Source organism: Erpetoichthys calabaricus, chromosome 14 (genome assembly GCF_900747795.2).
Source record: "Erpetoichthys calabaricus chromosome 14, fErpCal1.3, whole genome shotgun sequence".
In the NCBI taxonomy this organism is placed as follows: Eukaryota; Metazoa; Chordata; class Cladistia; order Polypteriformes; family Polypteridae; genus Erpetoichthys; species Erpetoichthys calabaricus.
Genome location: NC_041407.2, coordinates 17,522,950 through 17,595,038, shown reverse-complemented (window position 1 = coordinate 17,595,038; position 72,089 = coordinate 17,522,950). Strand labels below are relative to the sequence as shown.

The 72,089-nt window shown below is 42.7% G+C and overlaps 1 protein-coding gene across 2 annotated transcripts; it reads right to left on the bottom strand.

Moving 5' to 3' along the window:
• Positions 1 to 13,908: 13,908 nt before the first annotated feature.
• pmp22b (peripheral myelin protein 22b) lies at positions 13,909 to 53,445 on the bottom strand. 2 transcript variants are annotated; one of them, XM_051918984.1, is made up of 5 exons: positions 53,279 to 53,445; positions 49,437 to 49,547; positions 48,418 to 48,511; positions 28,425 to 28,565; positions 13,909 to 14,708 (listed from the first exon to the last, which is right to left on the bottom strand). In XM_051918984.1, the coding sequence occupies exons 2-5, from the start codon at positions 49,512 to 49,514 to the stop codon at positions 14,548 to 14,550; spliced, it is 474 nt and encodes a 157-aa protein (XP_051774944.1). In that variant the 5' UTR covers positions 49,515 to 49,547; positions 53,279 to 53,445; the 3' UTR covers positions 13,909 to 14,547. The 2 variants fall into 2 exon arrangements, with proteins under 2 accessions (XP_051774944.1, XP_028648725.1); XM_028792892.2 differs by lacking the exon at positions 53,279 to 53,445 and having other exon boundaries at positions 49,437 to 49,712.
• Between the last annotated feature and the right edge of the window lie 18,644 nt (positions 53,446 to 72,089).

Here is a 72,089-nt window from a genome sequence, read left to right as displayed (position 1 = left end):
AGCTGCGCTACTCGTCGAGACGCATTGAAATCAAAGTAATCAGCAAAAACCTCAGTATTTTCAACATTAATATTTGTATTGCACAATCTATTGGACTGTATTCTGTAATGCATCTAGTAATAAAATGCATTGTATTTTTTATTCCAACAGATGGTGCATCACAGACATATGTATACAATACATTATATCTGTCATTTATAAACCTGGTGCATTTCAGACATCTGTGCTAATAAAATGCATTGTAATTTTCATTCCAACAGATGGCACATCACAAATATTTGCAGTAACAACATGCATTCCTTTCTCTATTATCAGTCAATATCCCAGTCCTGATATCTGTTTATTATACAGCCAGTCCCTTTTGTCTGTCTTTGTCCAGACACGATCTGCTATCAGCCTGTATTTTATTATCTATCTATCTATCTATCTATCTATCTATCTATCTATCTATCTATCTATCTATCTATCTATCTATCTATCTATCTATCTATCTATCTATCTATCTATCTATCTGTCTATCTACGTAATCCTGCCAACTATGCTAAATTATCTATCTATCTATCTCTATACGTAATCCTGCCAACTATGCTAAATTATCTATCTATCTATCTCTATACGTAATCCTGCCAACTATGCTAAATTATCTATCTATCTATCTATCTATCTATCTATCTATCTATCTATCTATCTATCTATCTATCTATCTATCTATCTATCTATCTATCTATCTATCTACGTAATCCTGCCAACTATGCTAAATTATCTATCTATCTATCTATCTATCTATCTATCTATCTATCTATCTATCTATCTATCTATCTATCTATCTATCTATCTATCTATCTATCTACGTAATCCTGCCAACTATGCTAAATTATCTATCTATCCCCTCTGATCGCATCATAAATATGTAATTTAATAATTTGTGCATTATTTTAATATCCAGTACATGTTTGTGCTCACAAATCAGTTCGTTTGATTCACTGACAAGAGTCGTTCAAGAAGAACGGATCGTTCGCAAATCGCCTGTCACTTTTTATTGGACAATGCGTTATAAATTTCCATTCTGTAGTGGAACTTGTAAGGTGCTACTGTAATTCTGTAGACGACTTTAGGCACAAACCTTCTTATACTCCGTGCTTTTTCACTTTGCCCTTCTTCCACACTCTTTATGATTCTCACTGCCCCTTATTACTATTATTTCGAAAAGAAAAAAAAAATGAAGAATAGTAATCTTTCACATTGTCCAACAGCAAAAACCCATACATGAAAAAGTTGTCACATAATTAAAAGTTAGCGGTGCTTTATAATGCATTCATAATGGTTGCTATAATGACAAGTTACATCTTTAGAACAGCATCTTTAATTACAATTTAATTTTAGAAGTGTAGGATATTGCAGAGTTTTATTGACGTGATTATCATGAGATCAAAAGGCGCAGGCAAGGTGCCCGTGGCGGGTTGAAACAATGCAGTTCTCAAGGGCTTCTATGCGCGTCTCTCCTCCTCCGGCCATCTCGAGCCCAGAGCTGCTGTACTTTCTGTAAACCACCAGAGGTCACTCTTTTCAAAGCTCTGAAACTTCTGCTTTTTTTCCCGCTCGATCAGGACGCGGCTTTGTCCGCTCTCCACTAAAATGTAAATCAGTGATCCTCAGACTCAGTCATGGGGATTGTTTCAGGTTTTTGTTCCCCCAGATCTTCTAGTTTTAGATTGTCTCCCATCCTAATTAAAGAAGCTGTTAATTATGTCTTAGTGTCAGTTTAGATATGTCAATTTTTATTAGAATATACTGCTTTAACTTGTTAAATGGTACAAAGATGTGGCAGAATACTGGAAATTTCTTCACAGTACATATAAGCAACGTTGTTCTGGAATGTATTTTTTATCTTTACCTTAAGACATCATTAAGATTGATTGTCTAACACCTTTACTAATGAAGTGCCAGTATCGAGCGCCGCTTACAGTTCCCTCCCTTTTCTTAAGCAGTACTGTAATGTGTTCTCTCCAAGAGGAAGTCAAAAGCAGTTTTCTGCCTGATTAATGGCTCCTGGCCTGAGCCGCCCCAGATAAGCCAACGGCTGCAGGTATTCATAGCCCGGGAGGATGCCGTTATTTGTACTGTAAGTCTGATTCCGTCATATCAGGGCCTTGCTGTTGGTCACCACAACACATGGGCTTTCTGTCCGCCTGCACTTTAAGGTCCTTTTGAATGAATTCTCTGTTTTTACCACTAGAATGTCCCAGGTGGGCATTCCTATTATTTTTATTTTTATTTTTTTTGCCCCTGTTCTGTCTTAAGCTATTCCAAGAGTGACAAAAGTGACATCTGTCTGCCCCAGAAAAGTCAAAAACAACGCCGTGCCAGCCAGTGACGTGCGGTGAGGATTCATGGCTGGTGACTCCTTCAGAGTCAGATTTTCAAACATACACTGAAAAAAAATAACTTGTTGGATAAACTTAAAAAAATTATGGCAATCAATTGCATTCACCTTTTTAAGTTCTTTCAACTAACACTACTTTTAAGTAAATCCTACAATGGTATTAATGTAAATTTAACATTGCTTTTTGAATTGAGTGAAAATAAAAATGTGATACGAATTTTTTGGATTAACTAACATTTTCTTTTACAAAATTATTACTTTTTTAAGTTGAAACAACTAGTGTTCATAATTTAACCCTACTCAAATGGTTTATGTATAAGTTACACAAGATTTTAATTGGAATAAACTTAAAAAGGTTTGCGCAATCGATTGCCATAATTTTTTTGAGTAAGAATAACTCAATATTCTTACCTTTTCAAACAGAAGTCATAAAAGTGGAAAAAAGCACAAAAAGCACAAGAGTATAGTTTTTGTATTTTAATGTATAAAACATTTTTACAATATTTTTCTTTACAAATAACAGTAATTACAATGTAGATTTTATTTTACCTTTATTTTCTCTTCGCAAAAGCCTACAGCCATATGGCATTATTAACATTTTATGAACCCAAAAGAGTAGCTTATTCACTCTTCAGCCGGCATGATGCACATTGACTACAAAGAATTATTATTATTATTATTATTATTATTATTATTATTATTATTATTATTATTTATTACTGGTTATGTTTTATATCTTGTCATCATTCTTTACACACACATACTGTATAAAGGCACACGTTTGGCTAAGAAAGAAGGTTACGTTTATAGCGTCGATAGAGAAAGAGCGGAGAGAGCGCATGTCCTCGGCACCCTCCATGCGTTCTAAATTTGTTGTTGCAATTCCACAATTCACACTCAGTCCATACAAATGAAAGTATAGGGTGGTGTATAAATAAAACAGATTTCAATTGTGTCCTTAATTGAAATATTTAGTTGTTTTTAAAAGCTTTTAATTATGATGCTTTAATCAATTTTAATACAGACTGTACAACAAAAGGATAACAAGAAAAACAAAAGAATATTTTATTTAAGGTCCAAATTTAGTTTTTAAATATTGGGTTTTTTTCTTAGTCTTCTGATCCCATTTTTTATAAAATTGAAAACAGTTTATCGTCTTCCCTTTATTTGTGAATGAAGTCTGTGTGCCTATCCTTCTCCACGAAAATCTCCGTCAATTTCTTGTAAAAGTCCTCCTTATTTGCCTTTAGTTTTAAAAATCTTAACCTTCCTTTTTAGCAGTCAGTCAGAACAAAAAATACAAATAAACGGAGCGCTGCAGTGCACTTGACTTTCTGATGTCGCTAACTTATTTGGCGCTTCTGCGTAGAAGAACAGCAGCAACGAGCGCCAGTTGGGCTCACATGCGCCCCCTTCAGGGTACAGCGGTCATCTTGTGCCTTCTCACTGTGGTTTAATGTAAGACTAAGCATGTCACACACATTCACTAGAGATATTAGTCAGACCGTAGAGAGTCAGGGAGTATAATAAATGTGTCTGTAAACATTATATTGGCAACATACAGGGAGACAGCGACAGGCATGCACCAACCCAGCGTGTGTGGGAGAGCACAGTCCGAGGTGAGGCGAGGCTCGTCGCTGCTGCACCTCGTGTTTCTCCCCTGTATTTGAACTGGAAATGTGCCAATTCAGCAATTTTGACAATAAAAATGATCAAAGGTATTGGAATCATACAGAAAACAAATTTATAGCACAGACCTGTAGACACATTTGTTTTATGTTATCATTATCAGTTTTTTCTTCTTTTTTACTTTTCATGATGGCCCCTATAACCGTATGTCCCCTAAGTGCAGTCCTGGTGCCAGAGAAGTGCTGGACTTTCACTAAGTACTAATCCAGCTGGTCCTACACTGAAACTCTGAGACTCCTTTCTTCTTCTAGTATGCTATATTTGCTTTTATGGTCATTTGCGCTGTAATTAAAGTATTGCCACACGTTACTTTCTTGCTTTCTACCCGCAAACACTTGTGCAAAACTCGCCATTGTCAATCACACGTGCTTACTGCTTCAACCCAACGAGCCGAATGTGCTCAACAAACAAACAACGGTCCTTTAACCTTTTAACTGCCAACTCCCTAAATATTCTCCATGCCAGGTGAAATCTGAACAATTTTTGTTTTTTTACTTTACATTTATTCAAGCAGTATTTACCTGCTGAAATACCTGCTGAAATGTTTCAAATAAATGGTCAATCAAAGGACGTAGCTTGAACAAGCGGTCACGGTTTGGATCTTTCTTATCTGGCTCAGATAACGGGCAGCAGTCCAGTTGAGATGCTGGGGATACACCCACTCATCGCCATCATCCGATGCGTCGTCATTCACAGTATCATGCAGCGCACGTTGCTGATCATCATTGTCGCTAAAATCTTCTTCAGAACTGCTACAATCATGATCAGAATTATTGTCCAAAATCGCCTGCAAAACCTCACTTGAAGTCAGTTTACGTTTCGCCATATTCACAGTTTTCACTTCCGAATTACATCACGTGACCGGCCAATACAAGCGCAGAGTTGTCGAAATACAACGTAGTAATAATACCCATGCCAAACTGTCAGTTATACTACGCGCCAGGCATTCACATAACCACAGGCAAATGTGCCGGATAATTCCGGCAGTAAGGCGTCAGCAATAACGCTACGATGCCGGATATATCTGGCAGAGGGCGGTTAAGAGGTTAAGAAAGTTGTGCCATGTGACTCTAGTGAGAGTAAGGTACAAGATCACCACGTGGTGACCAGCGCAGCGCAACTGAAGGCTCGGGGTGACCTACAAACAACCGCTCGGCACGAATGAACCGGACTGAACGAAAATGCGGTTGCTGTTTTTCTCGTTTTTACTCAATTTTAGTTCATTCACATATCACTCATTTTTGTTTTTATTTAGTTTTCGTTTCTCTCTTTGCCTTCATTTCAGTTCTCGTTCTTGTAAAACGAAAAACAATATTTTTAGTTCTAGTTCTCGTTTTCATTATGAAAATATCACTGGCATCAACCCCGTGTGTGAGGGAGAGCGTAGTCCGAGGGGAGGCTCGTCCCGTCGCTGCCACACCTCGCGTTTCCCCCTTTATTTGAACAGGAAATGCGCTAAGTCAGTGATTTTGACTATAGAATGATCAAAGTTATTGGAATCATACAGAAAACAAATTTATGGCACAGACCGCTGGACAAATTTATTTTATCATTATTACTTTTTATACTTTTCATGATGACAGGTGAGGGTCTGCCTCACGAACCTCCCCTGACTGCACGTCCCTGGTGCCAGCCACTTAAAAACGTAAAATGTTAGCTGCTGAAAGACTCCATGCGACGCACAGCTCTAATCACATCATAAAATTTGCAGATGACACGACTGTGGTGGGTCTCATCAGCAACAACAATGAGTCTGCATACAGAGAGGAGGTGCAGCGGTTAACAGACTGGTGTAAAGCCAATAACCTGTCTCTGAATGTAGACAAAACAAAGGAGATGATTGTTGACTTTAGGAAGACTAAAGAGTGACCATCTGCCACTGAACATTGACGGCTCAACTGTGGAGGTCGTCAATAGCACCAAATTCCTGGGTGTCCACCCGGCAGAGAACGTCACCTGGTCCCACAACACCAGCTCTTTAGCCAAGAAAGCCCAGCAGCGGCTCTACTTCCTGCGTAGGCTGAAGAAAGCCCATCGTCCACCAGCTATTCTAACAACATTCTACAGAGGAACCATAGAGAGCATCCTGAGCAACTGCATCACTGTCTGGCTTGGAAATTCCACGGTCAGGGATCTCAAAGCCCTACAACAGATAGTGAAGACAGCTGAGAAGATCATCGGTGTCTCTCTTCCCTCCATCATGGACATTTACACCACACGCTACATCCAGAAAGCCACCAGCATTGTGAATGATCCAACACACCCCTCACATTTACTGTTTACACTCCTGCCATTGGGAAAAAGGTACCGAAACATTCGGGCCCTCACCTCCAGAATGTGTCACAGTTTCTTCCCCCAAGCAGTCAGACTCCTGAACACTCATGGACCGGTCTGACATCTGACATATGTGTTCTGTTCTGCAGTGTTGCACATGGCTGCACATTTGACTCACATGCACCTTGTTACATACAGTGCATCCAGAAAGTATTCACAGCGCATCACTTTTTCCACATTTTGTTATGTTACAGCCTTATTCCAAAATGGATTAAATTCATTTTTTTCCTCAGAATTCTACACACAACACCCCATAATGACAACGTGAAAAAAGTTTACTTGAGGTTTTTGCAAATTTATTAAAAATAAAAAAATTGAGAAATCCCATGTACATAAGTATTCACAGCCTTTGCCATGAAGCTCAAAATTGAGCTCAGGTTCATCCTGTTTCCCCTGATCATCCTTGAGATGTTTCTGCAGCTTCATTGGAGTCCACCTGTGGTAAATTCAGTTGACTGGATCTGATTTGGAAAGGCACACACCTGTCTATAGAAGGTCCCACAGTTGACAGTTCATGTCAGAGAACAAACCAAGCATGAAGTCAAAGGATTTGTCTGTAGACCTCCAAGACAGGATTGTCTCGAGGCACAAATCTCGGGAAGGTTACAGAAAAATCTCTGCTGCTTTGAAGGTCCCAATGAACACAGTGGCCTCCATCATCCGTAAGTGGAAGAAGTTCGAAACCACCAGGACTCTTCCTAGAGCTGGCCGGCCATCTAAACTGAGCGATCGGGGGAGAAGGGCCTTAGTCAGGGAGGTGACCAAGAACCCGATGGTCACTCTGTCAGAGCTCCAGAAGTCCTCTGTGGAGAGAGGAGAACCTTCCAGATGGACAACCATCTCTGCAGCAATCCATCAATCAGGCCTGTATGGTAGAGTGGCCAGACGGAAGCCACTCCTTAGTAAAAGGCACATGGCAGCCCGCCTGGTGTTTGCTAAAAGGCACCTGAAGGACTCTCAGACCATGAGAAAGAAAATTCTCTGGTCTGATGAGACAAAGATTGAACTCTTTGGTGTGAATGCCAGGCGTCACGTTTGCAGGAAACCAGGCACCGCTCGTCACCAGGCCAATACCATCCCTACAATGAAGCATGGTGGTGGCAGCATCATGCTGTGGGGATGTTTTTCAGCGGCAGGGACTGGGAGACTAGTCAGGATAAAGGGAAAGATGACTGCAGCAATGTACAGAGACATCCTGGATGAAAACCTGCTCCAGAGCGCTCTTGACCTCAGACTGGGGCGACGGTTCATCTTTCAGCAGGACAACGACCCTAAGCACACAGCCAAGATATCAAAGGAGTGGCTTCAGGACAACTCTGTGAATGTCCTTGAGTGGCCCAGCCAGAGCCCAGACTTGAATCCTATTGAACATCTCTGGAGAGATCTTAAAATGGCTGTGCACCGACGCTTCCCATCCAACCTGATGGAGCTTGAGAGGTGCTGCAAAGAGCAATGGGTGAAACTGGCCAAGGATAGGTGTGCCAAGCTTGTGGCATCATATTCAAAAAGAGTTGAGGTTGGAATTGCTGCCAAAGGTGCATCGACAAAGTATTGAGCAAAGGCTGTGAAAACTTATGGACATGGGATTTCTCAGTTTTTTTATTTTTAATAAATTTGCAAAAATCTCAAGCAAACTTTTTTCTCATTGTCATTATGGGGTGTTGTGTGTAGAATTCTGAGGAAAAAAATGAATTTAATCCATTTTGGAATAAGGCTGTAAGATAACGAAATGTGGAAAAAGTGATGCGCTGTGAATACTTTCCGGATGCACTGTATTAGGTGTTTTTGTGTTATGTGTCGTGGATTCTTCGTTGTCCTGTGTTTTATGTAGCACCATGGTCCTGGAGGAACGTTGTTTAATTTCACTGTATGCTGTACTACTGTATATGGATGAAATGACAATAAATACTCTTGACTCTTGAGTGACAGATGACTACACGACTAATAATCATTCATTCGTTTATAAAGTGCCTGGTCACGGGGTGCAGCACTCTTAGCAATGAGGACCACACGTCCCTCTCCCCAGCCACACTTGCCAACTCATACTGGTGGCATCTCAAAGCCTTCAAAGGTCACCTGGGAGATGTCACCCGACTCAGTGAGCCCTGGGGTTTCCTCGGGGTCTCCTCCGGGATGAGCGCACCTTTAGTAAAATCAGAGCCTCAATTGACTCTGCGAGAGAGAAAGGGGGACCAGAGAAGTGTGTGAGGTGAGGATTGTCCAGGAAATGTATGATGGAGTGAGGACCTGGGAAAAACAGCAGTGTTGGGGGTAACAGAGAAGACACCAGTTAGAGTTGCTGTACATCGGGGACCTTCTTCAAGTCCTTACCTCTTTGATCTGATATTGGGAATGATGACTGGTGGGATAGAAGACCAGTCCGCTAACTGGTGCAGGCCTTTTGCTGATGATATTGTGTTGTGTGGCACCAAAAAGGAGGAGGTTGGAAGAATGGAGAAGGGTGTTGGAAGACTGAGAGCTGAAGACAAATAGGAAGAAAGACGACAGAAGATATGAGGGTTAATGATGATCAGGATTCAGAAGGTAGCCTGCAAGGAGAGCAACTGAAAAGAGTGGAGAAGATTAAATATGTAGGATCAATGCTAGCTCAAGATGCCAAGATAACCCCTAGAGTGCAGTGTGGAAGGAATAATTAGAAGAAGGTATCAGGAGTGATGTGTGATCGGAGAATTAAGGTGAAGGTTAAAGGTGTGGTTTCTAACACAGTGGTAAGACCAGCAATGATGTGTGGAGCTGAGACACGAGCAGGAAAGGGAGCAGAGCAGGAGAAGAAGTTGGATGTGACAGAAATGAGAAGGTTGAGATGGATGTGTGGAAGACAGAATAAGAAATGAGACCATCAGAGTTACAACAAAAGTGGGCAAGATATCTAAAAATGTATAGGAGAGTAGGGTGAAGTGGTGTGGACATGTGATGAGGAGAGACAAGGAATATGTGGGCAACAAGAGGAAGAACAGGGTTAGAGAAAGTGAGGGGGCTGAAGAGGTGGTGGATGGATAAAGTCAAAGAAGATCTGTAGGAAAAGGGTTTGACTGGCAAGGAGGTGCAGGACTGAGCTGTATGGAGGAGGTTGCCCAAGCATATTGATCTCACAGAGAAGTGGGAAAAGATGAAGAGGAAGATGAAGAAAGCAAAATTCTAGCCCAACATTCCTTCAAGCACTCAAAATGGTTGTTGTTTTACTAAATCCTGGAGGTCTGCTGCTCATTAATCCTACGATATTTCAGTGCTCCCCAACACTAAAGAGAGGTCGGGGGGATACAATTGGACCAATTGGACGAAGGTATCAGGAGTGATGTGTGATAGAAAAGTTAAGGTGAAGGTTAAAGGTGAGGTTTTTAGGATGGTGGTAAGACCAGCAATGCTATGTGGAGCTGCTGTGACACGGGCAGGAAAAGGAGCAGAGCAGGAGAAGAAGTTGGATGTGACAGAGTTGAGAATGTTGGGATGGATGTGTGGAGGACTAAGGAATAAGAAACGAGACCATCAGAGGTACAACAAAAGTGGACGAGATATCTGAGAAAGTACAGAAGAGTAGGGTGAAGTGGTCTGGACATGTGATAAGGAGATACAAGGAATATGTGGGCAAAAGAGGAAGAACAGGGAAAGAGAAAGTGAGGAGGTTGAAGAGGAGGTGGATGGATAAAGTCAAAGAAGATCTGAAGGAAAAGCATCTGACTGGCGGGAGGGTGCAGGACCGAGATGTGTGGAGAAGGTTGATCAAGCACTTCGACTCCACAGTGAAGTGGGAAGCAGAAATTCTTTTTTTTTTGTTGTTGCTCTTTTCTTCTCTCCCGGTAATGTAAGTTATCAATGAGCAACTCAATGCGCTTTCAGAGTTGTGCCCGCAGGATGCCAGCTGTTACTTAGGTGACAGGCTTTCAAACACTCAAGGACAGCCTGGCCTCTGCCCGAGTGACTGGTGGCCTTTTGTTTTATCAGCCCGTTGACCGTAACCAGGCGTGTGTCTTTATTTGCTTACTGGACGGCCATGTGTTGTTAACGGCGCCGCGTGTTGGATCAGATTGGTGAGTCATGTTTGAGGCGCCGCCAACCATTAGATTTCTCGCAAATCATCTGACGTCAAGATGCAGTGTTAGTGTTTCCAAGACTTGAGGAGGATGTTGGAGATCCCAAGTGACTCCGTGAGTTCCATCAGCCATAAAAATGAAAATATTTAAAATCTGAATCATATGTTTTTGATGTCAATGGCCTGGAGCCTGTGCTCACATCACTGGCTGCCAGGCAGAAGCCAATCCTGAGTTGGGTGCTCGTCCTCTGAAGGAGACACTCGCACACACCCGGCCAGTTTGTAGTCACCATTCAGTCCGTTGTGGTCTTGTGGAAGGAGCAGCGAAAACAAACGGAGAACATGCAGACTCCATAGACACGAGAGTGTGGAGCAACACTGACCGCCATTGTGGTGCACCATTCAGCCGCTATGCCCTTTCACTTGTGGTGCCATAGATAGATAGATACTTTATTAATCCCAAGGGGAAATTCACATACTCCAGCAGCAGCATATTGATACAAAAAACAATATTAAATTAAAGAGTGATAACAATGCAGGTAAAAACAGACAATAACTTTTTTATAATGTTAACGTTTACCCCCCCGGTGGAATTGAAGAGTCGCATAGTTTGGGGGAGGAACGATCTCCTCAGTCTGTCAGTGGAGCAGGACGGTGACAGCAGTCTGTCGCTGAAGCTGCTCCTCTGTCTGGAGATGATCCTGTTCAGTGGATGCAGTGGATTCTCCATGATTGACAGGAGTCTGCTCAGCGCCCGTCGCTCTGCCACGGATGTCAAACTGTCCAGCTCCATGCCAACAATAGAGCCTGCCTTCCTCACCAGTTTGTCCAGGCGTGAGGCGTCTTTCTTCTTAATGCTGCCTCCCCAGCACACCACCGCGTAGAAGAGGGTGCTCACCACAACCGTCTGATAGAACATCTGCAGCATTTTATTACAGACGTTGAAGGACGCCAGCCTTCTAAGGAAGTATGCAATATGGGCGGCATAAGGAAAACTCAGTAATGTCATTTGCTGTAAGCAAGCCTTCTTTTATTATTTTTGTTTTATTATAATTATTTTCATTTTGAAATAAATCATACAGTAAATGGGGGGGGGGGGCTAACAATCTTCATTGGAGCAAGAGGGACCCCTCAGACATGAAAACTAGACAACAGATGATCTGCTGATGTGGGGTTGGCACAAAAATGGAGACAGTGGGCATTAGGGGGCTCGCAGGCACTGACACCTCCTTTTTGCTCTTGGCAAAAGAGATCATCCTAACATAATCAGTCATTATATATTTTATATAGCGCCCTTCATCACAAGGGCTCCTGGGTACATGGTGCCCTGGCAAAAATCACACAAGTGATCTTCAAAGCAGGTTTAAAGCACTTCCAATTGAATTCACGTTGGCAGATCACCTACCGAATAGGCATGGCATGGGCTCGCCTGTGTCACTTTTCAGTCAGTTTGTGCCCCAAGCAATTTGAAATGTGCCACCCTCTGAGCCAGGAGGGCATTCTGAAAGCAAAAACATTCTGGAAATCATCATCTTTACAAGGTGCTGCAATGAGGTCGGTACAGATTTTAAAGTTTCTATTCCACCAAACTCATCGTCTTTAGAGTTTGGATCAAATACCTAACAAGATAAAGAACAAGCAACAGTATGGGATACAAAGTGGAGAAACAACTGTGGTGTCTGTAACAGTAAAGCTGATGAGTGCCACACATTGGAGTGAACTGACAGGGCACAAAAGAGCAGAGCGGTGGCGACGGTGGCACCTCTCCAAAACAGCATCTGTTTTGTCACATCACACTGTCCTCATCGCAAAAATAAAAGGGTGCAATATGTTCAGTGAACCTGCGCCTAGAGGGCCGTCAGCTGGGTCATCAGGGGTACTTGAAATTATTTAACATGTTCTTGAAGGAATTTGAAAAACATGTAGCAGTTATGTATTGAAACACCTTATAGCCATCTATAAGGAAAAATACACTGGAGAGATAGATAGACAGACATGACAGGCACTATAAAAGAGATAGATAGATAGATAGATGATTTAGCGTTGACGGCAGGATTAGATAGATGATTTAGCGTTGACGGCAGGATTAGATAGATGATTTAGCGTAGTCGGCAGGATTAGAAAGATGATTTAGCGTAGTCAGCAAGATTAGATGGATAGATGATTTAGCGTAGTCGGCAGGATTAGATCGATAGATGATTTAGCATAGTCGGCAGGATTAGATAGATAGATAGATAGATAGATAGATAGATAGATAGATAGATAGATAGATAGATAGATAGATAGATAGATAGATAGATAGATAGATAGATGATTTAGCATAGTCGGCAGGATTAGATGGATAGATGATTTAGCAAATTTGGCAGGATTAGATAGATAGATAGATAGATAGATAGATAGATAGATAGATAGATAGATAGATAGATAGATAGATAGATAGATAGATAGATAGATAGATAGATAGATAGATGATTTAGCATAGTCGGCAGGATTAGATGGATAGATGATTTAGCAAATTTGGCAGGATTAGATAGATAGATAGATAGATAGATAGATAGATAGATAGATAGATAGATAGATAGATAGATAGATAGATAGATAGATAGATAGATAGATAGATAGATAGATAGATAGATAGATAGATAGGGGTCTGAGGATAGAAATCCAAATAGGAGGAGAGTCTGAAAACAGAGAGAGGTGCCCTAATGGTAGACAGTGGGAGACGTCAAGATGGAGCCTGTGATCCATTTGGATAGAATGAGGAGAGCTGTAGGTGACAGGCTGATATCAGATAGACAGACAGGAGGGGTTGGTCATATAAGAAGCAGATTTCAGGGCTGTGATTTTGACTAATCGAATTAAAAGCCTGTTAACAGAAAGAGAGGAGCTACTCATAGGCCGGGTCCATACTGGGTCCAAACATTTGTGTGACGGGTTTTATACTGGTTAGCATTAATTGTTTAGCAAAAATCCTGTTAACAGCCCAGAGAATCTCATGGACTGTGAGTTTTGGTGACCCGCTACTGCCTGTTCCCCTTTAGGTGGCGCCATTTTTTCTCGAGTCCTCCTCCTAGACTGTCTACCTTCATTATGGCCACTTTATAAAGCCCTGCAATGGAAGTCACACACAGGGGTTTACCTTGAATTAAGTGCATTTAAGAACATCAACAGAACATACAACATTCTTAATAATCAGTTAATGAGCTTTAGTGGTCCGACACCCCTTTCAGGACTCGTTCCTGCCCTGCACTTGATGCTACAGCCCCCCACGAGGCTCTGTCGGACTATAACTCTGAATGAACAAATGAATGGTGACCCATCAAGATGGTAAGGATTCAGATCATACAGACATCGTAAATAGTTGACACCGTTTCCATCACAAACTTAAATCTTCATCAAAACTAAACACAAACAGACATTTTCTTCACACAAGCAGGGGGCCACAGCCACATTCCAAGGATGTCAAGTGTTTTATTTCTAAGCATTTATTGTTGAAATGATGTTAATCGACTCTTTAAAGAAAGGCTAAATGGCTTTCATAATAGGAATGGTAAATACATAGCACCATTGTTTGAAACAACAACAACAAAAAAAAAATTATTTTCACATACAGAAAATTACTTCAAAGTCGTTAAGCTATTCTTTGTTTATTCTAGTAGTTTTCTTTTTTCCTTTTTTTTTCTTTCTTTAAACGTGCAGAGTTAAAACTCTAGAGGGCTAACGCACACATGCACTTTGGTTAACATATTCAAAATAAAACTCTCAACTCATTTATTGACGCGGGAAAGAAGAACAAAAGAAGGACGACAGTTACTTCATTGTTACAAACAGGCGTTTTGTTCCGTAGGCACTTTTTTTTTTTTCTTTTTCTTTGTAGCTTCGCAAAGCTCCGGAGAATCTTTTGTCAAAAAAAAAAAAAAAAAAAAAAAAGCAAAACAATTTATTTACATGTATGTAAAAAGTGTTATAAATAGGTTTTAAACCATAGATACTATATACATCTTCAAATTATAACAGGAACTTGGTTTGGATTCCATGTTTCAGTTTCAATTCTGTCTACGGACCCTGCGGCACGGCCTTCTGCGACGTCTCATTCACGCTTCCTTAAGATGACGTAGATCAACCCGCTAATCAAGGCCAGGGGGAAGGCGACCCACGCCAAGATATAAGCATACCCAAAGCTGGCATCACCGCTGATCCAGTCTCTGTATTTCACTGTGTAAATTATAGCGCCGCTCATCACAAAGAGACCTGTAAGGGAAGTGCAAAAAAAAAACACATGTTAGTGAATCCAGAGTGCCGAAAACGGATGAGGAGCTCCAAGATGGCAAACGGGTGCAGCGGCATTCACAAATGGAGCCATTACCTCCTGTGAGGGGTCCGTCTGAAAGAGCGCTATAGGGTGGGTGCATCAAATAAGAACACTGAACACCTTCTATGAAGATCATCGATTGATTTTTCACAATTTTGTACCTTCTTCTATGCATGTTGCTCTTCAAAAAATCATCATGGTCTACAAACCAGTAGATGTCCCGTCAAGGAACAATCCATGGGCCACTGTGACTGGACACATTGCATCACATCCAACTACGGAATGGGAGTCCCTGATCTGCAGATCCGTCTGGGGTCTCCCATTACCACACTCTGCACAGATAGGGTCCAGGCCATAACCTCAATCCCAGAATACTTGCCCCAAACGTTGCAACAGCTGAAAGCTACAAGTAGCGGAACTTCGTACCCCTTACTGACTCCATTCAGTCCCTTATCGGCAGCCCCACTGACCCACCATCCAAGTCCATAACCCTGTCTGAGAACAAGCGGATACAAGTCATACGGATACTTCAGTGGTCCACGTTGGCATATCGTGCAATGAGGGGATAGACCCACTGGACAAAAAAAGAGGAGCAATCTTGGATCTCCACCTTCACACGATGGAGCGGACTTTTCCCAATCAGAAGACTGGATGTGACTCCCAGCCATACTGCCTCACGAAGCTAAGCAGGAGGAGTCCGACCACCGTCTTCCATCTCAAGAGTGCACACACTCAGACATTCGGCAAGGTGTGAGTGTGTATAGACCCCTGAGCACATACTCCATATCTGCCCTGGACTGCAAAAATTGAGGCCAGAGGGTGCCAGCCCCTTTAACCAAGCTCTGTGGGCCCCTCTGATGATCTACAACAGACAGGGGGCTGCCTAGACACCACTGTCATCAGGATACAGACACAGCCATGGAAATGTAATGTGCAAACAGAAGGAGAGATTTCATGGAGACAGACAGATATGGCTATCAAACTGGAAAACGCAGATAAAAAAATGAATTGTAATCTACTATTATTAGTGAATGTGGTCCCCAGATTGGCCATCCAGCCCCACAAACTCTCGACACAAAGGCTCGGGCCCAGGTTTGCCAATGAATAAAGAGTTTTATTTTGTGAAACTCTTTTTCAGTAAGTGTTTCCCACACCACAACCATACTTTATTTTCTATACCTTCTGTAATACTTTGTCAAGCTTTGACTCTGGCTCGGCAGGATGAAGGAGGATGCACCTTTTATATAAAACCCTGGAGTAGTTCCGGTGTCCCAATACTGTGGGACTGGAGTACTTCCAGGAACGTCTGCATCCCGGTGAAGTAAGGCTCATAAATCAACTCAGAACCCCCTGGCGGCATCCAGCAGAGCTGCCAATAAGAACTACAATTGCTGATATACTCTGTTGGTCTCCATAGTGTTACTAAAGCCCAGGAGGGCTGTCACCAAGGGTATTGGGGGAAACAAGGTCCTTTCAGGTAAGGACCCCAGTTCTGCTCCCTCCCATGGAATGTCAAAAAACTCACACTTATTGATTCAACGTAATGTAAGGTTATCGGCCACACTTAGCCCCTTAGCTCTCTTAAACACGCATACTAATCCCATCTGGAGTCTCCCATTACCGTGTCCCATATGTCAGCACAGACAGGGTCCAGGCCAAAACTTGAGCCCAGAGCTGTGAGGCAGCAGGAGAAGCCACTGGGCCACACCAGCATTGTAAGATCTGACAGAAGCACACAATGCCCTGCAGTCACTGCCAGAAGAATCCGGCGACTCAGCAGCTTTAACACAACTTTCTGCAAGAAGAAGAAGGATGGGAGTGGGACTATGTCCGCCATGTTAGGGCACAAATGCGACTTTTGTGATAAGGTTTCCTGGCAAGCCCTGAGTGCCACCTACATGCTCACTGCTGACATTTTGCTTTAGTTGCTCACTGTGTGCTCCTATGGGGCAGCAAGTTTTGTAAACATCCCATAATATGCACTTTTATTCTAAACAAGCAGAAGGAACACATTGAGCCATATTCATGTGGGCGCTGGCACTATATTATGCCATTGGGTAATAAAGGGTGGGCACAATAGACAGCGTCACCCCACCAGTCAAAGTGAGGTTAAGTTCCTCCTTAAACCAACAAGCAGCTTATTTTTCTCGAGTCTGTTCATGGCCTTTGTCTCCTTAGCCCTGTGGGTGGAAAGGAACTTCATGGAAATCAAATCCAAGCCCACGGTGGTGGCCTTCAGCAGACTCTCACACAACAGACGTCTCGTCGCATTTACGGTTGCAGAGGGTCCCATGAGCACAAATCTGTTTAAATTCTCCATAAAGGAGCAATCTGTGTGACCCCTTAGTGGCTCATGAATTGAAAAGATGGCCGTGATCAGTGCAAAGCCACACCTTGGTCACCTACAGTGAGTCCCTTCAACTGTCAGGTCTCCAACTGTGGGAATATTAATGTGTCAGAGGTCAAGTGAAAAAGTAAGTGCACCCCATGGGAACTGCTGACTTTTTCAACATATCTGAACTGGCAACCATTCAAACATCTCCAAGAAAACCGTACCAAGGTGATCTACTTGAACAAGTGACACACCAGGCTGATATGGCATAGTCATTCTAATAATCTACATTCACACAAATGCAGATCTGTCTATGTGGAAAAAGTAAGTAGGCCGCTACATTCACCATCACTTCAAACCCATAAAATCAGAAGGAGGTGCTTGAGATTAAGAAGTGCAGGTGGAACTTGTCCTCAAGGGTATGGTCTTCACTTTGCTATTAGTGTGAATGGTGCCACCATGCCAAGATCACAAGAGCTCCCTGAGGATATCAGAAAGAAGGAGTCCGCTAAGGGATTTACAACAATTTCTAAATGATTTGAAGTCAATCAATCCATCGAGTGTTCAATCCTCTACAAGTGGTGGAGATTTCAAAGAACTGCTAGTTTGTCCAGAAAATTCAGCATAAGTGCTAACCATTTAATACCAAAAGTCTCCAAGAACCTGAAAATTTCATTGCAGGGTCTGCTGGTGACTCTTGCATGCATCTACAGTCAGAAAGAGATTGGACAACTATGACCAGCATGTGAGGTGGACCAGCAACAAGCATTTGCTGTCCAAAAAGAACATCAGGGGAAGATTACAGTTTGCCATTGAACATCTAGGCAAACCTTCTAGAACAATGTGTTATGGATGGATAGAGTTGTTCGGCCACAGTAAGAGTAGACATGTTTGGTGCAAACCAAAGAAGGCAATTCAGGAGAAGAGCCTCAAACCAATGGTAGTGGAAATGTTATGATGTCGGGTTGCTTTGCTGCCCCAGGGTCTGGCCAGCTTACAGTCATCAAGTCAGTTATGAACTGTACTTGATATCAAAGTGTGCTTGAGGAGAACACAAGGCCATCTATCAGAAAGTTGAGGTTGGACCTTTCACTACAATATAATGATAGGAAGCACACTAGCAAATCCACCAAGGAAAGGTTCAGAAAGAAGAAACGGACTGGCTGTGTCAAAGCTCTGGTTTGAATGACATGGAGATGTTGAAACAGGTGGGACATGCAAGAAAACCCACAAAGACCTTGCAACTGAAGAAATGTTTGCATGGAGGTCTGGTCCAGAATTTCACCGATTTGATGTCAGAGACTGTTAAAGGCCTACAAGAAGTCATTTTGTCTAAAGGGGGCAATACCAGCTTCTGAGGGGCAAGGGTGGGCTTACTTTTTCCTCAGTTGACCATTACATCTGTTGATATTTGTGAGTGAATTGTGACGGTGGCCATGGATATGTGTGGGGGTCACTGGCAGTGTGGCAATTTTCACTAGACCTGTTAACGATGGAATGGCTGAATGTGCCAGGCCGGCCAGTGGTTCATGGGGAAGGGGGCACACGGCTCGGAAGGGCCAAACAAAGTTTAAGGGGAGGAGCCTACCGTATGTAAATTTGTGGGCGGGGAAAAGGTGAAGGAGGAGAAGAGAGCACCAGACCAGAAGGAGAAGCAGACGCCACCAAAACAACAAGAGGGAAAGCGACTCAACTCATCGGAAAAAGTCATTCGAACCAGGGTTCATTTTTACTTACTTATGAATGAGGTGAATTCAATCGGGAGAGGACTTGACGGACCAGCATAAGCGACTCTATATTATTTTGTTTTCCCGAACAAGAGGTACGGCTTGGCGCATCCTTTGCCATAAAAGAGTATAGATGATCATGCCTAATGGTGAATATTTTAAAGGACTCTGGTTTCATTAATTTGAGCACTAAACGCTGGGAGCACTGGGGGAGCGTTACCTCCCACAGAACGTTAGATGGCAGCCCCCACGGGTTGCAGTGGTGCCTCGGACTCCCGCAGGGCTTCATGGGAGTTGGAGTTTGGTACAGCCCTGTTGGAATCCGCAGGCGCCACCAGGGGGTGCTACAATTACTTCTGAGCCCCGGAGGGCAGCTCTTACTGCCGGAAACACATCATTAGATACATGGAGCACTTCTGGGTGCCCTATATAAGGGGCCAGCAGACATCATTCCGGGACCCAGAGTCGGGAGGGGGAGGACGAAGCTTGCCGGAGAGAGAGTGGAGGAGAAAGAAAGAAAGAAGGAGAAAGAGAGATAAAGAAGAATAAAAAAGGAAGAAAAAATAAAGTGTGTTGGTGCTTGTCGGAAAGCTAAATAATACTCAATCACGTGTGCTTTTGGAACTTGTGTCCTTAGCGTCTGTCCGTGTCCGGGTTAATTCCACGCTGGATAATAACAGTTCTCTTGTAACTCAATATTTGCTTTTGCTGGTTTACTTCTGTACTTGCGGTGGTCTAGTAGGGAGGTAGTGTTGGTCGCTCGCGCCCCCGGGTCATGTCTTTATTTATTTTTTTTCTTTCTCTTTGCTTGCACTCCAGGACGTCAGCGCATGTTAGAATGGTGCCAGCTCGATGGAGCGGTACAAGATGTCCCTTGTGTTTTTGTTCCGGTGTGTCACTTTTATCTGTAGGCACTTGTTGCATGAATATCTAATGTTTGCCTGTTCACATATTCCCATTGGGGGCGGCACGGTGGCGCAATGGTAGCGCTGCTGCCTCACAGTTAGGAGACCCGGATTCGCTCTCCAGGTCCTCCCAGCGTGGAGTTTGCATGTTCTCCCCGTGTCTGCGTGGGTTTCCTCTGGGCACTCCAGTTTCCTCCCACAGTCCAAAGACATGCAGGTTAGGTGGATTGGCGATTCTAAATTGGCCCTAGTGTGTACTTGGTGTGTTTGTGTGTGTCCTGCGGTGGGTTGGCACCCTGCCCAGGATTGGTTCCTGCCTTGTGCCCTGTGTTGGCTGGGATTGGCTCCAGCAGAACCCCGTGAGTGACCCTGTGTTCGGATTCAGCGGGTTGGAAAATGGATGGATGGATATTCCCATTTGGGGTGCATTTACTTTTTCACACGACAACTTTGTGTTTTCAGACACCCTGAAAGAGGGTGGTATGCACTTCCAAGTTTAAAATTCCCTTTATAAAGCAGCCTGTGCCCGTGTGAAAGGAAGATGAATCAAGTGACACGTGTGCGCTGTTGCTCCGACATGACACCTACGTGGATGAGGAAGTGGTCTCTCACTGCGGGGGTCCGCCCAGCCTCAGGTCAGCTTGAGCCGTGCAGCCTGTCCGCACACTTACCACTGCAATATGAACTGCTCTGCTCTGCTAGCTGCTTTTTAGTCGTTCATCAACCTCGTTATCTCTTATACGTGTGGTAATGTAATCTTATTTTCTACACGTCGCCCAGTTTCCGTTCCTCATCATAAATTTTCATTTTTGCTGATCGAGCATTCGTAGTCACCACACTTGTTAAACTTGAAAATATCCCAATGTTAATATCAATCCATCCAAATTTTCTAATAATTTACATATGCAGTTGGGGGTTTGTGGGTGCTGGAGCCCATTCTAGCATCATCTGTCAGGGGGGGTCCAGAGTTTACACATTCATTCACTCACTCACACCCAACCCCACAGTCAGGGGGCCACTTTAGAGACTCCAAACAACCAGTCCGTCTGTGAGTCACTGAAGACAGAGATAAATGCATCACAGACATATGGGGGGCGAGGACTGTGGGGAGGTGAAGCTCGGCACCACCTTGCTTTCTTTAAACTGACGCTAATTCCGACATAAGTGAGAGGTGGGCTTCTCAGTTCCTGGAGGGACAACATGGCTGTGTGTTTTTCTTGCAGAGCAAGTCTTCAAATTACAGGGCCCAGCTAAGCCTTAAATGACCGTCTTCCATCTTTAGACTGCCTGGTCGGTTATTTTTGTCCAAAGTTCCTAGACTTGTAACATCAGCGTTCCCTGAATAGGTGGGCAAAGATCTGCTTTTCACAGCCATGTCTTTTGTGACACCAGTGAGGCAGACACAAATGAGACGTTTGCCTCAAAGAGTTCAACTGTGTGATGTAAAAGCTGTGACCTGTAGAGGGGGGCGCATCTGCACCCCAACCACCCAAACACAACTAAACCACACAGTCACGGGGTGCAAGGATAGAACGTTTTACTCAAACAAAAAACTTTCTACAGGTTTTTATCCATCCATCCATCCATTTTCCAACCCGCTGAATGCGAACACAGGGGTCTGCTGGAGTCAATCCCAGCCAACACAGGGCAGGAACCAATCCCGGGCAGGGTGCCAACCCACCACAGGACACACACAAACACACAATTCAGAATCACCAATGCACCTAACCTGCATGTCTTTGGACTGTGGGAGGAAATCCACACAGACACGAGGAGAACATGCAAACTCCACGCAGGAAGTGAACCCGGGTCTCCTAACTGCGAGGCAGCAGCGCTACCCACTGCGCCACCGTGCCGCCCACAGGTTTTTATCACCTGATAAATCAGTCACAATTCGGCTTTGTTTCTTTTCTTTCCTTTTCCAGCTCCACTCGTAAGCCTTGCCCACCTCCTGCTGGATGAGGCGGAGTGGCTGCTTTTTCAACAGGAACCTTAGAGTACATCCAGTGCAACAAGTATGCCACCATGGAAGTACTTCCGGGTCCACCGGAACCTCTCCGTAATAGAAGACCACCCTCCACTGCCCAGAGCAGCTCCCCCTAGCAGCACCTGAGAACCCTAACAGGACTGCCCAGCAGAACTACAACTCCCACACAACCCTGCTGGTGTCCAAATGGGAGGGAAACCAGAGGGACACTGCCACCCAGTGTGCTGGGGGGAATACAAAAGGCTTCTGAGGCAGTCACCCTCCGTCCTTCCCTCATAATGGCCTCAACTCAGATGGGATGCCCTTCCATCCACGTCCTTCCTTTATCACGGCTTCCTGACCGGGTAAGGAACCATCAACCTACTGTATGCCTTCTAGGACAACTGAAACTCTCTTCTATGAGAAATAAAGGCATTTGCACTGCCAGGCACTTTTAAAGACCCACAGGAAGAAATTCATCTCGTGAATTCCCTTCAGATTAACCCTTTAAATTTAGTCCTATTGTTCTGGTCCCACCGGCGGGACGAAACAATAAAACCAACTTATTTTTTAAAAAACTGCATAAAGTCATTCATTTCCTCATTGCTAGAATTAAAATACAGCGCTGTGCTGTTAAAAATCGCACCACACGTCACTAAGCTTTTCTTCCTTTACTCAAAGAAGGATGAATTCCTGTATCACAGCAACGCCTATCGCCTGACGCCCACCCCACCATGGTTTTCCATACAGTTGTGTACAATGTGACGGTGTGGCAGACAGCCGGGTCCCATGCCCGGTCGGGACGCCCCTGTTCTGGGGGAGCAACCATGGGCTGCTCAATACGCTTGTTGGCAGCCTCCCTGGTTGACGGTGCTGCCTCATCTTCCCACAGGGCTCCATGGGGGAGATGGAGTGCTCCACTGCCCTGTTGGGATCTGGGGTGGCATCCAGGGGGCGCTGCATGGGTTCCTGAGCCTGGCTGGACCAGTCTTCAGCCCCACCCAGAAGTGCAATCCGGAAACAGGTGACCACCTGGAGTACTTCTGGGTGGGCTATAAAATGGGCCAGCAACCACCACTCAGTGGCCAAAGTCAGGAGGAGGAGGACGAAGCTTGACGGGAGGAGTGGTGGCACCAGAAAGGAGTGTGTTTTTGTGCTTGTGCTATTTTGGACTGTGTTGTGGCTGTGTTGTTCCGCCCCACAGATTGAGAACCACTGTGATGGACTCAGATCGGCCCTTCATAATTCTCTTTCAGTAATGGATAAGGGTGACACTTTAATTGACACTTGTCTAGCGTTTATAAGCTTAACCCAACACCTATGGAAACAGGAATTAGGTTTAGTGTAGGGGATGAAAGTCCGAAGGCCAATCCAATTGCATGGGTACACTAGTGCAGATATAAACCTCACATTTATTTCATAGAGATTCCCCATTCCATCCAAAAATTAAAAAGTAGTCTCCAACTCTTTTTAAGCTGTTCCACTATCATCCAGTTATATCTATTTTTAGAGATCCCCTATTTAATTTGTAAAATGTATTTTTATATTTATTTTTAGACAATAACCCTCACTAAGCTCAGGGTTATTGATCATTTTAAAGAAATTTAATATAACAAATTATCTGGGTACAATCCTTATAGTTATCTAACTAGATCTACCGGGAATGCCAAAAACAACTCATCCTCAACTACTCCACTTTTTATATAAACAAACTGGACACTTAATCTCAACTCTCTTCCGACCCCTAATCTCTGCCTACTACCTGTCCAATTCTCTGCCCATTCATACTTCACTCTATCCTTTCAAACATTAACACAAAACAAATACCTCTCATTCCATCCACAGGAATTAGGGTTAGGGTTAGGATTAGGGTTAGGGGTTAGGGTAGGGGACGACTGCCTTGCTGCAATGCTCTGCCACACTTAATTCCTAAAATAAAAACTTATTTAAAGAAACATACACTTTCAAGTGAATTTAAACACTCTAAAACCCCATTAAAATTGTCCTAACATTGTTCTTGCTTTAGTATTTCAATATTCCTATAAAATCCAGTGACTAAAATAGAGGGTTCAACAAACTGGTCAAGATTAAAACTGCTTAAAAATTGAAATAAATAATAGATAACATTTCTATAAATAGTGAACTTTAAAGGACATTAAAATAGGGTCCATCCATCCATCCATTTTCCAACCCGCTATATCCTAACTACAGGGTCACGGGGGTCTCCTGGAGCCAATCCCAGTCAACACAGGGCGCAAGGCAGGAAACAAACCCTGGGCAGGGTGACAGCCCACCGCAGGACACACACCAAGCACACACTAGGGACAATTTAGGATCGCCAATGCACCTAACCTGCATGTCTTTGGAGTGTGGGAGGAAACCGGAGCACCCGGAGGAGGAGAACATGCAAACTCCATGCAGGGTGGACCCGGAAAGTGAACCTAACTGCGAGGCAGCAGCGCTACCCACTGCACCAATGTGCCACCGCACTGAAAACATTTAAAAGGTAAATAAATAATGATTTAAAATAAAGAGCCCTGAGCACCAATTTTAACCTCAAGGCCTTATCTATTATTTAAGATTAGGGCTCTACAAATTTTAAGATTAGGATTAGGGACAGGGACAGGACCTAAAAACAAACAAGGGTTCAAATCATATTTTAACATCAGGACCCCAAGGTAAAATGACAGCTTAATCTCAGGGTCCAGGTCCACGAACATTAAGATTACGGTTTGCAGGGGCAGGACCTATAAAAATCAAAAAGAAATTAGACTTCAAATTTGAACATCAGGGCCCTGAGGGTTAGGGTTAGGGTTAGGGTGAGTGCATTTTTCTGGTAAAGATTTCACAAAATTTTCCATCTTATTCTGCTGCAACATATGCAAGCAAAATAAATCCATGTTATCCATGTGTACAAATTCTAAAAGAGAAATGTCCGACCTTTATTTTGAGGGGTAGAACATGAACATTGAATGAGACGTGATAACGTTATGGCCACTTAAATCAAAGGAGTAGAAATGAGGCTGAGTGTGAAGGGCTAAGTGGTCCCTACAGTTTAGCTTGTCCATCAAGCAGCACCTTTCACCTTGAGGACGTCTTGTCTGCTCCCCTCAAGATGTCACTTGATCCTGCTGCTCCTGCATTGACTTGTCCACTGATCAGGTTTCATTTTAGCTTCCCCTACTGTCTAATTTAGCTCATTCTAATATCATCGGGCAGCGGCTCTAAGGTTTGCCCACCCACTGACTCACTCTCACAGCCGCACTGTGGGGGGGGGGGTTAGGGATTTAGAGCCCCCAAATAACCTAATGGGCCCCTCTGTGAAGGTTTTCACTTCACCCTTCTGTTCTGCTCTCATTTTAACAACAAGTCTTGTTTTACCCAACACTGTCTAACTTATATATCCCGTTCAGGGTTGTGGGTGCTGCAGACCATTCTAGTATCATCAGATAGGGGGTCCTGCATAGCACTGGGCTCTCATTTTAACCACAAGTCTTATTATACCTCCCCTTACTGTCTAACTTAAAAATCCATTTCAATGTTGCGAGTACTGCCGACCATTCTATCATTGGATAGAGAGCCCAGGGTTTTCATACTCACTCCCCCACACCCGCACTGTCAGGGGGATGATTTAGAGCCCCCCAACTAACCTAATGGGTGAAGGTTTTCACTTGATCCTTCTGTTCCTGCATTGCATTGGGCTCTCATTGTAGCTCCCCCTACTGCCTGGATTTATATTTGCACTTTACTCTGACTCATTCTTCTCACAGGTTTATAAGTCTGTGGTAGCACTGTGCCCCTGTCTCCTCTGTCATAACTCTCACCATTAGCGGTGTGATGTAAAATGAAGACGGGGTGATAAATTGTGGGGTTGCACAGTTAGCCCTACTGCCTCACGGCTTCTGACGCCAGCTTGGACGCCATACCTGAGGAGTTTGCACTTTCTTGTCTGAGTGGGTAAAATGAACTGATACTGGTAATAAGACTTGTGTGCTCTCCCTGTTCCTGGATTACCCCCAATGCTTTCTGGGACCCTGCTTTGGATATGTGAGATTGACAATGGATGGCTGGCTATCCGTACTCATTGTAAACAGGTTTCGCAAATTTTTCATGAGGATGGGACTTTTTGGGAAACAGAAATGGTTCCTCGATGGTATTGCTCTGAAAATCCACTCTGGTACCTTTATCTATTTAGAGTGGTCTGATGGGGGTGTTACTTCTTGAATTGCTCCAGTAGTTGGTGTTGTTGTTATCTTATATACAGTCCATCCAGAAAGTATTCCCAGCACATCACTTTTTCCACATTTTGTTATGTTACAGCCTTATTCCAAAATGGATTAAATTCATTTTTTTCCTCAGAATTCTACACACAACACCCCATAATGACAACGTGAAAAAGGTTTACTTGAGTTTTTTACAATTTTATTAAAAATAAAAAAAACTGAGAAATCCCATGTACATAAGTATTCACAGCCTTTGCTCAATACTTTGTCGATGCACCTTTGGCAGCAATTACAGCCTCAAGTCTTTTTGAATATGATGCCACAAGCTAGGCACACCTATCCTTGGTCAGTTTCGCCCATTCCTCTTTGCAGCACCTCTCAAGCTCCATCAGGTTGGATGGGAAGCATCGGTGCACAGCCATTTTAAGATCTCTCCAGAGATGTTCAATCGGATTCAAGTCTGGGCTCTGGCTGGGCCACTCAAGGACATTCACAGAGTTGTCCTCAAGCCACTCCTTTGATATCTTGGCTGTGTGCTTAGGGTCGTTGTCCTGCTGAAAGATGAACTGTCGTCCCAGTCTGAGGTCAAGAGCGCTCTGGAGCAGGTTTTCATCCAGGATGTCTCTGGACATTGCTGCAGTCATCTTTCCCTTTATCCTGACTAGTCTCCCAGTCCCTGCCACTGAAAAACATCTCCACAGCATGATGCTGCCACCACCATGCTTCACTGTAGGGATGGTATTGGCCTGGTGATGAGCGGTGCCTGGTTTCCTCCAAACGTGATGCCTGGCATTCACACCAAACAGTTCAATCTTTGTCTCATCAGACCAGAGAATTTTCTTTCTCATGGTCTGAGAGTCCTTCAGGTACCTTTTGGCAAACTCCAGGCGGGCTGCCATGGGCCTTTTACTAAGGAGTGTCTTCCATCTGGCCACTCTACCATACAGGCCGGATTGGTGGATTGCTGCAGAGATGGTTGTCCTTCTGGAAGGTTCTCCTCTCTGCACAGAGGACCTCTGGAGTTCTGACAGAGTGACTATCTGGTTCTTGGTCACCTCCCTGACTAAGGCCCTTCTCCCCCGATCGCTCAGTTTAGATGGCCAGCCAGCTCTAGGAAGAGTCTTGGTGGTTTCGAACTTCTTCCACTTACGGATTGATGGAGGCCACTATGCTCATTGGGACCTTCAAAGCAGCAGAAATTTTCTGTAACCTTCCCCAGATTTGTGCCTTGAGACAATCCTGTCTCAGAGGTCTACAGACAATTCCTTTGACTTCATGCTTGGTTTGTGCTCTGACATGAACTGTCAACGGTGGGACCTTATATAGACAGGTGTGTGCCTTTCCAAATCATGTCCAGTCAACTGAATTTACCACAGGTGGACACCAATGAAGCTGCAGAAACATCTCAAAGATGATCAGGGGAAACAGGATGAACCTGAGCTCAATTTCGAGCTTCATGGCAAAGGCTGTGAATATTTATGTACATGTGCTTTCTCAATTTTTTTATTTTTAATAAATTTACAAAAACCTCAAGTAAACTTTTTTCACATTGTCATTATGGGGTGTTGTGTGTAGAATTCTGAGGAAAAAAATTAATTTAATCCATTTTGGAATAAGGCTGTAACATAACAAAATGTGGAAAAAGTGATGCGCTGTGAATACTTTCCAGATGCACTGTATAAACCTCTACATGTGGAAGTGTGTGTGTCTGTCTGTCTGGCCCGGAAGTGCGAGGCTACAGCACGAAGCTCAAAGATCTGGCAAGTTAACCAGTCGGTAGAAGAATGAAGAACGAGTCTACAGCATGAAGCCTAAGAAAAGTGACTCCAAAGTGAAACCGCCAAGGAAAGACAAACTCGCTTAGCCGCTGATACACAAGTGAGGCGAGCACATCGGCAAAATGAAACGTCTGAGGAGAGTGAAACTCTCTTAGCCGCTGATAGACAACGGAGGTGAGCCCGTCCGCAAAACAAAACCGCCAACTCTGCATTTGAATTTTTGTTTCTGACGATTTCAATAGTTCCACAGCTAGTTTGTTTAAAATTGCACATTATAGATCTCAGATCTGTGTAGCGGTGTTTGTGGGAGCGACACAAGAGGTCATCTAGTAAGGAAGAGCGAGGTTACCGTAAAGGTATAGGGGAAGAATTCAACCCGGTAAGTAACAGTGGTTGATAAATTAGATGAATAATGTCAGATAGTCACAGGGGAGTTCATTTTGTCCCACCCTAAGATGTCTTCAATGGATTTTGTCCTATTTGCCAAATACGTCTGACACACCGTGAGAAGCAAGACGTGTTTCCTGGTTTGATTTTAAAGCCTTCCCTTGCTATGTGAATCATGTGTATTTGATGGAGTCGTTGTTTTGTTTTGTTTTAAATAAAGTTAAGACAACCAGTCATCCAATCATTAAGTCGTTAAGGACCACCTCACATTGTGTCCACGGGGTACAACAAATCTTGTTTTTATTTTCAAAAACGTTTAAAAAATGCTGTGGCTTACTTGCAAGTATCTGAAAGGTGCCGGTGAGGAAGAAGCGGCCTCCTTTCTGCAGTGTGAAGAGCTGGCAGATGAAGAGGAACAAGGAAATTATGCTGAAGATGATGGACAAGATCATCATGGCCTGAACTGCTTGGATCCATTCTGTGAAAACAAAAAATTAAGAAAAAGAAAAAGAGAAATGAGATGAGAACAAGGAAACGTAATGTGCGTCCCCCAAATGCTCCTATAAATGACAGCTCAAGATTTTCAAAGTACGTAAAGCCTTCTACCCTTTGTACAGGAAAAGAGTGTGTGTAATAAAAAGCAGTGACTCAATAAAATCCAAAAAATCATCAAAAAGACATAAATGACAGAAAATAACGATTCTTCTACTTTGAAGAAGCTGGTTGAGTTTCAGTCTGGCACTTCCTGTGGCGTATTGCCCTCTTCTTACCCCATTCCCGTCTCGTGATGCTCGTCTACTTCTACCCGATACCAAATAGTCATGTGTGATATTAGCCCGGACACCACCAGTCGAAGACCACATCTTTATACAAAACTCTTGTGTATTTTCTACTTTCCTTCAACACAACACAACTCAGTCCCACACAACTCACAGTGCCTCTAGCCCCAGTCACCTTTCTCCTGGGCCTTTCTCTCTCTTAACGTCCCTGGGCCACCTGTCCTCTCTCTCTCCAGGAGCTTCGTCCTGCTCCTGCTCCCGACTTCAGCTCGGTGATTGGAGGGAGGTGGCCCCTCTTATCCTCACCCGGATGAGCTCCAGGTGCTCTACCTGACGTCACGTCCTGGTGTGGCGGAAGCATCAGTAGAGCACCTGGAAGCACTCCGGGTGACCCTGGAAGGATCAACATCCATTGGCGTGGCGGAAGTAAATAAGCCCCAGGCTCCATGAGGCTCAGGGTGCCCCCTGGCAGTGGATAAGGGCCTCCACGGACTTGAGCCTCCCTCTTCTGCTCCAGGACGGTTGCCCCCTCATGGCCCGGAGGACAAATATGCCACCTCTTGGTCCCTCCAGGCATCCCGGCCGAGTCTGACCCCGAGCCATGTACGACACAGGATCATGCAACGTGACCTCACCGACAACAGTAGCCCTCAACTGAGCGTGACCTACCCACCATCTTTTTTCTGTGGAATGCTGCTCTGTCTTACTTAGCTACCGATGCGGAATAAGTGAAAAGTGGGTCAGAATTACAGGTCCCTCCATAATGTTTGGGACAATGACACACTTTTCCTTGATTTCCCCCTCTCTGCTCCACAAATTCTGACGTTGTGATTAAACAGCACATTGCAGACTTTCATTTACCGGTGTTTGTATACATTGCGGCTTCACCATGCAGGTAATAAAAACACTTTTTCTATGTGGTCCCTTCATTTCAGAGCACCATAATGTTTGGAGTCACAGGTATTTCGAGTCTGCAGTTGCCGTTGATCAACATGAGGACAAGAGCTGTGCTCATGGAAGTCAAAGAAGACCATTATGAGGATGAAAAATGAGAATAAAACCAATAGAGACATCAGTAAAACCTTAGGGCGAAACCCAATCAACTGTCTGGAATATCATGAAGAAGAAAGAATGAGCTCAGTAATCACAAAGGGACTGGTAGGCCAAAGAACACCTCCACTGCTGATGACAGAAGAATCCTCACTGTGGTAAAAACAAAGCCCCACACGCCTGTCCGACAGACCAATCACAGTCTTCAGGGGGCCGATGAGTGTGTGTGTGTGTGTCAGAGATGACTATCAGCAGAAGACTTCATGAACTGAAACACAGGAGACACACTGTAAGATGGAGGCCACTAGTTAGCCACGAAAACGGGATGGCCAGATTACAGTTTGTGAAAGTGGACTTCAAAGAGCCTGCAGAATTCTGGGAAAAGGTCGTATGAGCAGACAAGACAAAGATGAACCTGCATGAGAGTGATAGTGAGAGCAAAGTGTGGAAATGAACAGGAACTGCCCAAGATCCAAAGCAGACCACCTCAACATGGTCGAGTCCAATTATTTCCAGTTCACTGCTTCACCAGAACAATTACAACCTTCTGCTTTAATTTAAATTGATTATATTGATTCAGAGACTGCTTAGTAAATATTAATAATGTGAGTATTAGTCCATGACAGTTGACCATGGCCAGCGTATTTCTGGTGCTTTCTTGTATGACCCACAGGGCAGCTTGTTGTGTAAATCTGTGATCTAAAAGCCACTCTGCCGAGTGCATGGATTAATGCGCTGATACATTTGAACGAGCCAAAAATAAAGCAGGCAGCTTAGGCTCCATTTCACGTTAACATGACTCCTGGAGACCTTGTGTTATACTGTACTAATGGAATATGAAATCAATATTTTCCTGAAGCAGTAAGCCTTTCTGCTTAATTTTTTTTAAGGATGCATTAGTTTTCCTCTCTCATTCATTGACTGAAGAATATTATTTTCCTTATATGAAATTTATTTGAACTCAGACGCTGTATTGCGTGGTATGGGAGAGCACTTTATCGGTGGAATTATTTGGGACTTTAACATCTGATCTCTGGTGCCAACTCTTGTAGTCACCCCTGTCATCCCACCCACTAGTGCACGACGCCTTGGGGGACAACCCCCCCCCCAATCTGCTCAACAATCCAACATACACATACGACCAAGGGGGGAACTTCCCCTCTTTTCATTTTTTTAGACTGCACAATAGCCATCCAATGCTGCCATATCATAGATTCAGTGTTTTGGGTTGAAATCCCATGCCTTGTTACTTTCTGTGCACAGATCCCCCTGTGTCTTGGGCGGGGGGTTCTCCAGGTACTGCAGTTTTCCATTTCACATCTCATACACTTGCAGATCAGGTTGATTCATCCTTTAGTTGAAAGAACGTGGACAAATCTACTACATTATTAATACCTTTGAGGGATTTTGAAGACCTGGATTAGGTCCTCACACAGTCTCCTCTGCTCGAGACTAAACAGAGCCTATGACACTAGGCCTTGTTCTTAAGTCTCGTGATGCACTTGGTTGCTCTTCTCTGCAGAGCTTCAGGTGGTGCTTATGCCTTTCCTGTAGTGTGGTGACCTGACGCTCACACACTCCCACTCGCTATGTGGAGTTTACCAAACAACCACTAGAGGGCCTTATCTCGTATGCTTGGGATTCTTGAAAAGGAATCATTTACCAAAGATCATACAAAAGGCCATTAAAAATATGCATGGAGTGATCTGAGGGGCGGAGAAACAACAGCTTACATTATCAAGTTAATTTGAATAACAAATGAATGTGGATGCAGAGCAAAGTGACGTTCAGAATGTTCACTCAGGCCATTACTGGTTTACATGTTTGGAGGTGTAAAGGTACCACCATATTGGCAGAGTTGATTTAATGAAAGAGTAGGATCATATGAAAAGAAAACTGAAACACTATGGAGCCTGTAGGGTGACTAAATGTTTGGTGGATGGCTCCTTAATGAGAAAGACGAGCCAGAATTGAGAATGACACACACAAACTGTCCTGCCTAAGCTAGAGAGAACATTTCTTAAAAAGGACTGGAAATGAAAATGCAAAGTTCATTAACCAGAAGGCGATCCTGTCTTTCATCAAAACTAAAAACACAAAATTAAAATTGTAGTCCAAATTTAGAAAGCTAGAAAAAACAAATAGATAGTCGACAAGGAGTTCACGGGTTTTGATCCAATCTTGAAAAAATTAGAATTAAAAAAGGGCGACCATTTAATAGTCGCATCCATAACATAATCGTTGCATCGTCCCGGTGAATTGTGGGAAACGTTTACCTAGGTAAGGAATGACGAGAAATGCACAAATTAGCAGCTCCCACTGACCAAACAATTTGGTGTCAATTTTTTTTATAAACCTTCAGGTAAAATTGACTCCTTGGGTGTAAAAAATTTGAACGTGAGTGTCAGTAGGCTTTGCGCCCCAGGAACTGATTTACCTAAACTATTCTGTAAAATTTCAGGAATTATTTACCACACTGATGCTGACCTTTCTGATCATAAAACAGGCCATTACATAGCAATTGACGAGAAGAATTCATAATTAATTGCAGAATTACGGTATTTGAGTGGTTCCTCTTGAGTGCCTCCTTCTCTTGCACGATTTGGCTCGAAAAATTAATCGGCACATCATCATCTCATAACAGGCTTAAGTTTTGAGTTTTGTATTTTTCTGTCTAGACCATCTTCAAGAAACTGTGACACACAGACAGACACACACCCTTCATCGAGGTAGCGATGTTTTCGGTATCAAGGGGACCCTAAAATGTCGAGATCCATCGAAAACAGTAGATCGAAATTTCTGACAAATCTAAAGCTTTTGCTCCTCCCCCATAGATGATAGGTTATGGTGGGGGAGGGCGCAAAGCAAAAAAAAAAACAAGAAATGACACCCAGAAGACCATCATCATTTTATAAAAGTGGCCAAAAAAAATTCACAACACACGTGTACAGCACCGGACGGAAACTGCGAAATAACTGAAGTGGTAAGTGAGCGAGGAAGCTGTGGTCCTATCACTTGTTAGCTGCATTATGTCTACAATTGGGGTCTTCTCCTATAATACTGGATTGGTAGGCAGAGTTCTCTGTGATTAAAGTTGTGAGGTGACTTTATGCACTTTCTGATACTATTAATTCTTAAAAAAAACAATGCTGTGTAATTATCAATGATCTGCATAAACAACTTTGCACGAACACAACATAACATAAAATCAGTAACCGCTAGCAGCAAATAACCGATCTGGGCATGAAACGTAATCACGGCTGCTAGGAAGGTGTCTTTCAATCAAACCCAAAAATTCATGTTTAATTCTTTTCAAATTCAGAAGTATATGTCATAATTATTTTTTTTGTTAATGTGTAACAATATGATATTTTAAAATGTTAAAACATGCAGGAAAGTTAAGGTCTCATATTATGTAAATTGAAGTGCTGGACTGGGGGATTGATGGCTTGGGTTATAACTGACTGGGCAGCTAGCCTGGGGGAATACAGGCGGTGGAGAGGAAACTGAACTGGAATGGGGGCTCCAGTTAGCCTGACCAAGAGGTGTGTCATGAATGACAGGGCTAGACTTACAATAAATTAAGGGACGAGAAAAAGGCAAAAATGTCATGCCATTTCCATTCTGAGGAGAGGCCATTTCAAGACTGACAGACTAAGACGGAGAACCACCTGGTAATCTAAGCATATCGGATGCTTAACATGAACCAGGTCATATTATTATTACTTTGCCGACGTTTGTATGCTGCTTGGGTGTATTATCTATCATAAATGTATAAAAGAGTAACTGTCTCTCCTGTCTCTCCTGTTACTATGTCTAGATGGCCTGAGGTTACAGATGTAAACGAAAGTGAGAAATGCTGAACTGCAATACTAGCCAACCCTAACAGTGTGGTAAGAGTATGGGATTTGGGACATTCTATGGAATAAAGACTGTAAAGGGGAATTGGGTCACCCTAGGTCCCTACCACGATAAAAAATATATTTACATTTATATCTATTGGTTTCGCAGAGACTTTTATCCAAAGAGGTTGAGGTAATCAAATACACTTCAAGCTGGGGGACTGTTTGAGAACAAGGGTTACAAAATTTGGCTACCACAAGTGAAGAGCTCAGCAGAAAATACAAGCGAGTTACGATTCCCAGGTTACAAACCCTAACAACTATCAGTTAGCTAGAAATTCACAAGAAGAAAGTCACACTGAGGGGACACTGGAGGTGAGCAGCTCAATCCACCAGCCAGACGCTACACATGAAGAATCTGGATTGAGATTTCATAACCATGCAGGGGTGACATCAATAGACGTCATTCATCTGCACACCTGAACGGTCGAGAAGGATCACAGGACCTCGCAAGTGTCTCCATATACATAGGTGCTCACCCACTGACTGCTCTGTAGGCAAACATCAAGAATTTGAACGTAATACCTGCTGATACAGGTGTCCAGTGTAGTGATCTGAAGAGAGGAGTGATGCATGGGCCCACCTTGAATGGTTGAACACAAGATGTGCTACTGCATTTTACATGCTGGGTCTTTTTCCAGAAGAGAGATGCAGTAGTCCAGATGTGACAAGACCAAAGCCTGGACCAGGAGTGGTGCTGCATACTCTGTGAGATGTAGTCTGATCTTGTGAATGCTGTACAGCACGAACCGAGAGACTGTAGCAACATGGACAGTGAAGAACAGCTGGTCATTGACCAACAGCCCAAGCCTGTATACCAACATGGTGGATGTTAGTGATACAGAACTGAGGTGGAAAATAGATGGACGAGCTAGAAAAATAGATATTGGGGGAACGTCTTTAGGGCTCTGTCAAGGTAAGCCGTACCACTCCACACCAAGAGAGGGCATGGTTGCAAACTCCTTCTACCTTTTCCTCACTTACTCCCCTTCTGGGATGCCACCTATATAACCAGAGCCAATGACTGCAAATGGCTGTTCATATCTGGACCTGCAGATGAGGGAGATGGATTTCCTGCTCAGAGAACCATTTTATCAGTTACTGCCGGTATCTGATTGTGGCATTGGCCATTTTTGAGTTTTCTTTTTGTTGTTGCTATTAAAGGGGGTATCAACAAGACAATGCCCCAACTCTTTATCTTTGTCCCGTTTTGTTATTATTACAATACATACACGTGTATCCATAGTGGCCACTTTATTAGGTACACCTATCTAGCTTTGGGTAGGTCCCCCATTTCCTTTTAGAACAACCTGAATTCCTCAATGACGGCCTGCTAAGCTGTCAGTTGGTGTAATGTAGTCCTTGTAAGGACCACCTCGGTGTCAAGTATGTTCAGTTCACTGGGTTAGAGTGGGACAGTCTCTCTCCACTGATGAAACTTCTTTATATTTTTACAAGGGGGCTTCGCCCCCTGCTCGCTTCGCTCGCCTACCCCCGGCGTTTTGAACCCGTGCCCACTGGGCAGCCGTAGTTTCAGACGCGCGTTGTAGGAGCTTGCGTTGTTTGAACCCATGCTTGCCCTGCTTCTGCGGTTTGAGACGCGCGTTGTAGGAGTATATCCGTCAGTCGAGATCATTCGGTTTGAACGCGTGCCTGTTTTGCCTACACAGTTTCAGACGGTGGGTCGTGTTCGCCGTTTTGTACGATCCCAAGCAGCACATTATTCCTAAATTCACTCCGCAGTAGTGCTACGCACAATATGGCAGTGACACCTGCGCCTTCACTACGCAGTAGTGCCACTCACAATATGGCGGCAACACCTGCGCCTTCCGTATTATGTCGGGTTTTACCATGCTGTGTAGGTGCCTTTGCCTTTCGTACTTTCCTGCGCCTTCCGACGCGCGATGTAGGTGCCTGCACCTTCCGGGTCTGCCTCCGCTGTGTGGTGTGGACGTTTAACTGTCATTTTTTCTGCTTTTATATTCTGTATCTCGCTGTGCATGTGTATCGTGCCTAGGTTTTTTTGAAGCTGTTGCATTCCAGTTTTCATCATCTGTAACCTGCTCTCCATGTGTTTGGCCCCGTTCTTTAACCTCTTTATGACGTTTTACTTTGTTTCCTACTCTTGTCTTTTATTTCTGACCTCGCTTTATCCTGCTTGGGGCATGTCAGACGGTTCGTAGTCTCTCCCGTTTCACTCTGGGGCGGGGGGGCTTTGTGTGGCGCCTGCGCACTATGTCTCCTGCGTCCACGGGCAGGTCCCTGTGTCCATATCCGGTTTACCATTCTCGGTTAGTAATATGGATTTATCACTGCATTGTGCAGGAAGTGTTTGGACCATAAAGGTGCATCCCCTTTACAAATTCCCATATCCCTGGAACCCTACTCTATCTCTCTAATGAGCTGCTAAGCTTATAGACCCGTAAAGAACGTCACATGGCCAGTTTTAAACCCCAGATTGTAGATTCTCCAAAGCAGATAATCCCTTTAATCAAACCTGAACGTCATACCCGGTTACGGACTCGACCACACGTCCGGCTTTTTCTTCAAGTTACATGGAAACATGCAGGATGTACCGTAAATCTGCCAGTGATTAAAGTCGTATTGTTCTGTGCTTCTTCACTGCTTTGCAGACAAGCAGCTTCTTTGGTTGTCTACCAGCAACACCATCTTGCCTGTTATCTGATCTCGTTTCTCCCTTTCAGACATGTCTGGTGTTTAAACTTAGCATTTCCGATCCTCTGTCTTGCAACTCCTGCTTCTTTAATGACACCCATTTGCGTCTGCTTTTGTTAAGGACGTTCCCCTTTTTCCGTACACTGATTTCTTCCTATTATGTCAGTTTGCCAAACTTCCTGTCTGGGATGCCAGATCCCTAATTAACAAGGCGGCAATTGACTTTTGTATTAATTTCAGTTCCTCGTTGTCCACTCCAAGGATTCCTTACAGCGTAATTTAGTTGATTAGCCGTACTCGATTAGCCCATGCAAGGGTTTCATGGTACTCTGTGCCACGCTGAACCTACAAACCTATTCAAGCTCCCGCCTAATTGGATTTATTTACTCACAAATCCCATAAATGGGCCTTCACACACAAATCAGGCCTGACATGGCCGGCATTCACAAACTGCTCCACCACCATCACCAGCTCGGCTGCAATGTCAGCGGCAAACCTCACTGTATGAAGGCTAGAAGCTGCAAAGTGAATGCATTTCTACTATTGAAGATATGGCCCCAAGCCCCCCAGATGCTCCCTCCTTATTAAAAATCTTATAAAACTGAAAAATAGAAACAGTTTGTGGAGTCCATGCTGGCCTTAAATAACTGCTCCCGTCTTCGCGTATTTTGCTTTAGGTTGGCCTCAGAGGTAAGAAGCGGAGTACTTAGGCGTTGATCTGCTGGTGGGACAGTGGACCTGCCACCTCAGGGGTTGGCCAGTGGCTCATTACATATGTAGGGTCTGCTTTTCCTGGTCAATTCTTCTGTCACCTCAATTTTGGCCTATCCTTGTATAATTACTTTTTATTAATAAATTCTATTTTTTTTTATCTGGGCTTCCCTGGTATTATTTTCCATTAGTTGTTGACTCAGAAGTGCCCCCCTTCAAGCTTACTGCATATCATATTGTGACGTGTCTTGCCACTACATGGGCTGTAGGGAGTGGAAGCCATGTTGGGATGGAGTCTTGGGGGGGGAACACTTTTTGTATGGACTCGGGGCACCTCCCTAGAGAGAGAGTTGAGTGACAGGGATCAGGGTTAATTAACGGCGTGCGGAGGAAAGGGTAGAGGGTGGTCGGAAGTGGTTGTTGTTGCTGGAGCGAAAAGTAGACAGCACCAGGTGGAGAAGGGAGCGAACAGTTATAAAGCAGGCAAGAGGGTAGATAGGACGAAAGCGGGTTATTTTTGTTATTTCGGAGGTGTCCCCGTGACCCAGACAACGGGCACCATTTATATCACGGCACATCCAATAAAAAGCCAGTCAGGATTTGGAAGACTCCCCCGGACAAGCGGCTCCTGAGTGTGTTTATTCGACGGGACGTCACAATAAATTAATTTGTGTTAAAACAGTTTAAGATCTGCAGGTCATTGCATCCAACTGGCTGTCATTTTCAGGTCATGTTGTGGGGTCACAGCAGAGAAGCCCTGAGCCCAGCAAGCTCCTGCAGACTCAAGAAGGCTGAAGATTTAGAGGAACGACTTGGAGATCTGGCACTCGATCGCAGACACCCGCTGCTGTGGACACGGACTGTACGCGTTCAACCAAACACTCGTGCAAATGCCCATGAGGGAACGTCCGGTTTATACATGAGCTTTGGCTAAAATGTGGACTGAAGATAAGTCCAAAGTCGTGTGCCACCTGAAATCATGCAGGCATCACTCTCAATATTTACACAACCCTATGGTGACACACACACATGAATGCACATATACTCTGTACAAGCACATGTCAAACATGGAAACATGAGCACATGTTCTACAAACTCATACTGCACAAAAGCAGTAATAAGGCACAACGATTCTGCATACTGAGAGACACTTACATGCCAAACATGAATGCACTACACACACACACACACATGTAGCCACATGAAATACATGTTTACCAAGTCAAGTCAAGTTGGGGAGCATGCACTGGTACAGCACATAAGACCCACCACACGATGAAACAACTTGGGATCCCAGTTAGCAACCCCCCAGGCAGACATGCGGTCCAGTCTCACCCTCCGGAAATGATCCTCTATCTGCTGCAGCCAGGTGTTAAGTGGGCGATCCCTTGGACTGGTCCCCAACAATGAGGATCCTACAAGCTGGATCACCGTTGGGGAACATGCGCCACATGGCCGTAGTGCTGAAACTAACGCTCCCTCACAATTCAGGTCATGTGCTTCATTCGGGACTTCATGACCAACACAAAGTCAGACCAGCGGTACCCAAGGATTTTTCCGGAGAGACACAGTACTGAGGAAGTCCAGTCGTCATCTCAGGTCACTGGATAGCGTCCATGTCTCGCAACTACATAGCAAGACAGGAAGCACCAGGACTCTAAAGACTTGGACCTTCATCCTTTTGCAGAGATATCAGGAGCACCACCCACCCCTTTCCAGTGACCTCATGACCCCCCTCATGCTCTCCCAATCTGTCTACTGACTTTATAGGAAGAGTCACCAGAGACATGAATGTCACTGCTGAGGTAAGTAAACATCTCGATGAGGTCGACGCTCCCTCCGCAAACAGACACTCTGCTGATGGCCGTGCCCAAGATGTCATTAAAGGCCTTAAACATGTTTACCTACACACCGATATTCACGTGTACTCACAACGACATGCAAACACAAGCTCCTTCTGCATATGCATAAAAGCATGCTGGACGTGTGCTCACACATTCCTCCCATGCAGTTCATTCACGTGTGTCCACAGGAAATATAATCAGACCATATACAGTATGTTGTAAACATGAACACCCACCCCATGTGCACATATCTGCACATTGTACATGCATCTGCACACAAATACAAATATATATATCTGTACACAAATACAACCCTATGGTGACACGCACACAATCACAGGCACAAACACACATGAATGCACATATACTCTGTACAAGCACATGTCAGACATGGAAACATCAGCACATGTTCTACAAACTCGTACTGCACAAAAGCAGTTATAAGGCACAACGATTCTGCATACTGAGAGAATGTAGCTGCATTTTCCCAAAGTTTCCAAAATACAGCAGCTCTAACTCAAAAATGGGATTCAACAAAAGCCTGACGCACAGAAATGACTCTGCAGACAAAATATCTTCGTTTTTAAAAGTTTAGTTAAATTTCAAAGTAAAACAGTTCACACAAAAAAAAAAAGAAAAGTAAAATAGCAAAAAAAATAAAAAATTATAATAAGAAAAATTTAGTTCTAAGCTTAATTTTGTTATATCTTAAATCGTTACTAATCACTTATAATTTCTGTAAAGGCACGCATGTCCACAAGAGGTGCGCATATCTGCTGTAAGCCTGCACACCCCTTGATGCACAAACATGTCATAACTGTGCATAGGCTACATATGAACAGACAAAGGCCATATTAGTCAGCACATGTCCTTGTCATGTAAGTACAGGCGTACGCTCCTATGGACTCGCATAGTATAAATGTTTGTGTACCCACACGCTGACGACCCATCCACAGACATTTGCATGCACACACTGTAAATGTTTGCATGTCCAGGTGATGATACACAAATCAAAAAGCTGTAAACATACACATGCTTAATATAAGTGTACATACTCTATATTCTACAGGAACATGCGCACACTCATATGTGTTGTACGTGCACAAGCAAATGCTGTATTAGTGAACAGACACTGTAAATGTACGTATTGCCACATGATACACACACACACACCCACACAAGCAGTTATGTTGTAGACATACAGTGGGTATAGAAAAGAATCCCCCCCGCCCCCTTTGAAACATTCCCATATTTTTTGCTTTACAGCCTTAAATGAAAACACACAAACCAATATTTCTTCCAGCTTTACTTACTCAATGCAATCTAAATCATCCAAGTGAAAGATATCACAGTTCAGAAGAATTTAAAAAAATTAAAAATAAGAAATACTAGATATTAATAAAGGAGCCCCCAAAACTCAATCAGGTGTAAGTGCCCACCATTTCCATTGCAGACCCTGATTACTGGCTTCCTTCCCCCTGTGATCAGTTGTAATGAGTGTGATTAGTGAAGCTGTTCCTGGAGCATTCATTCCCTTGCTTGGTAGTGCCACTGACAGCACACAACTGACTAGGGGTGGCAAGCCACTTTCAAAAGATCTCAGGGTTAAGAGTTGTGGACAGACATAAGGCAGGTGATGGAGACAAAAACATCTCAAAGGCTTTATCAATCCCAAGGAGTGCAGTAAAGTCCATCATAAAGAAGTGGCAAGTGTTTGGTACTACTAGGAGCCTCCTCGGATCCGGCCGTCCATCAACGAGGAAACTGGTAAGAGAGGCTACCAAGAGGCCAATGGCTACTTTGAAGGACTTACAGGATTTTATGGCAAAGAGTGGCCATTGTGTGCAGGTGACAACAATTTCACAAGTGCTCCACAAAGGGTCACAAAGAAGAAGCCACCCCTCAAGAAAGGCCACATTAAGGCTCGTTTGAGCTTTTTCAAGATTCTGATGCCAGGTGGAAAAAGGTTTTATGGTCAGATGAGACCAAAACCGAACTACTTGGCCTCGATACCAAACGGAACACCAATGCAGCTAACCATCCACAACACACCATACCTACAGGAAAGCATGGAGGGGGCAGCATCCTCTCGTGGGGGTGTTCCTCTGCCGCAGGGCCTGGGGCTTTCGTTAGGGTAGCAGGAAAAATGGATGGGGCAAAATACCATCAAATTCTTGAGGAAAACCTGCTACCCTTTACCACAAAGTTGAAGATGGGCAGAATGTTCACCTTTCAACACGACAACGACCCGAAACACACAGCAAAATGGACCGCACAGTGGCTGAAGGAGAAAAAAGTGAATGTCCCAGTGTGGCCCAGACATAAATCCCAGTGAAAATCTGTGGAAAGGTATGAAGACAGCAGACCACCAACGCTCACCGTCCAATATGACTGAACTTGAACAGTTAAACTGTAAAGAAGAGTGGGGGGGCAAATATTGAGTGGGCTCAGTCTAGATGTGCAAAGCTAATAGAGAAGAATCCTGACAGACTCAAGGCTGTCATTAAAGCAAAAGGGGGGTCAACAAAATGACCTTGACATGGGGGCGGGGGGTCCTTTATTAATCTCACTTATGTCTTGTTTTTAGTTTTTTATCATTTTTCTGAACTGTAGCTGTGATCTCTTTCACTGGATCTGCTCGGACTCAACACCTCCACCTGCAACTGGATTCTGGACTTTCTCACTGAAAGACCTCAAACAGTACAGATTGGGAATAAAAGATCTAACACCATCACACTGAGCACAGGTGCCCCCCAGGGTTGTGTGCTAAGCCCGCTACTCTTCACGCTGTTGACCCATGATTGCACCTCCAACTCTGACACAAACCACATTATCAAGTTCGCCGATGACACTACAGTAGTGGGACTCATTGAGAACGACGATGATGCGGCGTACAGAGAAGAGGTGGAACGGTTGGCACTTTGGTGTAAAGACAATAATCTGTCTCTTAATGTTGAAAAGACAAAAGAGTTGATTGTTGACTTCAGGAAGACAAAGGCTGTCCATCTCCCACTCAACATTGATGGCGTCACAGTAGAGAGAGTGAAGAGCACCAAGTTCCTAGGTGTTCATATCACAGAGGACCTGTCCTGGACCAAAAACACCAACTATATAACAAAAAGAGCCCAGCAGCGTCTTTACTTCCTGCGACGACTGAAGAAGGTGCACCTCCCTAAACCCATACTTACCACCTTCTACAGAGGCACCATAGAGAGCGTCCTGACCAGCTGTATTACAGTCTGGTATGGAAACTGCCATGCCTCCGACCGCAAAGCCCTTCAGAGGATTGTGCGGACTGCTGAGTGCATCATTGGCAGCTCTCTACCCAGTCTGCAGGAGATCTACACCTCACACTGCCTTCATAAAGCCACTAGCATCATGGCTGACCCCCCCCCCCCCCCCCCACCAACTGTTTGCTCCTCTTCCATCTGGAAGACGACTCTGCAGCATCAGGAGCAGGTCTGCGAGATTGTGCAATAGTTTCTTTCCCCAAGCAGTCCGGCTCCTGAACACCATGCTGCCCTCCTCCACACTGGACTCTTTACTCCACACACTCTCTGGATTACAAAATACTACTTAATACTGTATATGTTTTTTTTTTAGTTATATATATATATCTTGTGTACTGCACCTTTTGACTTTGGAGGACGATATTTCGTCCCACTGTGTACTGTAAGTATATTGTTAGGATGACAATAAAGCTCTACTTGACTTGACTTGAGTAAGTAAAGCTGGGAAGAAATATTTGTTGTGTGTGTTTTCATTTAAGGCTGTAAAGTAAAGAAATGGGAATATTTAAAAGGGGGGGATTCTTTTCTATACCCACTGTACATCCGCTCTTACATGCCTATACAGTATAAATGTACTGTACATATACCCCCACATGGTACATGCACACACATACACGCTGCATGTTTCTGCACATACAAATGCTGGACAAGCGTGCTCACATACTGTACATGTATGCACGTCCCTATGATTTGTACATGTTTTAAGCCACACTCGGTATAAATGTACATACACCACTACACTGCACAAGCACACATGTCCACACGCCGTCACAAACACGGTGTAATCACACCAATCACACGACGCGCACACGGAATGTAATTTTGTATTTCTGAGGTCGTTCTACGGATTCTCCCCTGTGTGAACACACATAAATCTGTGGCATCGTCAAAAAAAATGTGTTTTCAGACTTCTGCAAAAATGTCCCGTGTTTGCCGAGCACCTGACTGAATGTCTGCCAGCTACACCCTCACAATGCCAGCCATACCTGAGCAGCAGCTGGCAGCACAGGCTCTGGGCTTGAGAAAACAAAGCCAGCAGGCAGCGTTAGTGACCCCTGGGACTGCAGGTGAAGACACTTCACAATTGAGCACCTCTGCTTTGATGTTGTTTTTAGTGGCACCCTGTTTCTGTTTTTTTTTTTTTTTTTGTCCCCATCGGTTTTACTCTCCATACTTCCTCACTAAGCTGTACTTCATTTGCCTTGCCCATAAACTGCCTGCTTTCATTTCAATTGCAGAGGCGCTCTGATGAAGTTCTTGACACTCAATTATTCATTTGCTCAGCTCTTGCTTATAACCAAAATCGTGCCTGCTGGGAGCAGAACAACCAATCAGCTGGGAGCCTCTCGAATTCTAAGCTCCTCCAGTGGGGTCACTTTTAGACATCCAATCCTGCTGGATACTCGCAGACTTTAAATAGCTCAGCAGTAAAGACCTCAATATGGAAATATCTGAAGAAAACAGTGCCTCTGCGAATAACACCCACTAGGTGGCATCAGAGGAGAGCTTGGCCATGCAGGCGAATCCTTCAAGCAACAAGAGCAGAGCCCATAATAGAAAAATCAGGACAGGACCACCTCAAAGACAAGCCTCAAACTCACAGTGCACGTCAAGCGGTCTTACGTCTAATGTGACACCAAATACAACATGGCAGGGAATGACGCTCAACCCATAGCCTGACAATCCAAAACTAGTCACACAATACCACCATGACCGTCTCACCCCAGTACTGAGTCTAAAGATGGGTAAATGAGCAGACTCCATACTCATGAGCTCAAGGTGAAGTGACCTGGGGCTTTCAGACTGGCATGAAGGCAGTTCTGCAATCAACCTCAGGAAATAAAGAGAGAGCTAAACGTTCAGTAGGCTGGAAACACCCAACATGGCGTCTCATAAGATGTTTACATCACACCAAAGGTGAAGCTACTTTAAATAAAGTAAAGGAGACTGAAGGTGGAGATTCTGAACTATTGATGGAATAAGTAAAGTTTAACAATGCCCATCTATTAACACATCCATCCGTTGACTTTCCAGTCCTGCCTTTCACTGTAAAACCAGAATGTACCCCATGACAGTCAGGCACAAGGGAGGAACCGACACTGAATGGAAGGCCAGACCACCTGAAGGTGCATACATAGACCCCCTCGAGCACAGCCGCTGTGAGAGTGTTGGTGCAAAAAAATAAATACGAGTCTAAGAAAATAGACAGGGAATTCATGAAGCTCATCATGTCAGATGCTTCATTAATATAAGCTGATATCTTAAATATTAGCAAAATCTCATTGTATGCAGTAGCAGCAACAAGAAACACATTTAAAATATTAAGGCATAAAAGGATCAATAACTTGTTCTCAACAAAATATTTTTTCAGGTATTTATAAGGTGCATCCAATATTCATAACACCAAATAATGATGATCCATTCTAGTAAATGAACAGTAATGGATCATAATATAATATAATATAATATAATATAATATAATATAATATAATATAATATAATATAATATAATATATCCATACATCCATTTCTATACCCTTTAATCCAGAAAAGACTTGCAAGGAAGATTAAACCAATCTCAGCAAGTTAATATAATATAATATAATATAATATAATATAATATAATATAATATAATATAATATAATATAATATAATATAATATATCCATCCATCCATTTTCTATACCATTTAACTTAGAAAAGACTTGCAAGGAAGATGAAACCTATCTCAGCAAGCTAATATAATAATATAATATAATATAATATAATATAATATAATATAATATAATATAATATAATATAATATAATAAAAGGATAAACATCTGTGGGTCTGTGTATCTGTGTCATCTGGTTGTTATGTCGCTTTCATTCCAACAGATGGCGCACCACAAACATTCTTAGTGATAAAATTAACTGCAATTTTCATTCCAAAAGATGGTGCACCACAAATGTTAACATTGCTTTTCCTAATCCCATTCCAAAAGACATATAAAAGAGTTTCTATTTATGTTATTTGTTTGTTTTTTCTTTTATTCTATTATTGTAAAGCACTTTGGCCACAGCATTCCTATGTTGTTTTAAATGTGCTATATAAATAAATTGACATTGATATTGACACATGCATTGTATCTTGGATGGGTAGCACAGTTAGTATAATAGAATAGAATAGCCAATGGAACCAATACCCTGTGCCTGGTCATTGCCTTGGTGGATTTCACGTGTTCTCCTCATGTCTGCATGGATCTCTTCCTGGTCCTCCGGTTTCCTCCCACAGTGCAAAGACAGGCAGGCTAGGTGGATAAGTGATACTAAATTGAGAGTGTGTATGGGGTGTGTGTATGGTGTGTGTGTTGGGATAGGCTACAGTTTTTCTGTGTGTCTGCTGAGGATAAAAGGGCTTAAAAATGGATTAATGGATTAATGGATAATATAATATAATATAATATAATATAATATAATATAATATAATATAATATAATATAATATAATATAATATAATATAATATAGGATGGAATGGTAGTGAACTAGTTAACCTGCTGCATGGATCCAATATGTTGTGTCTGGCCACTGCCTGTGCGGAGTTTGCATGTTCTCCCTGTGTCTGCGTGGGTTTCCTCCAGGGGTTCCGGTTTCCTCCCAGAGTCCAAAGACATGCAGGTTAGGTGGATTGGCGATTCTAAATTGGCCCTAGTGTGTGCTTGGTGTGTGGGTGTGTTTGTGTGTGTCCTGCGGTGGGTTGGCACCCTGCCCGGGATTGGTTCCTGCCTTGTGCCCTGTGTTGGCTGGGATTGGCTCCAGCAGACCCCCGTGACCCTGTGTTTGGATTGAGCAGGTTGGAGAATGGATGGATAATAATATAATATAATATAATATAATATAATATAATATAATATAATATAATATAATATAATATAATATAATATAGGATGGAGTTGGTTAGCTTGCTGCATGTGTCCAGCATCATGACTTTGATTCCTCCTCCTGGTCATTGCCTTTGTGAAGTTTGCGTGGCCCCCCTGTCTCCGTGTGAGTTTTCCTCCAGCTGTGTCCTCCAGTTGTCCTCCCACAGCTGCAGAGACATGAAGGTCAGGTGCACAGGCCCCAGTGTGTGTGTGTGTGTCTGTGTGTCGGCATGTAAGGTGGAATGGTGCCTGTACAGAACTTTTTCCCACCTTACTCCCGGGGGCTGTTCTGGATGGTCCTGCACTAGCACAACTGAATTGGATTAGTTGTCTCTGAGAGTATAATTTAATATAATAAAGTAGGTACAAATGAAATAAAGTACGTTCAGTAATTGATGGGCTGGCATTCTATCCAGTGTTGGCTCCTGACAAGATAGTCCACTATTATATATGATTCAGCTTAGGTGATTTATTTGAGATATTTTGGGTCCCATTTCTTTTGTCTTTGCCATTAGGCAGGTGTAGTGACTTTCAGAATGTCACACAGTGTCAGTCTCAGGATCTGAACCCACTGCTTTACTGTGCCACACTACCTGCCATGGCAGCCAGCAACCCTGCATTTCATCAAAGAGATTAGAGAAGGGGGCAGCACGGTGGCACCGTGGTAGCGCTGCTGCCTGGCAGTAAGGAGACCTGGGTTCGCTTCCCGGGTCCTCCCTGCATGGAGTTTGCATGTTCTCCCCGTGTCTGCGTGGGTTTCCTCCGGGCGCTCCGGTTTCCTCCCACAGTCCAAAGACATGCAGGTTAGGTGGATTGGTGATTCTAAATTGGCCCTAGTTTGTGCTTGGTGTGTGGGTGTGTTTGTGTGTGTCCTGTGGTGGGTTGGCACCCTGCCCGGGATTGGTTCCCTGCCTTGTGCCCTGTGTTGGCTGGGATTGGCTCCAGCAGATCCCTGTGACCCTGTGCTAGGATATAGAGGGTTGGATAATGACTGACTGACTGACTGAGATTAGAGAAGCTTATGCTATAATAAAACATAGCGTATGACATTCTCAAACCTTCACTTTAGGTTTGGTCAGGGAGATGGGGCAAGGCAGGTGCCAACCTTGGGTAAGGTGACATTTCATCTCAGGGCTCACTCACACACATACACACCCACAGAGGGTCACTTTGGCTTCACCAATCATCCAAACAGGCACTTCTTTGGGATGTCGGAGGAAAAGACACAGAGACCTGGAGAGAACATACAAACTCTAAATGGACAATAACTTGTCATGGGATTCAAAGCTGGAATGCTGCATCAGTCAGAGAGCGGTGCTAAGCACTGCACCACCATAAAGCCTCTAGAACAGAATTAATGGATGCATCACATGTCCCCTAACACTTCCCAGCTCCAGAATTCACTTACACCTTCTAAACAGCACCTGAACAGAGATGGGTCCAGCTGCAGACCTCCACAGCTCCACAACTCAGCAGCCAATTGGATTGCAGGATTTTGTCACTTGAGTCAGATAACCCTCCCCCCAGTCTAACCTTAACCATAGTGTAATCTCTGACAGGTAATATAAAGCAACAACCTCCTCAGTGGAGTGGAGCTCTGGAGATCCATAGCTGGAGTCTATTGCCTTGTCACTCATCCCATCATGATGTTCATTATGGATTCCACTAAGCATTAATTTCCACTACCACATATCTGAAGAGTTTAAATTGCTTTGTTATGTCTGAGTGTCCTCTAAGTAGCCACCCATTTTAGGGTGGCACGGTGGCACTGCTGCCTCACAATAAGAAGACTAGAGTTCACAATCTGGATCTACTCCATGTGGAGTTTGCATGTTCTCCCCGTGTCTGCATCTCTGGTCTCCTCCTAAAGTCCAAAGACACGCATGATGGGTGTGCACCCTGTGATGGACTGGCACACCCATCCAAGGATGGGCGTCCCAATTCTTACCATGATAAACATCAGCTACACTATGACCCTGATTGGGCTTGAAAATGGATGGATGGACAATATCTTACACCTCTGAGAGGAAACGGATGGATGGATTACAGAACGCTTTCCACCACACCAGTAACTATATTCGCCATAAATAAGGCTGCACCCAGGGGACCACCACAAAGAGCCCCAGCCAAACTGAGAGATCCTTTGTACCCAGGACACCTTCTTGTTTGCTTACCTCCTGTGTAGCCCACTACGCAGTGCACCCCTGTGTCTGATGAACTGCAGTTCTGCCAAAGATCTGCGGTACTGCCATTGTCAGAAACCCAAGCCTGTAAATGAACACACAAGCAATACAATGAAGCCATGTTGCTCACCAGAGGACGAGAAATACATTAAATAGGTGACACCCTCGTGCCACATTTCTTGCTGTCCCATGCCATTGGGTGTGGCTTTATTAGTCATTTATCAACTATTTCACTCCCGGCTGTCAATCTGTGCTTATTACAGAACTCGCTTTAAAGTCTGAAGTTTATCAGACACCTTTAGAATTTGAAAAATGACATTTGGGTGCAACATGCCAGTAAAGTAACGGACGAGAAACTCGAACCCCTCTGTATCGAACATTTGGGGACTTCCACCGGGACAGCATGTCGTCAGCCATTCGATTCCGAACATCTATTTTATTTGCATCTAAAATCCCCTTCTAAACTACAAATGTCTCCTTGGGGTCGTGTGGCTGTCATAGATCTGCGTAGGTGTGTCACTGCTTGGCTTAATCAAGCGGAAAAGAGTCGGAACTGCGAAATGCAAACAAGTGGTTTCTTAACCAGCAGCTCTGACTTCATATTTAATTCATAAGGGGTTCACTTTTTTTTTTGTTAGTGTAAACTAACTTCATTCTAAATTGTGAAAATAAATACTGAAATTCTTCACAAAGCTGTCTTGTGATGGAAATAAGAGTAGTGAAATTTAAAAGCGGGAAAAGTCACACGAAGTTATTTAAAATGTCACCGTTATGACTTGTCACCCACTAGAACTAACGGGTTTATTTTTTTTGCCAAAAACAAATTATAATTAAAATTAATCAGCCTTCAAGAGGGCGTGAAGTTCGTTTGTTTGTTTTCTTTTTTTTCATTAAAGACAACCAATGAGACGCTACCGATCCGAAATCTGACCAATAACCGGAGCGCAACTGTCCCCAATAACCTTCCACTTTATTAACAAGCAAGAATAGAAGCAAAAAGTTTGACTTACGTTGACAATCGTGGATACAAAGAGGAGTACCAGAGCCGCGATGTGCAAAATGACGATTGCAAACAATAAGATTAGCATTTTTGGTTTCTCTTGGTGTGTTCTTCACTTGACCTAAAGAAGAAGATGAGAGAGAGAGAGAAAAAAAAAAGGATATCACTTGGGGTGGTCAGCAGCTGCTTTTGAAGAAGGGTGTGTGCGTCTCTGCAGCAGAAAAGCGCAGTGCCGATGGGTGTGTCCGTAAGCAGCACGTCCGCCGCTAGAGGGCGCCACAGACCCACGCATTGTAATGACAAGGGCGAATAATAATAATAATAAAAAAAAAGGGTCGCAACAAAAAAGAGGGAAAACAAATTTTCTGTCACTGTTTTATGCAATGGAATTTTTCATAACGCGATGTACTGAATAACACATTTACTCATTTATCAATTAAGCGCATTTTTTTTTTCTATACAAAATACACATTTACGCTGCAGGGCTTAAACCGCTACAACAAGAAAACTTTGAAACCAAACTAAGCCCCCACCCCCATCAAGTTACAGCTCAGAACTTTTCAGGAGATAACCCGACGAGCTTACGCAAAAGCGAAAGCAGTAAATGAAATGAAATGACGGTTGCAAGTTTGCATGAAGTGTTTATATTATAAGAGATTTTACTAACATTCCTAGGCCTCCTTGGTTCCGTTACTCATAGAGCCGACGGTGCTGCACTAGCTCACGAGAAACCCAAGATCGGGGTTTTTTATTCTAAAACTGATATCCGTACTGAGTAATGGATACCATTTATTTATTAGATGGAAATCCTGTAGAATATTTGCACAATCGCTTTCCAGGAATGTAAATCGTTCCAAACAGCCATTTTCACATACATGTAACATTAAGGGATCCACAGTATGGCTAGCAATTGCCGTACGGTGGCTTAGTGATGCCGCTGCTGCCTCGCACTAAGGAAACCAGGGTTCGCGTCGCGGGTTCTCTTTGGATGGAGTTTCCATGTTCTCTCCGTGTCTGCGTGGGTTTCCACAGGTAAGGTGGACTGGCGATGCTGCGTGTATAGTGTGTGTTTAAACGTCTTGCAATGGATTGTCACCCTGACCTAGGATTGTTCCTGCCTTGCGCCCTGTGGTGCCTGGGATTGGCTCCAGCGACCCCGTTCAGGACTAAGTGGGTTATGAAACAACTGACTGGCAGTTTGGCTAGCAGTAATTTGAAAAACTGTACCTAAACTTGATTAACCCGAACTACAAGTGATCTGTCAATCTATCTTATCCTGCCTACTATGCTTAAATTAAAATCTATCTATCTATCTATCTATCTATCTATCTATCTATCTATCTATCTATCTATCTATCTATCTATCTATCTATCTATCTATCTATCCTGCCTACTACACTAAAATTAAAATCTATCTATCTATCTATCTATCTATCTATCTATCTATCTATCTATCTATCTATCTATCTATCTATCTATCTATCTATCTATCTATCTATCTATCTATCTATCTATATATAGTGCCTTTCATATCTATCTATCTATCTATCTATCTATCTATCTATCTATCTATCTATCTATCTATCTATCTATCTATCTATCTATCTATCTATCTATCTATCTATCTATTATATAGTCCCTTAATCGTCTAGCTAGCTAGCTGTTTAAGGCTTATTTATTATTTGTTATGCGTTGTCATGCGCTCCGTCATTTCCTCTATATTTAGTTTCTTTCTTTCTTTCTTTCTTTCTTTCTTTCTTTCTTTCTTTCTTTCTTTCTTTCTTTCTTTCTTTCTTTCTTTCTTTCTTTCTTTCTCATTTGTTTTACATGCAGTTCACCTCAGCAGCGTCACTCCAAGGACATTCCTTCTGCCATCGATCAATGAGCCCCACCCTAAACTAAAAAAAAATAAATAAATAAGTAAGCCCCGTCAAGACCCCACAATTCACCACGGAGGGGCACGCTCCGACTTTTTCTTTGTGAATCGCACCTTAATGAAGATTTCAGCTGTGTGGGGGCCTTCCCCTTTGTGGGATGAGCATCGTCTTTCAGGATAGGCGGCCATTCACTTTTAGAAGACTTGGTGTTTTCTCAATCCAGGATCGGGAAGTTAAAAAGCCAGGAAATAAAGAGTGTGGCGATGGTTATTGTAGATCAGAATTCAAATCTACAGCATATACACAATGTGTAATCTAGAATTATCTGTCGTCTTTAGGAGGGGGGCGTATCCGATGTCATAAACGCAGCTACATTTTGTCGTTATTTCACGTTTAAAATAATAGAAAAATTTTATTTAGTCACAATAATAATTAAAACAGTGAAACATAAGAGGTCCGTGGCTGTGAGTGTGGCGGACGGCTCGGGGCGCGGGACACCCATCACTACAAGAACGGGCTCAAAGTGACACTGCTGGAGGTGAATGGACCCTTTAGGTGCACACATGGGGTCCATACGCTTTAACACTACAGGAGGTTCATTCAACACTGTCCATTTCACAATTCAGGTCCTCTTAACTATTTTTAAACCTCGTCCTCTTCGACATAACATGCGCTCTCAGTTATCTCCGAGTTTCTACAGTTGTGCAAAAAATAACAAATATGCACACACAAAAAAATCCATTCCCATATAATAACAATACGCATACCGTTGGCCGGAGAGCATTTCAGCCGACTGATCTCACAGGAGCAGATTCAATTAATTACAAGTCAGTCCCCCTTTTTATCTTCATATTTTTTGCGGCTCGCTTTCTTGCTCCGCGTTCCTCGCATTGGCGCCATCTGACAAACTGAGAAAAGCGGAACGCGCCGAGGGTTGGGAGTTGGGTGGGCTGCGGGACTAAATAAGATCGATATTGAATATCACGCGCTATTAAGAGGCCATTAAAGGACGGCTATTTAAACCTGCTAAAATGATTCAGGATCATGCACAGAAAACAGATTATTACTGTAATCCTAAAAGCTCAATGCTGATATTTTTGCGATTGCTGGTGCAACCCCCCCCCCCCCCCCCCAACCAACAAAAAATAATTTTCATAACTGGCAGGACTTGGAAAAAAAGCGACTGAAAAGGAATTAATATATATATAAATAAAATTGAATCATCGGCGGTAGCCAGAATGTCTACGTGCGCAGTAATTTAGGAAAATGTTAACATCAAAGTAAACTGGAATTGTAAAAGTCTGAAAATAACGTTAACTACGATACTGGCGCCCCATTCAGAACTACGCCCGTTACCGTCGAGACTGAAGTTCTTTCCGAGCCTCCTTTTGATGAAATGGCCTCGGAAAATAAAAGTGAATGAAAGCCTTTTGCAAGGCTCACCGTGTTTCTCGTTTTAACATCACAGGCCGTATTGTAAGACACATAGCGGATACTGATGTCAACAAAATACAAAAGATTCCGTTAACTCCCCTACATATACATAAACAAAAATTATCATCATGAACGGACAATTTTTACATATCATGCACTTTGCGCTCGTGTGATAAATAAGTTAGCACGGCGCATTAACTGCACAGCAAGCAAATCGATTTTCCATTCTCTGTACACACGCGAAACATGAAAAACACAAACTGAACACCCCATCCAGAATCCCAGCATCCAGGCACACCTCGTGCTGTACACGGCCGACATAAGCATAAGAAAAGCTACAAAATTTAGTTTGTTTTGCTGTTCTTCATATTCCAATAAAACCAACCCAAATAATAAATGCATGGGGGAAAAATCCGGCTCTGAGGAGATTCCTTCGGATTCCAAGGAAGCTGTCTTCAGATTAAAACTCCGATTGAAAAAGGCATAAATAAACGCATACAACTGCACTTAATAAAGAATCAGTGAAGACGCTCCAACTTACTTCAAGCTTCAGGCAGTCGGGCTTTCTGAGCCGAGATGGTAGAAAAATGAGAAATAAAAAGAAGAGTCACCGGGAATCCAAAAATAATACAAGCAGCACGAGTACCCCTCAGCTACGCGCCCAGCGATGTTTTGATGTCATCGGAGTCTCTCGTACACTTATAAAGTTCTCCTTTGGTGGGTCCACGCCCCTCTACGCAGACACGCTTGCCAGGGTGTGCCCCTGGGTATCAGCGCCGCCAGGGCACTCCCCGCGTGAGCGTGACGTCACCCACCGCCTTTCGGAGTTTACTTGGAAACACATCCTTACGCAGCAAAAACAAAAGACTAAGGAAATAGAAAAACATGCCACTCTATCACTATTACTATTATTATTTTAATATGAAAGGGCTGTCGCTGGTGGACTTCTAATTCAAATCATTTTTTGTACTGCTAGAAAAGGAAACCCGTAGGAAATCCTTCAGGAAATCTGTACAATCACATTCCAGAAATGAAAATAGTGCCAAGTAGCAATCTTTAAATAAATGTTACATCTAGGGAAGTACAGTTTGGCTGGCAGTATTAGGAAGATTAGGGCTATCTATCTATCTATCTATCTATCTATCTATCTATCTATCTATCTATCTATCTATCTATCTATCTATCTATCTATCTATCTATCTATCTATAATATAGTGCCTTTCATATATCTATCTATCTATCTATCTATCTATCTATCTATCTATCTATCTATCTATCTATCTATCTATCTATCTATCTATCTATCATATAGTGCCTTTCATATCTATCTATCTATCTATCTATCTATCTATCTATCTATCTATCTATCTATCTATCATATAGTGCCTTTCATATCTATCTATCTATCTATCTATCTATCTATCTATCTATCTATCTATCTATCTATCTATCTATCTATTATATAGTGCCTTTCATATCTATCTATCTATCTATCTATCTATCTATCTATCTATCTATCTATCTATCTATCTATCTATCTATCTATCTATCTATCTTTGTATTATATAGTGCCTTTCATATCTATCTATCTATCTATCTATGTATTATATAGTGCCTTTCATATCTATCTATCTATCTATCTATCTATCTATCTATCTATCTATCTATCTATCTATCTATCTATCTATCTATCTATCTCTCTTTGTATTATATAGTTCCTTTCACATCTATCTATCTATCTATCTATCTATCTATCTATCTATCTATCTATCTATCTATCTATCTATCTATTATATAGTGCCTTTCATATCTATCTATCTATCTATCTATCTATCTATCTATCTATTATATAGTGCCTTTCATATCTATCTATCTATCTATCTATCTATCTATCTATCTATCTATCTATCTATCTATCTATCTATAATATAGTGCCTTTCATATCTATCTATCTATCTATCTATCTATCTATCTATCTATCTATCTATCTATCTATCTATCTATCTATCTATCATATAGTGCCTTTCATATCTATCTATCTATCTATCTATCTATCTATCTATCTATCTATCTATCTATCTATCTATCTATTATATAGTGCCTTTCATATCTATCTATCTATCTATCTATCTATCTATCTATCTATCTATCTATCTATCTATCTATCTATCTATCTTTGTATTATATAGTGCCTTTCATATCTATCTATCTATCTATCTATGTATTATATAGTGCCTTTCATATCTATCTATCTATCTATCTATCTATCTATCTATCTATCTATCTATCTATCTATCTATCTATCTCTCTTTGTATTATATAGTTCCTTTCACATCTATCTATCTATCTATCTATCTATCTATCTATCTATCTATCTATCTATCTATCTATTATATAGTGCCTTTCATATCTATCTATCTATCTATCTATCTATTATATAGTGCCTTTCATATCTATCTATCTATCTATCTATCTATCTATCTATCTATCTATCTATCTATCTATCTATCTATCTCTCTTTGTATTATATAGTTCCTTTCACATCTATCTATCTATCTATCTATCTATCTATCTATCTATCTATCTATCTATCTATCTATCTATCTATCTATCTATTATATAGTGCCTTTCATATCTATCTATCTATCTATCTATTATATAGTGCCTTTCATATCTATCTATCTATCTATCTATCTATCTATCTATCTATCTATCTATCTATCTATCTATCTATCTATCTCTCTTTGTATTATATAGTTCCTTTCACATCTATCTATCTATCTATCTATCTATCTATCTATCTATCTATCTATCTATCTATCTATCTATTATATAGTGCCTTTCATATCTATCTATCTATCTATCTATCTATCTATCTATCTATCTATCTATCTATCTATCTATCTATCTATCTATTATATAGTGCCTTTCATATCTATCTATCTATCTATCTATCTATCTATCTATCTATCTATCTATCTATCTATCTATCTATCTATCATCTCTCTTTGTATTATATAGTTCCTTTCACATCTATCTATCTATCTATCTATCTATCTATCTATCTATCTATCTATCTATCTATCTATCTATCTATCTATCTATCTATCTACATAATCCTGCCAACTACGCTAAACTATCTATCTATCTATCTATCTATCTATCTATCTATCTATCTATCTATCTATCTATCTATCTATCTATCTATCTATCTATCTATCTAATCCTGCCAACTACGCTAAATTATCTATCTATCTATCTATCTATCTATCTATCTATCTATCTATCTATCTATCTATCTATCTATCTATCTATCTATCTATCTATCTATCTATCTATCTATCTATCTATCTATCTATCTATCTATCTATCTCTCTTTGTATTATATAGTTCCTTTCACATCTATCTATCTATCTATCTATCTATCTATCTATCTATCTATCTATCTATCTATCTATCTATCTATCTATCTATCTATCTATCTATCTATCTATCTATTATATAGTGCCTTTCATATCTATCTATCTATCTATCTATCTATCTATCTATCTATCTATCTATCTATCTATCTATCTATCTATCTATCTATCTATTATATAGTGCCTTTCATATCTATCTATCTATCTATCTATCTATCTATCTATCTATCTATCTATCTATCTATCTATCTATCTATCTATCTATCATCTCTCTTTGTATTATATAGTTCCTTTCACATCTATCTATCTATCTATCTATCTATCTATCTATCTATCTATCTATCTATCTATCTATCTATCTATCTATCTATCTATCTATCTATCTATCTATCTATCTATCTATCTATCTATCTATCAAGATGTAGAATGGACACGATGGTCAGCCCATCCTTAGACATATTCACACAGGACTTCACACTCTAGCCATTTGGGGGGTCACCAGTTACGTAGGTGACGTATTTGTCTGGAAGGAAATCTCTCGGACAAGCGACACGCATACACCTCCATGTAGAAAACATCAAGTCTGGCACTCAAAGAAGGGTCCTGCTCTTGAGAGGTGGCCATTCCTCTTGCTGAATTTTTGGTAATAGATTTAGGAATCTGTAGAACTTTATACTTTTGTTCTTCTTTATTTCACCTTCTAGAATTTCTTGTATTAGGACTTTGTACCCCTTGGGGTCAGAGTGCAGGATCAGCCATTGTACATCACCCCTGGAGCAAATGAAGGTTAAAGGCCTTGCTCAAGGGCCCAGCACAGCAAAATATGTTTTGGCAGTATTGGGCATTCAAACCGGCAACCATTGAAATACCAACGCAGATCCCTAGGCTCAGAGCTACCACTCCACCCTGTCTACTTATGTGTGAATGAGTGTTGCCGAGTGTGTAAGAGTGCCCTGTGAGGGGCTGCTGCTCAGGCCTTGGATAGTTCTTGCCCTGCTCATGATGTTGCTGAGGTGAACAGTAACATCTGTGATGTGGGGATGGATTCATTGGGTTGGATGAAGAAGAGATGACTGCCTAGTGATAGACTGGCACCCCTTTAAAGGCTGGTACCCTACAAATACTTTTTTAATTGGCAGCAGTCCAGCAGCCGTACCACCTGCACTTCAGAGTAGGCAATTCCACCTAAAGCTAAGCCTGCTTGGCCCCGGTGAGTAAATACTTGGATTGGAGACACACCTTGGGGAAAGCTTGGGTTCACAACTGGACACTTACCCCATGGTCTGTTTGTGGACCCCAATACCCCAGTGCAGTGATGGGGGCACTGTTCTGTAAAATCAGTGCCATCCTTTTGGGTGGTACATAAAACTCTCTGTGGGCATAACAGGTCCTTGGGTATCTTTCAAAAAGATTAGGGAGTTTCCAGATGTCCTGGCCTAACTGCCCACCACGGCCTGGTCATTCCATCTCCTGTCTCTAATTGGCTAACAATCTCTGTCACCCACTTCACCACCTAACAGCTCCAGTGTGGATGACGCGTATTGGTGCAAGAATGGCTGCCGTCACATCATCCAGGAGGATCCTTCACATTGGTGGTGGCTGTAATGGCTCCCCCCATCTAAGTAAGGCACTTTGAGAAGGTTAGAAAAGAGACATATAAATAGAATTTATTATTATTATTAATATTACTTCTCCAATATTCTAAACTTGATAATAGGTTAGTAAATGATAATGTAAATGATCAAAGGTGGATGTTTGGGAACCTGATTCACACTTAATGGTATATCTGACTGTGTGTGTGTCCTGTGATGAACTGGATCCCAGTGTGATGTCTGCGTGTGGTGCCCAGTGCTGCTCTGACTTCCAACATTTAAGAATTCTATTAAGAAGTGTCCCACACGTGCTCATGGGGGACGGTTTACACGTTCAAATACTGATATTCATCTGCCAGACCAGGGGATGGCGCTCTCTCTTAATCCTCCCTGCTCTTGTTCCTCCGCGGTTCACCCAAATGTCCTGCCTCTTGATGACATCACTATCGGTCCACCCACTGCTGATGTCACTTCCAGCCAACACTGATGATGCCATTTCCTATCCCTGGAATCCATCAGTTCCTGTTCTGGCCATCCTGACTCCACCATATTTAAATTCAGTTGTCAATCTGTTAGCCAGTTCCATTTTGAACTCCCCCTGTAAAGACGTGTTTTCTTTATTTTTGTGCATATTTTGCAGTATACGGGGTGGCCATTTTCAGTCTGTAGTCTGCCATTTTACCTCAGAGGTTTATTATTAAATGAGTGTATGGATGGATATATACGTAAAGAAGGATAGCAAGAAAGCTTCAGATTTTATCCATCCATCCTTCCATCTTCCAAACTTACCCATAGGTAGGACACCAAGGTTTATTTTTCCAAGTATCTGGAAAAAAAATGGGATCAGATCTAAAGCTGCAAAAACACCTATGGTTGTGGAACTGTTGTCCATAACAAACACTTCAGACAAACCAGAAGGGTTAAGATGTTATTTTTAAATGGTTCCGTCCATCCATCCATCCATCCATCCATCCATCCATCCATGTTCTTTACCCTCTTATGCAGAGCAGGATGGCATTCTTACAAAGTCGTCATTTTCCCAAGTAGCGCTGCAGTGTGCAGGCTTAAGATATCTGCGGAAACTGCTGTCATTAGCTACCGTTCCAAGAAAACATGAATCCTGTTGTTCTTGGACCAGGAATTGTGGAGCTGTGACATCAGAGCTTGAACATGAGACGCCTGCCCCATATTGTCAGATTTATACAGTGCCCGGCTTGGTGGTCTCCAAGTGCTTCACGGCCTTGGCACTGCTCGGGCACTCGTTGCTTCCAGACTGGCAAGAGGAATGCGTGAGTCACTGTGTTGACAGGGAAAGCCTGCTCGCTGCCTCAGTACTTTATATGAAGTATGAAGCTCCACTTGTATCGGGCACTACCCAGTGCCCACGCTAATAAGATAAGAAGTGTCTGGGGCTGCCTGCAGTTTCACATTCTTTATTTGAATCGCTTCAACAGTCGCCTTTGAGGGAGATACATTCTCTGCCTTCATTTTCGAGTAACCGCATGGCTCCATGATAACAGTGTGGCTGTGGTCCCATAATGGACGTCTCGCTCACAGCTTGAATCACAAGGATGATTGGTTTCATTTGCACCACCTAAGTAAAAAACTAAGACTAGCAGCTGGATGTGGCAAGGAATACCCCAATGGCTCCTGGTCACCTGCAGGTAGAGGGATTAAGGGTGTCAATCACATCAGGAGACACTCATCCATCCTTACTTCTAATGATCCATCCATTCTGGTCGCATATCTCCAGTGAGCAGGTCAAGTCTGCCATTGTGACTGAATCACCTAAATCATATTAATGAAATAATATAAGAATGTAAAAGTCGATTAAGGACGACACACTGCTTAGCACTGCTGAGCGACACCTCACAGACCTGAGTATCTAATGTCAGGTTCCTGGTGCTGTGAGGTGGGAATGACGACTCTGCGCTACCACTCTGCCTGTGTTAAGACATCTGTACTGGACTTGCCAGACTGTAACCTGATAAGAATTAAATACATACCCGTAAATTCACTTCTCGTCACTTGACTGCATGATACATGCGGGCTTAATCTCTCCCACGAAGCTGTCACACACACGTGCATAATGCCATCTGCAGCAACAGGCCATATTGTTGAGAAAAAAATGGGATTCTTTTGTGAAACAATGTAAGTCTTTTGTGAAACAGCACAACTCTTTTGTGAAAGAATGCAATTCTTCTGTGAAACAGTGCAATTCTTTTGCAAAACAACACAATTCTTTTGAGGAACAACACACTTGCTATACAACATTATTCTTTTGCAAAACAATGCAATTCTTTTGAGAAACAACACAGCTCTTTTTTGAAACAACACAATTCTTTTGCGAAAAATGCAATTCTTCTGTGAAGAAATTCAATTCTTTTGAGAAACAACACAATTCTTCCGCAAAACAAATGCAATGCTTTTGTGAAACAGTGCAACTCTTTTGAGAAACAACACAATTCTTTTGTGAAACAATGCAATTCTTTTGCAAAACAACACAATTCGTTTGAGAAACAACACAAGTGTTTTGTGAAACAACACAATTCTTCCGCAATACAATGCAATGCTTTTGTAAAAAACACAATGCTTTTGAGAAACAACACACCGCTTTTGAGAAACAACACAACTCTTTTGCGAAACAATGCAAGTCTTTTGTGAAACAAGACAATTCTTTTGAGAATCAACATGATTCTTTTGCAAAAAATGCAATTCTTTTGAGAAACAACACAGCTCTTTTTTGAAACAACACAATTCTTTTGCGAAAAATGCAATTCTTCTGTGAAGAAATGCAATTCTTTTGAGAAACAACACAATTCTTCCGCAAAGCGATGCAATGCTTTTGTGAAACAGCACAACTCTTTTGAGAAACAACACAATTCTTTTGTGAAACAATGCAATTCTTTTGCAAAACAACACAATTCGTTTGAGAAACAACACAATTCTTCCGCAATACAATGCAATGCTTTAGTAAAAAACACAATGTTTTTGAGAAACAACACACCACTTTTGAGAAACAACACAACTCTTTTGCGAAACAATGCAAGTCTTTTGTGAAACAAGACAATTCTTTTGAGAAACAACATGAGTCTTTTGCAAAAAAATGCAATTCTTTTGTGAAATAATGCAATAGTCTTGCAAATAATGTGATTTTTTTTTTTGGGGGGGGTATGGTGGGCATATGCTTTTGTACTTCTCCATAACTGTATAGAAAAAAACAAAAAAGAAGCCATCAAAATCACAATTACTGAAAAAGCTGTAAAAGAATAGAAGCATCAGGGTTGCAAAGCACAGGAGACGGGATTTCAAAGTTTTCGCTCCTGCTGCTTCATTGCTGTGGGCTGCCTGGGGTTTTCAGCAGTGGCAACATTGTGGGGGGCTTCAGTCCCTGATCTCAGGCTTATAGCCTCTGATTGTTAATAGTACAGAAACATCAAAGGGTACCCCCCATTACCCAGTCGTATGGGGCTAAGCCCCCTATAAGTGTAGAGGCTAGCGATGCCCCTGATTTGCCACAGTTACTGAGTAGTTAATGAAGAGTAGGTGCAGAGGTCTTTGAAATCCATTGCTGGATCATCAACATCTTCTGTCTTTTTTTCTTCCATTGCAATGGCAGAACGAGAGAGACACCAGAAGGTGAAGACGAGGGTCCAACGTGGCATTGGCAGCTCTTAAAAATCCTGCACTTTATCAAATTGTGAGGTTCCTTATAGAACCATTTCATTCTGGGAAGACTTTTGAAATTAGTCTGGTGGGCTTTGAAAATGTTCCTAATATACGGACAAAAGAGAAATTTTGAATATCTGATAGGCTAGCTAGCAGGATACGAACACATCGAGAAGACCAGAACTTAGCTTGTGGTATTGTAAGCAGCAAGTGTTCTCATAAAAGTAGGAACCCATTGGGCTTTCTCATATCTGTTATTATCTATTCATGGATATCTAAGAACGGATATCAACAAATAAAGAGTTCTTTCTGGTGCCTTCAAGTGGATGGTTCTTGTGAAAACCAAAAAAATGTTTCTCCTATGGAATCTCTCAAAAGAACCATAATGGCGACTTTCTGCTCAAGAGTGACAATTATCTACGCACAAGGACGGTGTGATGTCGATGGGCTCGGCTTCTCTTAACTCTTCTTTCTGGAAGAAAACACCTCATTGATTCCCATAACAACACACTCATGGGGAGGTATTAAATGAAGCCCTTCATGAACACAGAAGCTTGTGGAGATACCTGCAGGTAGATTGCATTCGTTCTTCCCTGAATGTTACCTTGATGTGGCCCATCTCACATTGAACAGAAGTGTGACATGGTAACTGCTTCTCCTATGCTAGTCCTAAGCTCTTAGAGCGTAAGACCTCCATTATATAAATCAAACGTATTATCATTAAGTATCAGCAGCTGCATCTCAATCGGTGGTGAAGTTTCATTCATGCCAATCCTTGAGGTGTTCCAGAACTCCAAGGTGGTAGAAGTGAGGCTGACTCATCTCATACAGGATTGAAAACATGAGCCTGGCAGAAGGTCAAAAGCAGGCAATGGACCACAGCAACTCTTAGTGAAGGTGTCATGGTGCCAGGCTCTAGTGTCCTTTTTTTTCCAGAACAATTTCTGATTTACATAGAACTGCTGCTTCATCATGACCTGCCAGCTCCAGAGTCTTGGGTTTCCATTCTAATGTGCAGGTTCTTGCTGTGCGCCGGTGTTCTCCAGTTTTCTTCTCACCACCATGTTAGGTTCATTGGCAGCTCCATGTTGAGCCTTGTAGTTGGTGGGCATCACTTTTTTTGACCGTGTCCTATCTTGTGCCCACTGAATGCCAATGAGCAGGTTGGTATAAAGAATGAGTTGGCTCTGTCCCAGCACGATGCCCAGGCACTCTGCCACAGCAGACTGTCAAAGAAATACAAGACCCAAAGGCAAAACTGAGAATGTCCAGTGGCATCTGCTTCAGGCTGTCTGCACCCCTTATATGCCAATGTTTATAAAGAATGCCAGTCGTGGCTGGGTGTTAGGTTTACCCCAGCTGCCACCGCATCAGGGTGGGGACCTGGTGCTCTTATGGAAATGGGGGCTTGATTTCCAGCTTAGGTTACAGCTCCCTGTGCTGTCGACTCTTTCGCTGTCATTGATATGACACTCTGGGTGGGCATGTGCTGTATGTACCAACTTTTAAAGTTTTGTAAGTGAATATAAGAGAACGGACGAGAAAGGAAACAATGAGACTTAATTCAACGGGAAAGTCAGACAAGCCCAAATTAAATACGTGTGTGGCATGGTGGCACAGGAACAAAAGCTGATGGGTCACAGACCCTGTCAATATCCTGGCTTTGTGTGCAGTTTGCTGGATCTCCCTGTGTATCGGTGGGCTTTTCTTCTACCTCTAAAAGATGTGCAGATGAAGATAACTGGTGACTCTGAATTCACCGGCATGAGTGGTCCGCTGGGACAGGCTGCCATTTCAGCGACCCTACACTGGCGTGAAAATGGATGGATGGGCAATCTAAAGTGCAGTGACAAATATCTTGAATTAGGCAGGCAATGTAGTGGTTAGAGCTAGCAGCTTCCAGACATGGTCAAATGTTGCCCAGCAGGGGTCTTTTCCTAGCACTCCAGTTTTCTTCGCTCATCCCCACAAGAGAATGTGCGTTATTTAAATTGGTCGTTTTAAAATTGAATGAGCCATTTGGTTATCCCTGCCTTGAACTCAACTGGAGGTTAAGGATGTCATGTTAGTCACGTTGGTCAGCAAGGTGGTGAAGTGGTCAGCATTGCTACCAGAGATGCAGGTTACGCCCAATGTCCCGGTATCTGTGTTTTTCTTTTAATTTTCTTTCAGGTATTCCAGCTTGCAGGCTGCCTTAATTGGAGATACTTAATGGCACTGGCATGAGCGCATCAGTGTGAGTGTGCCCTGTAATTTACTGGCACCGCATCCAGGCTCCCATGCTATGGTAAACACAGGTTTAGAAAATGAATATAAATAGATTATAATCATTCCTTCACATTTGAAAACTCCTCATTCCAGTCAGAATCTAAACCTGGCATCATCAGGGTGCCCACCAGCTCATCACATAGCACGCTGACTCCCCAGTTAAATGGATTAAGCCAAACCGTAAATTTTGCAGTCTATGCAGCCTGGTTTGATGGCACTTTACATGGCGCCTCCACCTGATGTGCTTACAAAATTCAACCCAAAGCAATGGATATCCATCCATCCATCCATTATCCAACCCGCTGAATCCGAACACAGGGTCACGGGGGTCTGCTGGAGCCAATCCCAGCCAACACAGGGCACAAGGCAGGAACCAATCCCGGGCAGGGTGCCAACCCACCGCAGGCAATGGATATATACAACATCATTTTCTAACCCACTTCATCCAGACCAGGGTTGTGCGGGGGGTTCTGGAGCCTCTCCCAGCTAGCATAGGGGGGCTCAAGGCAGGAACAAATGCTGGACAGGGTGCCATCTCAACACAGAAATGTATAAATATACAGTTGTGCTTGAAAGTTTGTGAACCCTTTAGAATATTCTATATTTCTGCATAAATATGACCTAAAAAATCATCAGATTTTCACTCAAGTCCTAAAAGTAGATAAAGAGAAACCAGTTAAACAAATGAGACAAAAATATTACACTTGGTCATTTATTTATTGAGTAAAATGACCGAATATTACATATTTGTGAGTGGCAAAAGTATGTGAACCTTTGCTTTCAGTTTCTGGTCTGACCCCCCATTGCAGCAATAACTGCAACTAAACGTTTCCGGTAACTGCTGATCAGTCCTGCACACCGGCTTGGAGGAATTTGAGCCCATTGCTCCGTACAGAACAGCTTCAACTCTGGGATGTTGGTGGCTTTCCTCACATTAACTGCTCGCTTCAGGTCCTTCCACAACATTTCAATTGATTTAAGGTCAGGACTTTGACTTGGCCATTCCAAAACATTAACTTTATTCTTCTTTAACCATTCTTTGGTAGAACGACTTGTGTGCTTAGGGTCGTTGTCTTGCTGCATGACCCACCTTCTCTTGAGATTCAGTTCATGGACAGATGTCCTGACATTTTCCTTTAGAATTCTCCGATATAATTCAGAATTCATTGTTCCATCAATGAAGGCAAGCCGTCCTGGCCCAGATGCAGCAAAACAGGCCCAAACCTTGATACTACCACCACCATGTTTCACAGATGGGATAAGGTTCTTATGCTGGAATGCAGTGTTTAACTTTCTCTAAACATAACGCTTGTCATTTAAACCAAAAAGTTCTATTTTGGTCTCATCCGTCCACAAAACATTCTTCCAATGTCCTTCTGGTTTGTCCACGTGATCTTTAGCAAACTGCAGACGAGCAGCAATGTTTTTTTTTGAGGGCAGTGGCTTTCTCCTTGCATCCCTGCCATGCACACCATTGTTGTTCAGTGTTCTCCTGATGGTGGACTCATGAACATTAGCCAATGTGAGAGAGGCCTTCAGTTGCTTAGAAGTTACCCTGGGGTCCTTTGTGACCTCGCCGACTATTACACGCCTTGCTCTTGGAGTGATCTTTATTGGTTGACCACTCCTGGGGAGGGTAACAATGGTCTTGAATTTCCTCCATCTGTACACAATCCGTCTGACTGTGGATTGGTGGAGTCCAAACTCTTTAGAGATGGTTTTGTAACCTTTTCCAGCCTGATGAGCATCAACAACTCTTTTCCTGAGGTCTTCAGAAATCTCCTTTGTTCGTGCCATGATACACTTCCACAAACATGTGTTGTGAAGAGCAGACTTTGGTAGATCCCCGTTCTTTAAATAACACAGGGTGTCCACTCACACCTGATTGTCATCCCATTGATTGAAAACACCTTCAAACTAACTGCTAATCCTAGAGGTTCACATACTTTTGCCACTCACAAATATGTAATATTCAATCATTTTCCTCAATAAATAAATGACCAAGTGTAATATTTTTGTCTCATTTGTTTAACTGGTTTCTCTTTATCTACTTTTTGGAATTGAGTGAAAAATCTGATGATGTTTTAGGTCATATTTATGCAGAAATATAGAAAATTCTAAAGGGTTCACAAACTTTCAAGCACAACTGTATGTATGTGTGTGTGTGTGTGTGTGTGTGTATATATAGAGTGTCACACATGCACCAGAGGGTCGCCTTCTAGGCTCACATATGGTATGTGGTACCTGCCCCTCGTTTGTAAAAAACCCTAGTAAGCCCCGCCCCTTCTGATCCACCCAACATAAAAGGAAGAAACTCCAGGAAGGTGGCGTCTCATTTTGGACCTGACCACAATAGCGAGTAAGTTATGAAACAAAGAGCAATGGAAGAGCACACTAACTAACCTGCAAGTGCATGATTTATGATACTTTCTTGATTTTTCTTGAAATTAAGGTTTTGCCCACGTATATTGTCAGATAGGGGACAGCTTAAGGGCTCTGATGGTTGTATTTCACTGCTGCTCCAGGGGTTGGCGCTGTGTAATAATGCCTTTTCTCTTCCTCCCTCTGCAAATGGGAAGAATAACGATTATAACACCACTGACTCCACCTGCCAGGAGGGCTTAAGACTGGAAGATCTGGCATCTTGACACACCTCAATTGAGAATTTGTATCTGGAAAGACATCTCCAGAATTTTTGTGTGTTTTCATTGTTTTTTTCAAATTCCAGTTATATGAGGTCACCAGAGTGGTGCCTCATATCTTTATCGTAGTCTGTCCATTCTCTTACTATATATATATATATATATACAGAGAGAGACAGAGAGAGAGAGAGAGGTTATATATTTGTGCTGTTGTGAAAACTGGGGGCTGAATGCACCCCAAGGAGACACGGTCGCTCCTCCGAAACAACACTTAAACAGTGATACAATAGGAAACAAATACATTTTATTTACTTCCTCTTTGCTCAGTCAGCTGCTGGATTGTTGCTGCTGCTGCCATGCCATGTGATCTGAACGTCACTCGCATACCAATTCCCCCGCCACCCAAACCCCACTACCCCTCTCCCCGGCAGTGCCACGTGCAGTTGGTAAGAGTGTGGCTGAATGCACACCAAGGTGATGCGCTCGCTCCTCCGAAACCCCCTCGTAAACAGTGATACAATGGGAAAAAAGTAACAGTTGGTGTTTTTTTTACCTCCTCTTTGCTCAATCAGCTGCTGGCTTGCTGCTGCTTCGTTCTGTGTGATCTGCATCTCAGGTGGCTCTTCGAACGTTTAAAAGCCTGTACAGCACCTGTCCTTTTGTCCTTCAAACAATATACAATCTCTTTTCGCTTTTCCATTATTTCACCGAGTAATATTTTCTGTTTGTTTGCACTAATGTGATCTTTTCACTCATTCTTTTGAGACTTTCGAATTTTCCTACTTCCGTTATCTCTAACCTGCTCTGCATGTGTATCACAGGGACTTCCTTTTAAAAGTTTTAAGTATGACGTGTCTTGCCCGTCTTGAAACTGTCTCTCTGACTCTCTTCAAAAGATCACGTCTTGTCGCTGGAAAAAAGTCTTGTCCCAAGATTTTTTTATATAATAAATATATACCCAGAGGTCTGATCTCAATCTGATTATTTGGGTGGTCACCTACCAGGTAATGTCTGTGGTTGGACGGCCATTAGGCGAACACCCACCAAGTCCTCTCAGTTGTGAGGAGCAGATCATAGATATGCTATAGAGTGCCTGTCAAACAATACAAAGAGTGCACCACACGTATTTCTCCCTTATTGGGGGTCATCAGGTGGACACACCTTTGCTTCAAGTTGCGAGGAATGAACCAAAATCATCAGCGCCTCAGGCAGAGCCCCAAACGTTGCTCCTCTGCAGCTGTTTTGCTTACTTAATAAAGTATCTATCTATCTATCTATCTATCTATCTATCTATCTATCTATCTATCTATCTATCTATCTATCTATCTATCTATCTATCTATCTATCTATCTATCTATCTATCTATCTATCTATCTATCTAATCCTGCCAACTACGCTAAATTATCTATCTATCTATCTATCTATCTATCTATCTATCTATCTATCTATCTATCTATCTATCTATCTATCTATCTATCTATCTATCTAATCCTGCCAACTACGCTAAATTATCTATCTATCTATCTATCTATCTATCTATCTATCTATCTATCTATCTATCTATCTATCTATCTATCTATCTATCTATCTATCTATCTATCTATCTATCTATCTACATAATCCTGCCAACTACGCTAAATTATCTATCTATCTATCTATCTATCTATCTATCTATCTATCTATCTATCTATCTATCTATCTATCTATCTATCTATCTATCTATCTAATCCTGCCAACTACGCTAAATTATCTATCTATCTATCTATCTATCTATCTATCTATCTATCTATCTATCTATCTATCTATCTATCTATCTATCTATCTATCTAATCCTGCCAACTACGCTAAATTATCTATCTATCTATCTATCTATCTATCTATCTATCTATCTATCTATCTATCTATCTATCTATCTATCTATCTATCTATCTATCTACATAATCCTGCCAACTACGCTAAATTATCTATCTATCTATCTATCTATCTATCTATCTATCTATCTATCTATCTATCTATCTATCTATCTATCTATCTATCTATCTATCTATCTACTTGATTGGGTGATGATCAGAGTATTTGATCGCAGTCTGATTTTTTGGGTGCTTACGTACCAGGTAACAGTTGTGGTTGGTTAGCCAGTTGGCAGACAACTAAACATATTAAAAGTTTTGGACGCCAACCAGGTTGTCCCCATTTAATTGATTAACTCACTAAAGGAAAACCTGCACTCTTTGTCGCAGGGACACAACACATGGCTTAACCAAACATAGCCTTTGGGCTGAATTAGTCAAATTTCTTGAACAGGTTGACATTTGCAGGATCTGCATCTTGGGGTACACTTAGTCCACAAGTAAATGACTCTTTCTGTGGATGCCCAGGCTTTATGGGGGGGGGGGGGGGGGTTGACTGGAAGGGGTGGAGTCAGCTGCTTTCAGTAGGCATCTTTATGGCACTGTGGAGGGAAAGGGAGACTGCACAGTTAGTGACAGTGCCCCCTCTCATCCTTGGGTGGTATTACATACCTCATATGATCCCAGAAGGTTATCACCTGATGCGTATGCATGACAATAGATACTATATCCATCCATCCATTATCTAACCCGCTATATCCTAACTACAGGGTCACGGGGGTTTGCTGGAGCCAATCCCAGCCAACACAGGGTGCAAGGCAGGAAACAAACCCTGGGCAGGGCGCCAGCCCACCACAGTAGATACTATATATTTAAAGCATATATGTAACTTCTATTGTCATTTTATTATAAATAAATTGTATTACTTTGTTAATTGCAAGAATTCTGAGTTATTTATGAAGACTGAGAAAGTGAAAGTGCTTAATGTTTAATGTAGACCTTTTCCGATTTATGAGCTTTGCTCAAATGTTGTTTGGATCTCTTTATATTTCAGAGATCCCTCACTTGTCCTGGGCAAGTGAGGAGACATCAACGGCTTTAAAGTACAAAAGTGCAATTTACTAAAGGCAAAAAGCAAGTGGCATTGTGCAATGCCATTACAAAAAAGATCTTCCATTTCTAGTCTTCGATGAATAAATCCTTACAACAGTGCAGCGAGGATAAACGAATAATAGTTCATTAAAGCGTTAAAGCACCAAACTAAAGTCAGCATCAGCCTTCTCTTAGTTTCGTCCTCCAGTGTCCCCCTCTCGTCTCCGCTGCTCTTTAAATCAATCCACAATCACGAGACGCCAGTGGGGTCGGCCTTTCCAGCTCCATCTTGGCCACGTCAGCCGGGACTCGGTACTCGGTGCTCTCTCTCTGTCACCTCAGTTGGTCACCATAGAGTGAGTTCCCATAGGCCTCAGTCTCCGCTGCTCCTCTCACTCTCAGAACGGCTCTCCTCACCCGTTCCCCCGGAGAGCCAGAAGAGTGGTCCATCACACTGGATTCACTCCACCGATGCTCTCTTAACTTCACTTTGACTCTTTCTTCTTCTCTCTGGACTCAGAATTTTATACTGCAAGCATAGGCACTGCCCTAAACATCCCATGGGGCCGCTAATGGTGGGGGGCGGCTGCCCACATGAATGACTAACTAGTCCACTTGTCGCCCCGCTCTCATTACCTACACTCACAAAACTGAACTGCACTATCCAAGAGAACTGTTCCCTGCCATGTTACCTCTGTCCCACCTACGAATGTGAGATGACACCAGAGTGCCCATTAAACACCCGCATGGATGCTGGGAGAACATGCATACACTGCACAGATTGTGACCATGGCAGGGTTTTGCCGGCTGGAGCTGTGCAAATCCGTGTCGTGCCATGCCCACATGGGTCATGAGAAGGGTGTGCTTGTGTTTTTTCTCTTCAGGCACACTAGATGTGTGAAGTGTGAAGACGAGGCTTGATGGAGCTGGCCAGCTTTGTATTCTTAGAATCTGAAGGGGAACACTTCCAGTCGACGGCACTTTAGTGACGCTGACCAGACATCTAATCAAGGTTTGGTGTTGTGGTGTAAAGGTGCACGCGCCACAATGAGGGACATACAATATAGCAGGCCTGTGATTAATGAGTGTGCCCCCAGGGCACCATTGTGGTGAGCAGTTTAATGAGCCGCCACTCAGACCACCACAAGTTTACATGAAGCAATTCCGCTAATGAGGGCCATCATTCAAAGTGAAGCCGTCTTGGCCACATCCGTACTCAGACTTCCACTGATCCACATGTTAATCTGCCCTAAGAACCACAAGTCAGGGGTCCACCTTGAATGAGGCATCAGAGCACACATCTCAACTAATGAAGCCATCTTTATCTGGAGAAACAAGCTGACTATCCAGCCTGGTCTACACCAACATCATCTGCCTGGTCATCTGGCTATCACCTTAACAGCCCCCCATGGTCTCCTTCTTCAGCCCGTCTGTGTCTACCTTCACTTGGTCACCGAGTCAAAACACCTCTGAAGTTCTGCAGGCTGACCAACAGTAAATCGAGTGCTGTCCTCCTCAAAATGGTCCACAAGACAAATGTCTGCCATACTTCAAGAGTATTCACTGTTCTTCTCCATTCGGTCACCAAGTCAAAGCTCCTTTGAATTTCTCCAAGCTGACCCACAATAACTTGACTGCTGTCCTGCTCAAAGTGGTCAGCAAGACAAATGTCTGCCATACTTCAAGAGTATTCACTGTTCTTCTCCATTCGGTCACCAAGTCAAAGCTCCTCTGAATTTCTTCATGTTGATTCACAGTAAGTCAAGTGCTCTCCTCTTCAAAATGATCCTTCTCCACACTTCTGTCCTTCTGTACTTGTTCAATGGGACAAACTGTCAACTATATGTCCTCAGGTTGACCAACACTAAGACAAAGTCCATTTGCTCACAAAGGAAACCTTCACTGTACTTCTTCACAAAGACCTCAACCAAGACAAGTTCTGCCTACTTTGACTCGGTCAACTTCTTTCTATATTTCGTCAAACTGACCATCACTATTTCAACCTTTTCAACAAACTTGCACTGCACTTGTTCATGCTGGTCAACTCCAATACACACTCTATATTTCTTCACAGTGACCATCACCAAGTCAGTGTTTGTTTACTTCTCACTTGGTCCTATCTGTTTCTTTGGATTGGCCATCACTGAGTCGGAGACTTTCCTCCTACAATTGGCCGGCCCAGCCAGGACATCCTCAGTCAGGGAGGACCGGGGAAGAGAGCATACACAGGGCATTGTCTCCCCTGGACCACTAGATGACAGGCCCCCTATGGTTGCAGCAGTGCCATGGATTCCAACAGGACATCATGGGACTTGGAGTTCCGTGGGTAATGCTAAGGTACTGGAGAGCCTTACTTCGTGCTCCTGGGCCAAGCCTTGGGTACATTGGAAGTACTGATATAAAAGGAGTTGCCTTCCTGCTCGGACAACAGAAAGAGAAAGGAGGACAATGCTTGTGAGGAAGAGTGGAGGCAGTGACTAGGACAGAAAGAGAGAGAGAGAGAGAGAGAGAGCGAGAAGAAAGCAAAGAGTGTCTGTGTGTTGCTTGTGTTAATTCTGCACTTGTGTGGGTGCTGGGGGAAACAATTGAAAAGAGTTTCCCACAGAATAAAAACTCTCGTGTTCTTTGACTGCTTTTACACATTTGTGTCTGAGCCTTTGTGTCAGGTGTTTGGGGACCTGGAGCGCCCCCTGGTGACCACACCACCTAAAATAGTTCTCTGTCCCCCTCAATTTGGTCACTAAGACAAACCCCAACTGTGCTTCTTCCCACAGACCGCCACTCCACACAGTTTTTGTCCTCTTCTACTTGGTCACCAGG

What these genes read in the sequence shown, in the direction of transcription:
- pmp22b (XM_051918984.1), bottom strand. Translation starts at nt 49,514, where the DNA reads ATGCTAATCTTATTGTTTGCAATCGTCATTTTGCACATCGCGGCTCTG. An exon ending in TTGTATCCACGATTGTCAAC is followed by an intron (nt 48,512 to 49,436) that starts GTAAGTCAAACT and finishes GTTCATTTACAG; the next exon opens with GCTTGGGTTTCTGACAATGG. An exon ending in CGTAGTGGGCTACACAGGAG is followed by an intron (nt 28,566 to 48,417) that starts GTAAGCAAACAA and finishes TTGTTTTCACAG; the next exon opens with AATGGATCCAAGCAGTTCAG.